The sequence below is a fragment of the Triticum dicoccoides genome, chromosome 6A (genome assembly GCF_002162155.2).
Source record: "Triticum dicoccoides isolate Atlit2015 ecotype Zavitan chromosome 6A, WEW_v2.0, whole genome shotgun sequence".
NCBI classification, from domain to species: Eukaryota; Viridiplantae; Streptophyta; class Magnoliopsida; order Poales; family Poaceae; genus Triticum; species Triticum dicoccoides.
In genome coordinates this window covers 525,217,646-525,289,734 of record NC_041390.1, presented here as the reverse complement: position 1 = coordinate 525,289,734, position 72,089 = coordinate 525,217,646, and positions in this window count along the sequence as shown.

Sequence of the window (72,089 nt, the reverse complement as noted above, 5' to 3'; positions counted from 1 at the left end):
CCACCGACGAGAGCCACCGTGGCTACCGGCCACCCCACGGCTCACCGACGCCCCAGGAAGCTCCGCCGGTCCTCCCTCTACCTCCTCAACGAGCCACGAGGCCTCGGACGTGCCACAACACCGCCCTCGATGCCTTCTTCAACCTCGGGACCGCCGGCCATCTTCGTCAAATTCGCCGGCTCCGGACCGTCCCCGACCTCGCCGAGCGTCCCCTCGTCATCGCTGTGAGTCACTGACCCTCTCCCCTAACTCAGCATGCTCCCCTCCGTGCCGTAGCGCCGTTCCCCACGAGCACCGAAGCCACCGTCCGCCATTGCTGCTGCACGCATAGCCTCCGTGCTCCCCTGGCCTCACTGAGCTGCTCTTAGTGCTCCCCATGTCTAGCAGGTGCTGCCCAGCCTCTCCATTTGCTCACTGATGCACCGTAGCGACGCGCCCGAGCACCACCGAACACCATCGCCACCAAAGCTCGTCGCCGGCATGAGTTCCGGCGACCCCACGACCTCCCACTCGGTCCTCTGGATGCGCGGGAGCAAGGGCCATCCCCTGGTGCCCTCAGCGCGCCAAACTGACGCCTCTAGCGCAAGTCCGGCGTGCCCCGCCGTGTTCTGTGGTCGCCGTCGGCTGGTCTCCGGCGTGCTGACGTGGCGTCGTCGTTAGGGGCTAATGACCCTGCTAACTAACCCTGTGACACTGACAGCGGGCCCCGTAGCGGGTCAAAGCCCGAGTCAACGCGGGATTAGCCCCTGTGTCACTGACGTGTGGACCCCACACGTCAGGTTTGACCCGAGCCGGCCCCTGTTGACTTGCTGACGTCATGCCAACGTCATGCTGACGCAGTAATGTTTTCTGGATTTAATTTAATTCTGAAATTCCAGAAAATGAATATAAACTTCTAAAATTTATAGAAAATTAACCGTAACTCCAAATTAAATAATTTATATATGAAAAATTATCAGAAAAATTTAAGGAATCCATCTGTACCATTTTCATGCATGTTAGAACAACTTATAGCTGCTGTTTAGCACAAATCAAATAAAGGGCATTTAAATAATCACATATGGAGTTTGAATTTGAATCTTGTATTCAAACCAACTTCATTTAATCTGTTGCTAGTTGCATTGGCTCAAAACACATTCATTTTGCCATGTCATGATCATGCATCATATTGTGCATTGCATTGATTGTGTTCCCTTCTGTGTTGCCGGTATTTGTCCCCTCTCGATAGACGTGATACCGATGATGTGATCGTTGACACTGATGAAGACTCAATGTTATCTTCAAAAGTGCCAGGCAAGCAAAACCCCCTTGTTCATTCCGATACAATCCTACTCTCTCGCTCCTGCTCTCTTTTACTGCATTAGGACAACACCGATTCATCTGTTACTTGCTGCGGTAGCTGAACCCCTTTGTCCTTTGCATGACCTGTCATTGCCACAGTAAATAGATGAAACCCACTAGCATGAGTAGGAGTTGTTTGAGCCCTGATGTGCCTACTCATTCATGTTTGTTTGTCATGCCTGCTATTGCTTAGAGTTGAGTCAGGTCTGATTCATCGGGGATGAATCAAAGGCGTGTGAACCTGTCGTACTGTGTGTGAGCTAAGTGTGTGAACACGATTTGGTAAAGGTAGCGGTGAGAGGCCATGTAGGAGTACATGGTGGGTTGTCTCATTGCAGCCGTCCTCAGGAACTGAGTTCTGTGTTTGTGATCCATGATTCAGCTACTACCACGCAATGGGCCCGAAACCAATGGACCCTCTCGGCTTCTTGATCACCCTTGTCCTCTGTCCAGGAGTTGCAAGTAGTTTCTGGTGTTTGTAGTATGCTGGAGGCCGTGGGCAGCGCTGACCGTAGGGGTGGGCTGTGATGCGGTAGGCACGTGGCACGGTGTATCGGGCGCCCGTTTGGTGTCTCGGGAACCCTGTTCACATCGTTTGGGGCTGTGAGCGAAACTCCGGCCAGATCTCCTCATGGATGGAACCCGAATAGGCGATAAACCTGGACTAGAGACTTAGGTGATTAGGTAGGTCGTGGCCGACACCCATGTTGGGCTTCCGCTTGAAGGTTGCCGAGTACATGTCGTGTAAACGGCGGTAAGTGGTGAGAGCGTGTGTGAAGAAGTACACCCCTGCAGGGTTAACCTAATCTATTCGAATAGCCGTGTCCGCGGAAAAGGACTTCTGGGTTGCTTATATCAGTTCATAGACAAGTGAAAGTGGATACTCTAAAATACGCAAGATAAGTGTGAGTGCTACGGATGGCGTTCTCGTAGGGAGACGGGAGCGGATCCATAGTGGTGTATTGATATGGTGAATATGTGGACTCGTGTGCGCCACCTCAAAAAAGTTACTCGCAGTCGTAGTTCAGGATAGCCACCGAGTCAAAGCTGGCTTGCTGCAGTTAAACCCCACCATCCCTTTGTTGATAATGATGCATATGTAGATAGTTCTGATGTAAGTCTTGCTGGGTACATTTGTACTCACGTTTGCCTATTTTATGTTTTTGCAGAGAGACTTCAGTCTCACTAGTATTTCCGCGTGGTCTTCGACGTTTAGCCTGTTACCTCAGCTACGATCTTGTGCCTCGGCAGGATTTGGTAGATAGTCAGGCTTCTCAGCCTTTTTCATTTATAGATGTCTGTACTCAGACATGATAGCTTCCGCTTGTGCTTGATTTGTATGCTCTGAATGTTGGGTCATGAGACCCATGTTTGTAATATCTCGCTCCTCGGAGCCTATTGAATAGATTACTTGAGTCATAGAGTCATGTTGTGATGCCATGTTGTATTTGCACATATCGAGCATATTGTGTGTATGTTATTGAAATGCTTGGTATGTGTGGGATCTGACCATCTAGTTGTTTATCTTTAGTAGCCTCTCTTACGGGGAAATGTCTCCTAGTGTTTCCACCGAGCCATGGTAGCTTGCTACTGCTCCGGAACACTTAGGCTGGCCGGCATGTGTCCTTCTTCGTTCCTGTGTCTGTCCCTTCGGGGAAATGTCACGCGGTGAATACCGGAGTCCTGTTAGCCTGCTACAGCCCGGTTCACCGGAGTCCTGCTAGCCCAGTGCTACAGCCTGGATTCACTCGCTGATGACCGACACGTTCGATGCTGGGTCATGGATGCCTGTCCCTGTAAGTCTGTGCCGCTTTGGGTTTACGACTAGCCATGTCAGCCCGGGCTCCTTATCATATGGATGCTAGCGACACTGTCATATACGTGTGCCAAAAGGCGCAAACGGTCCCAGGCAAAGGTAAGGCGACACCCGTGGGAATACCGTGCGTGAGGCCGCAAAGTGATATGAGGTGTTACATGCTAGATCGATGTGGCATTGAGTCGGGGTCCTGACAGCGTTGGTATCAGAGCTTGACTGCCTGTAGGATTACCAAGCCAAACTGGTCGAAGTTGAGTCTAGAAATTCTTTAGTTATATAAGGGAATTGATTGTGGGATGGAACGTAAGGCTCTTTTTATTCCTTATACCTTATGCCCTTCTGATCTGAGTCATCTTCTCTTCTACGGGGATTAAGAACTAGGCTATCTCTTCTTTCTATTAGGATCACGTGTTACTAATCAGTAGACTTATAAGACTGTTGGATTTAAGTCTCAGTTCAGTTCCTACTACTTCCGTATGTTAATTGTTGATCTCGGAACCTTGATATTGTGCTTCTGAGTGGTTATGCCACCATTTTTGTGATTGTCTCAAATCTTTTTGAGCAATTATAGCCATTATGCTGTCCGAGTCATCCCAGGTTTCTAAATAGTCCGATGCATTTGCAAATCCCTTCCTTCGGTTTCCGATGTTCCCATGGGCCAGATTAACCACACTAATCGGTGTGTTGAGGTAATTATTGCCTCGACATATATGTTGGAATTATTATTATGACCCTAAGTGCTTAGGGGATCATCTAGTGGTCTAGCCATGATTTGTGTCCTAGTGTGAAGATTCTGGCCTTTATTCTCGGAAGCATCCAGTGATGCTACTTAGTAGTAGGTATTCTATTCCTGGGTTCTGAACCCGAGATTCACTCTACCTACTTCATGTTGATAGTAATTGCTAGTGCCTTTAGGATATTAGTAACCTTTGCGATAGTCCTTGAAGTCCGTGGTATCTTCTTCTTCCAAATACCATGAACTACTTATGGCAGAAGTTCCTCGTTGAACTGAAATATCACAACAGGATTATTCTTGATGAGTTCTCCGTTATATATTGTGACTCTGCCAGTTCTACCTTTCTGCATGGGTTATCCGGAAGAAACATGTTGAACTTGGTTCGACATACTAATCTATGCATCCACAACTCAGAAAATTATATGTTCCTTTGAGTTGTTCTCCTTAGTTGCATTCTGACCCTCGTCTATCAATTGATAGTCAAGAGTATGCGTGCATTCGTTTATCGATGCCTATTACTCTTGTGGTCCGTCAAGCCATTCTGTCCTGAATGACTTGGAGAAACAAACTCCGGTACCTCTTCCATATCTAGGATTGGGTCAAAGAAGTTGTGCTCCGCAGATCAAATTGCTAATCCAGCTTTTGGTTCTGTTCTACTTGGAGTATTACCATCTTTATATCAAGAATGTCATGGGAATTGCACACCATCCTATGAACTCTTGGTACAGTGATACTTCTTGCCATCACTGTTCATTCCTCGGCCCTCGTGTTGATGCAACCGGAATACCGACAAATGAATTGTGATGTGTGAAATCAATACTGCTAGCAACTCTGTTGCTTGGTAGTTAAAGGATAATAATTTCATTCTTAGTATGTTGGTTTTCGAATCATCCTTCTAAGACTAATGGTGCTACCTAGTCCTTATTTCGGTGCACCCTTCGATTGATGAGTTAGGATCTTGTCAAGTCCTCACTCATTTGATCATATCGTCTTGCCCTCAAAAGCAAGATTGTTCTCGAGCTTAGTAACATACCGGTGGTTCGTGACTTTCCAAATATCTTCTTGGAGGTGTTACCGGGTTGTCACCTGACCGCTATGTTGAGTTCGTGATCAAGTTGGTTTCTTGTGAACCACCTTCTCTCCAAGAATCGGTGTTAGCTATCCCTGAGCTAGTTGGTTAAGCTAGACAACAACTTGGAGAGTTGGAAGATAAAAGCTTGTCTGACTTAGTTCGTTCCAAAGGGATATTCTTGTGTAGTGTGTGTTGAAGAAAGATGATATCTTCAACGATTGGTCCCTGTGATCAGTTGCTGGAACTATTGTCTTATCAATCCTTTGATTTGAGTGTGGGCTGTCGTCAAATCAAATCAGAACCAACGATATTCGTAATGTTGTCTTACTCGTGGTTGATCCCTCGAGCATACACCATTATATCTTTGGTCTGACCAATGCTATCACCGTGTTCACTTAACTATGGAATTCCTTTTAAAAGGAAACCTAGATGAATTGTTGTTGAGCCCATTGACAACATCCTTATCTCCTCCATAATTTTGTTGAACATTAAGCTAGTGTTGGAAACTTTTGAAAGCATTTGTTCATGCTAGCTCATGAAGCATATGTTTGGATGAAGGTAGTGACTTCCTTTAATTCATGTGCATCTGATGCAAGTTGCCGCCGTGGATTCGAGTAAGTCAATGTTGTTTTCTTGGAATCATTCCAAATCAGTCATGCACACGTGCGAAGAATTCTGTGGTTTGAAGACTTGCAACCTTCAATCTATATGTGTCCCTAGCACACCAAGCCACTGATTGAATTGTTCAAGGAGAAGAAGTTCCTTCTTAAGAGTATACCTTATGCAAGGACTTCGATATCCTCGATGATGGTTCCCCTCCTGAATTCGGTAGTGTTTTATTATAAGACTACCATGTGTTCATGTTTGTCTGTGACAGCGTGTTCACACGTGTGTAGCAGAACCAGCTCATGTTTTGGAGCTTGCTATCGTAGTTCATCTCCCGAGAATCTCGCAACGTCATCTCGTCGATTTGTGTTGCAACCTTTCATTTTTCTTCCTAGACTCGATGAGTCTAGAATATCCTGACACCAACCAGATCTGAATCTTAGGCAGATATGATGGGTTGGAACATTTCCCAAGAACTATAATGTTGGTCCCTCGATAACCGGTAAGGTGGATGTTGTGGCCAACACACCCATCCGGTAGACCTATTATTATAGTATCTTATTTGATGAAATTGGCCACCTCCCCCTAGGGATTTCGTAGGATTTACTCCCTAGTTGCCGCTATGGATTTTTGTGTTCCCAAAGTCCGACCTTTTGCTTGATGTTTTAGATATCAAACCATATCTATGAATGGGTTATACTAGCACATCAAGGAGAACATTAGAAGCGGAGTGCTAAATGTCTCTCGGTCGATCATCCAGATTTTTATTTCCTTGGTCTCGCTAAGGTGAAATCTGAGAAAGTGTTATCTTCCTTTGCATCTGCATCATCCATCATCATTCATCATGGCAGCAAGTTGTGTTACCGGACCCTTGACACGGATGTTGGTAAAACCTTGATGGATATGGAATTGCTCAAGTTCTTGAGAGCACGCACAAGCGCTATGTGTTATCATCGGCACTAACTGGGTTTGCTCTCAGTTCCCTCGACAATGCTATGACCTATTCAAACAGTGAATTAACTCTCTAGTGTTGGGTTCTTTCCCAGTTACTAGAATCATTCCTAGCATTTGCATTTTGTTCCTAGCTTGCACCGCCAATGTGCCATTCTACCATGGGTCTCTTCCATTTCCGGTGATAAGCAAATTCATCCATTACGTTGTCTTCAACAAGGTAATCCACATCATCCAAGTCCGAGTATGCCATTCTACCGACCCCCTCCAAACGATCGCTCGAGAATTGCCTTAGGCTGGTTTAAAGAGTTTCAATGATCTCTGAATCAAAAGTAATTCTTTTTGCCACTTAAGGGGATATCTCTACGAGTCACCTTCCCTAAGGTGTATCGTTATGGTATCATGGCAACTCAACTCCTCGCTACGTTGACAATCGTTTACCACCTTCTTAAGTGTGGAATTATTGTCCACCTAGTGAACCTTCGTCATCCGTTTCTTCCACCCCTCTTGATGTGTATCTCGTGTCTCAACCCGAGGGATGGTTCTATGTCCCATTCCGTGAGTTAATCCTGAGTTGTTCAACCTTCGAGAAGAACGATTCTTTTAGGGTCTTTCCTTTCCTCTCGTTGTCATGATTAGCTGGAGTTCTCAGAACAAGACATCAAGACAATGATGGTGAATGAATCAACGTTCAACTGAAGTGCACCCCGGATCGTGAAGATTGTACTAGTTTGCGTTTCCCCTTCTTTCTACCCTACGTTTGAATCTCGAGACGAGATTCTTGTTTAGTGGGGGTGAGTTGTCACATCCCTAGCTTCTGGCATTGCTCTAGGTTAGCTTCATGTGTGCATCATGTCTATATTTTTGAAACTTGAATTGAGGAATATTGGAAGCCTCAAAACCCTAAATAAAAGAGGGGCAAAAACCCTAGAAATCTCATTCATTGCTCCAAAAGGCTCTTCTTAAATGTTTGATAATTTTTGGTAAGGGTTCTGGTCCCAACCAAAATATTGAACATTTTTAAGGATTTATTTTTGGGACTTTGAATTTAAATCATTAGCTATTTGAATTTGAATTATATTCATATAATTAGAATATAATTTCAAATACCCCTGAAATATTTTATGAGCTTTTGGAAAAGTCCATCTAGCCAAATAAAATTATTCAGAGGAGTTTTTGGCATTGTTTGAATTTGTTTAAAATTCAAAACAGTGGCAAAATGAAATTAAATAAAACAAAACAGAAGAAAAAAATAAAAGAGAGAGAGAGAAGGACTTACCTGGCCTCACCCGTGCAGCCCACCAGAACCGGCCCAGCCGGCCCAGCCCGCCACCGCTACTCCCCCCCCCCTGTCGTCTTCCTCTTGCCAGTGGGAGCAGCTGCGTGCTCGCACGCGCGCGGCCGAGGAGGCCACCTCCTCCCTGCCTGGCTGCCTCCTCCTTCCCTGGTCCCTCCCGCGACGCCACGCAGCCCCGACCCCCTCTCACTTCTCCCTCGCTCTCGGGACCTCCCTCCCCCTCGCTCCTCTGTTTCCCCTCCCGCGACTGAACGGAGCCGCCGCCACCGACGAGAGCCACCGTGGCTACCGGCCACCCCACGGCTCACCGACGCCCCAGGAAGCTCCGCCGGTCCTCCCTCTACCTCCTCAACGAGCCACGAGGCCCCGGACGTGCCACAACACCGCCCTCGATGCCTTCTTCAACCTCGGGACCGCCGGCCATCTTCGTCAAATTCGCCGGCTCCGGACCGTCCCCGGCCTCGCCGAGCGTCCCCTCGTCATCGCCGTGAGTCACTGACCCTCTCCCCTAACTCAGCATGCTCCCCTCTGTGCCGTAGCGCCGTTCCCCACGAGCACCGAAGCCACCGTCCGCCATTGCTGCTGCACGCATAGCCTCCGTGCTCCCCTGGCCTCACTGAGCTGCTCTTAGTGCTCCCCATGTCTAGCAGGTGCTGCCCAGCCTCTCCATTTGCTCACTGATGCACCATAGCGACGCGCCCGAGCACCACCGAACACCATCGCCGCCAAAGCTCGTCGCCGGCATGAGTTCCGGCGACCCCACGACCTCCCACTCGGTCCTCTGGATGCGCGGGAGCAAGGGCCATCCCCTGGTGCCCTCAGCGCGCCAAACTAACGCCTCTAGCGCAAGTCCGGCGTGCCCCGCCGTGTTCTGTGGTCGCCGTCGGCTGGTCTCCGGTGTGCTGACGTGGCGTCGTCGTTAGGGGCTAATGACCCTGCTAACTAACCCTGTGACACTGACAGCGGGCCCCGTAGCGGGTCAAAGCCCGAGTCAACGCGGGATTAGCCCCTGTGTCACTGACGTGTGGACCCCACACATCAGGTTTGACCCGAGCCGGCCCCTGTTGACTTGCTGACGTCATGCCAACGTCATGCTGACGCAGTAATGTTTTCTGGATTTAATTTAATTCTGAAATTCCAGAAAATGAATATAAACTTCTAAAATTCATAGAAAATTAACCGTAACTCCAAATTAAATAATTTATATATGAAAAATTATCAAAAAAATTCAAAGAATCCATCTGTACCATTTTCATGCATGTTAGAACAACTTATAGCTGCTGTTTAGCACAAATCAAATAAAGGGCATTTAAATAATCACATATGGAGTTTGAATTTGAATCTTGTATTCAAACCAACTTCATTTAATCTGTTGCTAGTTGCATTGGCTCAAAACACATTCATTTTGCCATGTCATGATCATGCATCATATTGTGCATTGCATTGATTGTGTTCCCTTCTGTGTTGCCGGTATTTGTCCCCTCTCGATAGACGTGATACCGATGATGTGATCGTTGACACTGATGAAGACTCAATGTTATCTTCAAAAGTGCCAGGCAAGCAAAACCCCCTTGTTCATTCCGATACAATCCTACTCTCTCGCTCCTGCTCTCTTTTACTGCATTAGGACAACACCGATTCATCTGTTACTTGCTGCGGTAGCTGAACCCCTTTATCCTCTGCATGACCTGTCATTGCCACAGTAAATAGATGAAACCCACTAGCATGAGTAGGAGTTGTTTGAGCCCTGTTGTGCCTACTCATTCATGTTTGTTTGTCATGCCTGCTACTGCTTAGAGTTGAGTCAGGTCTGATTCATCGGGGATGAATCAGAGGTGTGTGAGCATGTCCTACTGTGTGTGAGCTAAGTGTGTGAACACGATTTGGTAAAGGTAGCGGTGAGAGGCCATGTAGGAGTACATGGTGGGTTGTCTCATTGCAGCCGTCCTTAGGAACTGAGTTCTGTGTTTGTGATCCATGATTCAGCTACTACCATACATTGGGCCCTGAAATATGACCCCGCTCGACTTCTTATTCACCCTTGTCCTCTGTCCAGGAGTTGCAAGTAGTTTCTGGTGTTTGTAGTATGCTGGAGGCCGTGGACAGCGCTGACCGTAGGGGTGGGCTGTGATGCGGTAGGCACGTGGCCGGGTATACCGGGCGCCCGTTTGGTGTCACGGAACCCTGTTCACATCGTTTGGGGCTGTGAGCGAAACTCCGGCCGGATCTCCTCATGGATGGAACCCGAATAGGCGATAAACCTGGACTAGAGACTTGAGTGTTTAGGTAGGTCGTGGTCTACACCCACGTCGGCTTTCGCTTGAAGTCTGCCGAGCACATGTCGTGTGCAGACGCTAAGTGGTGGAAACATGTATGAAGGAGTACACCCCTGCAGGGTTAACATCATCTATTCGAATAGCCGTGTCCGCGGTAAAGGACTTCTGGGTTGCTTATATCAGTTCATAGACAAGTGAAAGTGGATACTTTAAAATGCGCAAGATAAGCGTGAGTGCTATGGATGGCGTTCTCGTAGGGAGACGGGAGCGGATCCATAGTGGTGTGTTGATATGGTGAATATGTGGACTCGTGTGCGCCACCTCAAAAGAGTTGCTTGCAGTCGTAGTTTAGGATAGCCACCGAGTCAAAGCTGGCTTGCTGCAGTTAAACCCCACCATCCCTTTGTTGAAAATGATGCATATGTAGTTAGTTCTGATGTAAGTCTTGCTGGGTACATTTGTACTCACGTTTGCCTATTTTATGTTTTTGCAGAGAGACTTCAGTCTCACTAGTAGTTCCACGTGGACTTCGACGTTTAGCTTGATACCTCAGCTACGATCTTGTGCCCTCGGCAGGATCTGATAGATAGTCAGGCTTCTCGGCCTTTTTATTTATAGATGTCTGTACCCAGACATGATAGCTTCCGCTTGTGCTTTGACTTGTATGCTCTGATTGTTGGGTCATGAGACCCATGATTGTAATATCTCGCTCCTCGGAGCCTAATGAATAAACTACTTGAGTCGTAGAGTCATGTTGTGATGCCATGTTGTGTTTGCACATATCGAGCATATTGTGTGTATGTTATTGAAATGCTTGGTATGTGTGGGATCTGACTATCTAGTTGTTTATCCTTAGTAGCCTCTCTTACCGGGAAATGTCTCCTAGTGTTTCCACCGAGCCATGGTAGCTTGCTACTGCTCCGGAACACTTACGCTGGCCGGCATGTGTCCTTCTTCGTTCCTGTGTCTGTCCCTTCGGGGAAATGTCACGCGGTGAATACCGGAGTCCTGTTAGCCCGCTACAGCCCGGTTCATCGGAGTCCTGCTAGCCCAGTGCTACAGCCTGGATTCACTCGCTGATGACCGACACGTTCGATGCTGGGTCATGGATGCCTGTCCCTGTAAGTCTGTGCCGCTTTGGGTTTACGACTAGCCATGTCAGCCCGGGCTCCTTATCATATGGATGCTAGCGACACTGTCATATACGTGTGCCAAAAGGCGCAAACGGTCCCGGGTAAAGGTAAGGCGACACCCGTGGGAATACCATGCGTGAGGCCGCAAAGTGATATGAAGTGTTACATGCTAGATCTATGTGGCATTGAGTCGGGGTCCTGACAGCGTTGGTATCAGAGCCAGGCTGCCTGTAGGATTACCAAGCCAAACTGGTCGAAGTTGAGTCTAGAAATTCTTTAGTTATATAAGGGAATTGATTGTGGGATGGAACGTAAGGCTCTTTTTACTCCTTACACCTTATGCCTTCTGATCTGAGTCATCATCTTCTCTTCTACGGGGATTAAGAACTAGGCTATCTCTTCTTTCTATTAGGATCACGTGTTACTAATCAGTAGACTTATAGATTGTTGGATTTAAGTCTCAGTTCAGTTCCTACTACTTCCGTATGTTAATTGTTGATCTCGGAACCTTGATATTGTGCTTCTAAGTGGTTATGCCACCATTTTTGTGAATGTCTCAAATTTTTTCTGAGCATTTACAGCCGTTATGCTGTCCGAGTCATCCCAGGTTTCTAAATAGTCCGATGCATTTGCAAATCCTTTCCCTCTGGTTTCGATGCTCCTTTATGCCAGCTCAATCACACTAATCGGTGTGTTGAGGTAATTATTGCCTCGACATATATATTGGAATTATTATTATGACCCTAGGTGCTTAGGGGATCATCTAGTGGTCTAGCCATGATTTGTGTCCTAGTGTGAAGATTCTGGCCTTTATTCTCGGAAGCATCCCGTGATGCTACTTAGTAGTAGGTATTCTACTCCTGGGTTCTGAACCCGAGATTCACTCTACCTACTTCATGTGGATAGTAATTGCTAGTGCCTTTAGGATATTAGTAACCTTTGCGATAGTCCTTGAAGTCCGTGGTATCTTCTTCTTCCAACTACCATGAACCATTATGGCAGATGTTTATTGGATCAAAAAAAAATCACAATTAGAGTACTCTTGAGGAGTTCTCCATTCATAAATCGTGACTCTGCCAGTCCTACCTCTCTGCATGGGTTATCTGGAAGAAATGTTGAATTCGTTCGACATGCCAAACCATGCATCCACAACTCAGAAAATCGTGTGTTCCTTTGAGTTGTCCCTCTTTAGTTGTCTACTGACCTTCGTCTATCAATTGATAGTCAAGAGTATGCGTGCGTTCGTTTATCGATGCCTATTACTCTTGTGGTCCGTCAAGCCATTCTATCGCAGAATGACTAGGAGAAACAAACTCCAGTACCTCTTCCATATCTAGGATTGGGTCAAAGCAATTGTGCTCCGCAGATCAAAATGCCAGTCCAGCTTTTGCTTCTGTTCTACCCTGAAGTATTACCGTCTTTATGTCAGGATTTTCATGAGGATTGCACCGGCTCTTGTGAATTCTTGATGTAGTGATACTTCTCGCCATCATTATTCATCCCTCGGTTCCGTGTTGTCGCAACCGGAATACCGACAAATGAATTGTGATGTGTGAAATCAATACTCCCAGCAACCTCGTTGCTTGGTAGTTAAAGGATAATAATTTCATTCTTAGCATGTTGGTTTTTGAATCATCCCTCTAAGACTTATCGTGCTACCTAGTCCTTATTTCGGTGCACCCTTCGATTGATGAGTTAGGATCTTGTCAAGTCCTCACTCATTTGATCATATCGTCTTGCCCTCAAAAGCAAGATTGTTCTCGAGCTTAGTAACATACCGGTGGTTCGTGACTTTCCAAATATCTTCTTGGAGGTGTTACCGGGTTGTCACCTGACCGCTATGTTGAGTTCGTGATCAAGTTGGTTTCTTGTGAACCACCTTCTCTCCAAGAATCGGTGTTAGATATCCCTGAGCTAGTTGGTTAAGCTAGACAACAACTTGGAGAGTTGGAAGATAAAAGCTTGTCTGACTTAGTTCGTTCCAAAGGGATATTCTTGTGTAGTGTGTGTTGAAGAAAGATGATATCTTCATCGATTGGTCCTTGTGATCAGTTGCTGGACCTATTGTCTTATCAATCCTTTGATTTGAGTGTGGGCTATCATCAAATCAAATCAGTACCAACGATGCTCGTAATGTTGTCTTATTCATGGTTGATCCCTCGAGCATACACCATTATATCTTTTGGGTCTGACCAATGCTATCACTTGTTCACTTAACTATGGAATTCCTTTTAAAAGGAAACCCAGATGAATTGTTGTTGTGCCCATTGACAACATCCTTGTCTTCTCCATAATTTTGCTGAACATTAAGCTAGTGTTGGAAACTTTTGAAAGCATTTGTTCATGCTAGCTCATGAAGCATATGTTTGGATGAAGGTAGTGACTTCCTTTAATTCATGTGCATCTGATGCAAGTTGCCGCCGTGGATTCGAGAAAGTCAATGTTGCTTTCTTTGGAATCATTCCAAATCAGTCATGCACACGTGCGAAGAATGCTGTGGTTTGAAGACTTGCAACCTTCAATCTATATGTATCCCTAGCACACCAAGCCACTGATTGATTTTTTCAAGGAGAAGGAGTTCCTTCATAAGAGCTAATCCGGACTTATGAAAGAACTTCGATACCCTCGTTGATGGTTCCCCCTCCTGAACTCGGTAGTGTTTTATTATAAGACTACCACGTGGTCATGCTTGTCTGGGACAACGTGTTCACATGTTTGTAGCAGAACCAGCTCATGTTTTGGAGCTTGCTATCGTAGTTCATCTCCCGAGAATCCCGCAACGTCATCTCGTCGATTTGTGTTGCAAACTTTCATTTTTCTTCCTAAGACTCGATGAGCCTGGAATATCCTAACACCAACCAGAGCTGAATCTCAGGCAGATATGATGGTTGGAACATTTCCCTAAGAACTATAATATTGGTCTCTCGATAACCGGTAAGGTGGATGTCGTGGCCAACACACCCATCCGGTAGACCTATTATTATAGTATCTTGTTTGAGGAAGTTGGCCAACCCCCCATAGGGATTTCGTAGGATTTACTCCCTAGTTGCCCCTATGGATTTTTGTGTTCCCAAAGTCCGACCTTTTACTTGATGTTTTAGATATCAAACCATATCTATGAATGGGTTATACTAGCACATCAAGGAGAACATTAGAAGCGGAGTGCTAAATGTCTCTCGGTCGATCATCCAGATTTTATTTGCTTGGCCTCGCTAAGGTGAAATCTGAGAAAGTGTTATCCTCCTTCGCATCTGCATCGTCCATCGCTATTCATCATGGTAGTATGTTGTGTTGTCAGCACCCTTGACGCGGTTGTTGATAAAACCTTGATGATTGTGGAAATGCTCAAGTTCTTGAGAGCACGCACAAGCGCTACGTCTTATCATCGGCACTAGCTGGGATTGCCCCAGATTTTCTCGGTTATGCTATAACCACTCCAACAGTGAATTCACTCTCTATTGTTGGGTTCTTCCCCAGTTACCAGAATCATTCCCAGCATTTGCATTTTGTTCCCAGCTTGCACCGCCAATGTGCCATTCTACCATGGGTCTCTTCCATTTCCGGTGATAAGCAAAATTCATCCATTACGTTGTCTTCAACAAGGTAATCCACATCATCCAAGTTTGAGTATGCCATTCTACCGAACCCCTCTAAATGATCGATTATGATTTGCCTTAAGCTGGTATAAAGAGTTTCAATGATCTCTGAATCAAAGGTAATTCTTTTGCCACTTAAGGGGAGATATCTACGAGTCACGGTTCCGAAGGTGTCTCGTTGTGGTATCATGGCAACTCAACTCCTCGCTACGTTGACAACCGATTACCACCTTCTTAAGTGTGGAATTGTTGTCCACCTAGTGAACCTTCGTCATCCGTTTCTTTCCACCCCTCTTGATGTGTATCTCGTGTCTCAACCCGAGAGATGGTCCTATGTCTCATTCCGTGAGTTGTTCGATCTTCAAGAAGATCGACCCTTCTAGAGTCTCCTTCCCTCCATGTCATGTTGGCAGGATTTCTCAGAACAAGACATCAAGACAATGATGATGAATGAATCAACGATCAACTGAAGTGCACCCTGGATCGTGAAGATTGTACTAGTTTGCGTTTCCCCTTCATCCTACCCTACGCTTGAATCTCGAGACGAGATTCTTGTTTAGTGGGGGTGAGTTGTCACATCCCTAGCTTCTGGCATTGCTCTAGGCTAGCTTCATGTGTGCATCATGTCTATATTTTTGAAACTTGAATTGAGGAATATTGGAAGCCTCAAAACCCTAAATAAAAGAGGGGCAAAAACCCTAGAAATCTCATTCATTGCTCCAAAAGGCTCTTCTTAAATGTTTGATAATTTTTGGTAAGGGTTCTGGTCCCAACCAAAATATTGAACATTTTTAAGGATTTATTTTTGGGACTTTGAATTTAAATCATTAGCTATTTGAATTTGAATTATATTCATATAATTAGAATATAATTTCAAATACCCCTGAAATATTTTATGAGCTTTTGGAAAAGTCCATCTAGCCAAATAAAATTATTCAGAGGAATTTTTGGCATTGTTTGAATTTGTTTAAAATTCAAAACAGTGGCAAAACGAAATTAAATAAAACAAAATAGAAGAAAAAAATAAAAGAGAGAGAGAGAAGGACTTACCTGGCCTCACCCGTGCAGCCCACCAGAACCGGCCCAGCCGGCCCAGCCCGCCACCGCTACTCCCCCCCCCCTGTCGTCTTCCTCTTGCCAGTGGGAGCAGCTGCGTGCTCGCACGCGCGCGGCCGAGGAGGCCACCTCCTCCCTGCCTGGCTGCCTCCTCCTTCCCTGGTCCCTCCCGCGACGCCACGCAGCCCCGACCCCCTCTCACTTCTCCCTCGCTCTCGGGACCTCCCTCCCCCTCGCTCCTCTGTTTCCCCTCCCGCGACTGAACGGAGCCGCCGCCACCGACGAGAGCCACCGTGGCTACCGGCCACCCCACGGCTCACCGACGCCCCAGGAAGCTCCGCCGGTCCTCCCTCTACCTCCTCAACGAGCCACGAGGCCTCGGACGTGCCACAACACCGCCCTCGATGCCTTCTTCAACCTCGGGACCGCCGGCCATCTTCGTCAAATTCGCCGGCTCCGGACCGTCCCCGACCTCGCCGAGCGTCCCCTCGTCATCGCTGTGAGTCACTGACCCTCTCCCCTAACTCAGCATGCTCCCCTCCGTGCCGTAGCGCCGTTCCCCACGAGCACCGAAGCCACCGTCCGCCATTGCTGCTGCACGCATAGCCTCCGTGCTCCCCTGGCCTCACTGAGCTGCTCTTAGTGCTCCCCATGTCTAGCAGGTGCTGCCCAGCCTCTCCATTTGCTCACTGATGCACCGTAGCGACGCGCCCGAGCACCACCGAACACCATCGCCACCAAAGCTCGTCGCCGGCATGAGTTCCGGCGACCCCACGACCTCCCACTCGGTCCTCTGGATGCGCGGGAGCAAGGGCCATCCCCTGGTGCCCTCAGCGCGCCAAACTGACGCCTCTAGCGCAAGTCCGGCGTGCCCCGCCGTGTTCTGTGGTCGCCGTCGGCTGGTCTCCGGCGTGCTGACGTGGCGTCGTCGTTAGGGGCTAATGACCCTGCTAACTAACCCTGTGACACTGACAGCGGGCCCCGTAGCGGGTCAAAGCCCGAGTCAACACGGGATTAGCCCCTGTGTCACTGACGTGTGGACCCCACACGTCAGGTTTGACCCGAGCCGGCCCCTGTTGACTTGCTGACGTCATGCCAACGTCATGCTGACGCAGTAATGTTTTCTGGATTTAATTTAATTCTGAAATTCCAGAAAATGAATATAAACTTCTAAAATTCATAGAAAATTAACCGTAACTCCAAATTAAATAATTTATATATGAAAAATTATCAGAAAAATTCAAGGAATCCATCTGTACCATTTTCATGCATGTTAGAACAACTTATAGCTGCTGTTTAGCACAAATCAAATAAAGGGCATTTAAATAATCACATATGGAGTTTGAATTTGAATCTTGTATTCAAACCAACTTCATTTAATCTGTTGCTAGTTGCATTGGCTCAAAACACATTCATTTTGCCATGTCATGATCATGCATCATATTGTGCATTGCATTGATTGTGTTCCCTTCTGTGTTGCCGGTATTTGTCCCCTCTCGATAGACGTGATACCGATGATGTGATCGTTAACACTGATGAAGACTCAATGTTATCTTCAAAAGTGCCAGGCAAGCAAAACCCCCTTGTTCATTCCGATACAATCCTACTCTCTCGCTCCTGCTCTCTTTTACTGCATTAGGACAACACCGATTCATCTGTTACTTGCTGCGGTAGCTGAACCCCTTTGTCCTTTGCATGACCTGTCATTGCCACAGTAAATAGATGAAACCCACTAGCATGAGTAGGAGTTGTTTGAGCCCTGATGTGCCTACTCATTCATGTTTGTTTGTCATGCCTGCTATTGCTTAGAGTTGAGTCAGGTCTGATTCATCGGGGATGAATCAGAGGCGTGTGAACCTGTCCTACTGTGTGTGAGCTAAGTGTGTGAACACGATTTGGTAAAGGTAGCGGTGAGAGGCCATGTAGGAGTACATGGTGGGTTGTCTCATTGCAGCCGTCCTCAGGAACTGAGTTCTGTGTTTGTGATCCATGATTCAGCTACTACCACGCATTGGGCCCGAAACCAATGGACCCTCTCGGCTTCTTAATCACCCTTGTCCTCTGTCCAGGAGTTGCAAGTAGTTTCTGGTGTTTGTAGTATGCTGGAGGCCGTGGACAGCGCTGACCGTAGGGGTGAGCTGTGATGCGGTAGGCACGTGGCCGGGTAAACCGGGCGCCCGTTTGGTGTCACGGAACCCTGTTCACATCGTTTGGGGCTGTGAGCGAAACTCCGGCCGGATCTCCTCATGGATGGAACCCGAATAGGCGATAAACCTGGACTAGAGACTTGAGTGTTTAGGCAGGCCGTGGCCGACACCCACGTTGGGCTTCCGCTTGAAGGTTGCCGAGTACATGTCGTGTAAACGGCGGTAAGTGGTGAGAGCGTGTGTGAAGAAGTACACCCCTGCAGGGTTAATATGATCTATTCGAATAGCCGTGTCCGCGGAAAAGGACTTCTGGGTTGCTTATATCAGTTCATAGACAAGTGAAAGTGGATACTCTAAAATACGCAAGATAAGCGTGAGTGCTATGGATGGCGTTCTCGTAGGGAGACGAGAGCGGATCCATAGTGGTGTATTGATATGGTGAATATGTGGACTCGTGTGCGCCACCTCAAAAGAGTCGCTTGCAGTCGTAGTTTAGGATAGCCACCGAGTCAAGCTGGCTTGCTGCAGTTAAACCCCACCATCCCCTTTGTTGATAATGATGCATATGTAGTTAGTTCTGATGTAAGTCTTGCTGGGTACATTTGTACTCACGTTTGCCTATTTTATGTTTTGCAGAGAGACTTCGGTCTCACTAGTAGTTTCGCGTGGACTTCGACGTTTAGCTTGTTACCTCAGCTACGATCTTGTGCCCTCGGCAGGATCTGGTAGATAGTCAGGCTTCTCAGCCTTTTTCATTTATAGATGTCTGTATTCAGACATGATAGCTTCCGCTTGTGCTTGATTTGTATGCTCTGAATGTTGGGTCATGAGACCCATGTTTGTAATATCTCGCTCCTCGGAGCCTATTGAATAGATTACTTGAGTCATAGAGTCATGTTGTGATGCCATGTTGTATTTGCACATATCGAGCATATTGTGTGTATGTTATTGAAATGCTTGGTATGTGTGGGATCTGACCATCTAGTTGTTTATCTTTAGTAGCCTCTCTTACGGGGAAATGTCTCCTAGTGTTTCCACCGAGCCATGGTAGCTTGCTACTGCTCCGGAACACTTAGGCTGGCCGGCATGTGTCCTTCTTCGTTCCTGTGTCTGTCCCTTCGGGGAAATGTCACGCGGTGAATACCGGAGTCCTGTTAGCCCGCTACAGCCCGGTTCACCGGAGTCCTGCTAGCCCAGTGCTACAGCCTGGATTCACTCACTGATGACCGACACGTTCGATGCTGGGTCATGGATGCCTGTCCCTGTAAGTCTGTGCCGCTTTGGGTTTACGACTAGCCATGTCAGCCCGGGCTCCTTATCATATGGATGCTAGCGACACTGTCATATACGTGTGCCAAAAGGCGCAAACGGTCCCGGGCAAAGGTAAGGCAACACCCGTGGGAATACCGTGCGTGAGGCCGCAAAGTGATATGAGGTGTTACATGCTAGATCGATGTGGCATTGAGTCGGGGTCCTGACAAAATAGTATTGATTCTTGGAACAAGTGCAAAGATGATTTTATCTCTAAGTATTTTCCTCCCGCTAAGATCATCTCCCTTAGACGATATTATGATTTTAAGCAACTTGATCATGAACATGTTGCAAAGCTTGGGAGAGGATGAAATTAATGATACGTAATTGCCCTACTCATGGTTTAAATTTGTGGATGATTATACAAATTTTTTTATGCCGGATTGAATTTTGCTTCCAGAAATCTTTTAGATTCGGCCGCGGGAGGCACTTTTATGGAAATCACTTTAGGAGAAGCTACTAAACTTCTATATAATATTATGGTTAATTATCCTCAATGGCATACTGAAAGATCTACTAATAAAAAGGTGCATGCGGTAGAAGAAATTAATGTTTTGAGTGGAAAGATGGATGAACTTACGAAATTATTTGCTAGTAAGAGTGTTTGTTCTGATCCTAATGATATGCCCTTGTGTACTTTGATTGAGAATAATAATCAATCTATGGATGTGAATTTTGTTGGTAGGAACAATTTTGGTAACAACGCGTATAGGGGAAATTTTAATCCTAGGCCTTATCCTAGTAATCCCTCCAATAATTATGGTAATTCCTACAACAATTCTTATGGAAATTATAATAAGATTCTCTCTGATTTTGAATCTAATATTAAAGAATTTATTACTTTGCAAAAGAGTTTCAATGCTTTGATTGAAGAAAAATTGCTTAAGATTGATGAGTTGGCTAGGAACGTTGATAGAATTTCTCTTGATGTTGATTCTTTGAAACTTAGATCTATTCCACCTAAGCATGATATCAATGAGTCTCTCAAAGACATGAGAATTTCCATTGATGAGTGCAAAGAAAGAACCGCTAGGATGCGTGCTAAGAAAGGTGCCTTTATAAGAGCGTGTTCTTCTAGTTCCTATGAGAATAAAGATGAAGATCTAAAAGTTATGATGTGTCCCCTATTAAATCTTTGTTTTGCAATATGAATCTTGATAATGATGGGACTGAATATGATCCACCTTTACCTAGAAGGCGTTCCAAAAATTCGGAGTTTTTAGATCTTGATGCTAAATTTGATGAAAGTGGGATTGAAGAAATTAAAACCCTAGATGTTGCTAAACCCACTATTTTGGATTTCAAGGAATTTAATTATGAAAATTTCTCTTTGATTGATTGTATTTCCCTGTTGCAATCCGTGCTAAATTCTCCTCATGCTTATAGTCAAAATAAAGCGTTCACTAAACATATCGTTGATGCCTTGATGCAATCTTATGAAGAAAAACTTGAGTTGGAAGTTTCTATCCCTAGAAAACTTTATGATGAGTGGGAACCAACTATTAAAATTAAGATTAAAGATCATGAGTTCTATGCTTTATGTGATTTGGGTGCTAGTGTTTCCATGATTCCAAAGACTTTGTGTGATTTGTTAGGTTTCCGTGATTTTGATGATTGCTCTCTGAACTTGCACCTTGTGTTCCAGTATTAAGAAACCAATGGGAAGAATTAATGATGTTCTTATTATTGCAAATAGGAATTATGTGCCCGTAGATTTTATTGTTCTTGACATAGATTGCAATCCTTCATGTCCTATTATTCTTGGTAGACCTTTCCTTAGATTCCAATTTCCATTAAGGAAAGGCATGGAACACTTTCCTAGAAATAAAATTAAATTACCTTATGAATATATTATGAGAGCCACTTATGGATTGCCTACCAAAGATGGCAATACCTAGATCTATCCTTGCTTTTTATGCCTAGCTAGGGGCGTTAAACGATAGCGCTTGTTGGGAGGCAACCCAATTTTATTTTTATTCCTTGATTTTTGCTCCTGTTTAGAAATAAATAATTTATCTAGCCTATGTTTTGGTTGTGTTTTTTGTGTTTAATTAGTGTTTGTGCCAAGTAGAACCGTTTGGAAGATTTGGGGAAAGTCTTGTTAATCTTGCTGTAAAAAATAGAAACTTTAGCGCTCACGAGATATGCTGCCATTTTTATTTGGAAAGTGCTATTTAGTTAATTATTTTTTCAGATGATTAATAGATAAATTCCTCACGTCCAGCAATTTATTATAGAATTTTTGGGGTTACAGATCTTGCGCTAGCTACAGATTAGTACAGACTATTCTGTTTTTGACATATTCTGTTTTTCGTGTGTTGTTTGCTTATTTTGATGAATCTATGGCTAGTAAAATAATTTTTAAACCATAGAGAAGTTGAAATACAGTAGCTTTAACACCAATATAAGTAAATAATGAGTTCATTACAATACCTTGAAGTGGTCTTTTGTTTTCTTTCGCTAACAGAGCTCACGAGATTTTCTACTTTAAGTTTTGTGTTGTGAAGTTTTCAAGTTTTGGGTAAAGATTTGGTGGATTATGGAACAAGGAGTGGCAAGAGCCTAATCTTGGGGATGTCCATGTCACCCCCAAGATAATCTAAGGACACCTAAAAGCCAAAGCTTGGGGATGCCCCGGAAGGCATCCCCTCTTTCGTCTACTTCTATCGGTAACTTTACTTGGAGCTATATTTTTATTCACCACATGATATGTGTTTTGCATGGAGCGTATTGTATTATTTGAGTCTTTATTTGTTAGTTTACCACAATAATCCTTGATTTACACACCTTTTGAGAGAGCCACACATGATTTGGAATTTGTTAGAATACTTCATGTGCTTTGCTTATATCATTTGAGTTATATAGTTTTGCTCTAGTACTTCACTTATATTTTTTAGAGCACGGTGGTGGAATTATTTTATAGAAACTATTGATCTCTCATGCTTCACTTAGATTATTTTGAGAGTCTTAAATAGCATGGTATTTTTCTTAAATAATCCTAATATGCTTGGTATTCAAGAATAGTAAAAACTTTCTTATGAGTGTGTTGAATGCTATGAGAAGTTCGATGCTTGATAATTGTTTTGAGATATAAAGATGGTGATATTAAAGTTGTGCTAGTTGAGTAGTTGTGAATTTGAGAAATACTTGTGTTAAAGTTTGTGATTCCCGTAGCATGCAGGTATTGTGAAACGTTATGTGATGAAGTCGGAGCATGATTTATTTTTTTATTGTCTTCCTTATGAGTGGCGGTCGGGGACGAGCGATGGTCTTCTCCTACCAATCTATCCCCCTAGGAGCATGCACGTAATACTTTGCTTTGATAACTTGTAGATTTTTGCAATAAGTACATGAGTTCTTTATGACTAATGTTGAGTCCATGGATTATACGCACTTTTCTTCCTTCCACCATTGCTAGCCTCTCTAATAGCGTACACCTTTCGCCGGTATCATACACCCACCATATACCTTCCTCAAAACAGCCACCATACCTACCTATTATGGCATTTCCATAGCCATTCCGAGATATATTGCCATGCAACTTTCCACCGTTCCGTTTATTATGACACACTCCATCATTGTCATAATGCTTAGCATGATCATGTAGTTGACATCGTATTTGTGGCAAAGCCACCAGTCCAAATTCTTTCATACATGTCACTCTTGATTCATTGCATATCCCGGTACACCGCCGGAGGCATTCATATAGAGTCATATTTTGTTCTATGTATCGAGTTGTAATTGTTGAGTTGTAAGAAAATAAAAGTGTGATGATCATCATTATTAGAGCACTGTCCCAGTGAGGAAATGATGATGGAGACTATGATTCCCCCACAAGTCGGGATGAGACTCCGGACGAAAAATAAAAAAAAGGAGAGAAAAGAGGCCATAAAAAAGGCCCGAATAAAAAAATGAGAGAAAAAGAGAGAAGGGACAATGTTACTATCCTTTACCACACTTGTGCTTCAAAGTAGCACCATGATATTCATGATAGAGAGTCTCTCATTTCGTCACTTTCATATACTAGTGGGAATTTTTCATTATGGAACTTGGCTTGTATATGCCAATGATGGGCTTCCTCAAAATGCGCTAGGTCTTCATGAGCAAGCAAGTTGGATGCACACCCACTTAGTTTCTTTTGTTGAGCTTTCATATACTTATAGCTCTAGTGCATCCGGTGCATGGCAATCCCTACTCACTCACATTGATATCTATTTATGGGCATATCCATAGCCCGTTGATACGCCTAGTTGATGTGAGACTATCTTCTCCCTTTTTGTCTTCTCCACAACCACCATTCTATTCCACATATAGTGCTATATCCATGGCTCACGCTCATGTACTACGTGAAGATTGAAAAAGTTTGAAAGTGTCAAAAGTATGAAACAATTGCTTGGCTTGTCATCGGGGTTGTGCATGATTTAAATACTTTGTGCGGTGAAGATAGAGCATAGCCAGACTATATGATCTTGTAGGGATAACTTTCTTTGGCCATGTTATTTTGAGAATACATGATTGCTTTGTTAGTACTCCCTCCGTCCGAATATACTTGTCATCAAAATGGATAAAAAGGGATGTATCTAGAACTAAAATATGTCTAGATACATCTCCTTTTATTCATTTTGATGGCAAGTATTTCCGGACGGAGGGAGTATGCTTGAAGTATTATTATTTTTATGTCAATATTAAATTTTTATCTTGAATCTTTCGGATCTGAATATTCATACCACAATTAAGAAGAATTACATTAAAATTATGCCAAGTAGCACTTCACATAAAAAAAAAATATTTTTTATCATTTACCTACTCAAGGACGAGCAGGAATTAAGCTTGGGGATGCTTGATACGTCTCCAACGTATCTATAATTTTTTTATTGCTCCATGCTATATTATCCACTGTTTTGGACATTATTGGGCTTTATTATCCACTTTTATATTATTTTTGGGACTAACCTATTAACCGGAGGCCCAGCCCAGAATATCTGTTTTTTTTTGCCTATTTTAGGGTTTCGAAGAAAAGGAATATCAAACGGAATGAAACCTTCAGGAACGTGATTTTTGGAACGAACAAGATCCATGAGACTTGGACCCTACATCAAGTAATAAAGGAGGAGGCCACGAGGTAGGGGGGCGCGCCTACACCCCCAGGCGCGCCCTCCACCCTCGTGGGCCCCCTAATGCTCCATCGACGTACTCCTTCCTCCTATATATACCTACGTACCCCCAAACGATCAGATACGGAGCCAAAACCCTAATTCCACCGTCGTAACTTCCTGGATCCACGAGATCCCATCTTGGGGCCTGTTCCGGAGCTCCGCCGGAGGGGGCATCCATCACGGAGGGCTTCTATATCAACACCATAGCCTCTCCGATGAAGTGTGAGTAGTTTACCTCGGACCTTCGGGTCCATAGTTATTAGCTAGATGGCTTCTTCTCTCTTTTTGGATCTCAATATAATGTTCTCCCCCTCTCTTGTGGATATCTATTCGATGTAATCTTCTTTTTGCGGTGTGTTTGTTGAGACCGATGAATTGTGGGTTTATGATCAAGATTATCTATGAACAATATTTGAATCTTCTCTGAATTCTTTTATGTATGATTGGTTATCTTTGCAAGTCTCTTCGAATTATCAGTTTGGTTTGGCCTACTAGATTGATCTTTCTTGCAATGGGAGAAGTGCTTAGCTTTGGGTTCAATCTTGCGGTGTCCTTTCCTAGTGACAGTAAGGGCAGCAAGGCACGTATTGTATTGTTGCCATCGAGGATAACAAGATGGGATTTTTATCATATTGCATGAATTTATCCCTCTACATCATGTCATCTTGCTTAAGGAGTTACTCTGTTTTCATGAACTTAATACTCTAGATGCATGCTGGATAGCGGTCGATGAGTGGAGTAATAGTAGTAGATGCAGGCAGGAGTCGGTCTACTTGTCTTGGACGTGATGCCTATATACATGATCATACCTAGATATTCTCATAACTATGCTCAATTCTGTCAATTGCTCAATAGTAATTCGTTCATCCATCGTAAAATACTTATGCTCTTGAGAGAAGCCACTAGTGAAACCTATGGCCCCCGGGTCTATATTCATCATATTAATCTTCCAATACTTAGTTATTTCCTTTGCTTTTTTACTTTGCTTTTATTTTACTTTGCATCATCATAAAAAATACCAAAAATATTATCTTATCATATCTATCAGATCTCACTCTCGTAAGTGACCATGAAGGGATTGACAACCCCTTATCGCATTGGTTGCGAGGAGTTATTTGTTTTGTGCAGGTACGAGGGACTCACGCGTAGCCTCCTACTGGATTGATACCTTGGTTCTCAAAAACTGAGGGAAATACTTACGCTACTTTGCTGCATCATCCTTTCCTCTTCAAGGAAATCCAGCGCAGTGCTCAAGAGGTAGCACTAGGGCCCGAGTGCCATGATTTCAGATCTGAACCTATTATGTTTTCATCAATATATGAGAGTTCTTGATCCTATCTTGCAAGTCTATAGTCACCTATTATGTGTTATGATCCGGCAACCCCAAAGTGACAATAATCGGGACCACTCTCGATGATGACCGTAGTTTGAGGAGTTCATGTATTCACTATGTGTTAATGCTTTGGTCCGGTACTCTATTAAAAGGAGGCCTTAACATCCCTTAGTTTCCAATAGGACCCCGCTCCCACAGGAGGGTAGGACAAAAGATGTCATGCAAGTTCTTTTCCATAAGCACGTATGATTATATTCGGAATACATGCCTACATTACATTGATGAACTGGAGCTAGTTCTGTGTCACCCTAGGTTATGACTGTTACATGATCGATCGCATCCGGCATAATTCTCCATCACCGATCCATTGCCTACGAGCTTTTCATATATGGTCCTTCGCTTATTTACTTTTCCACTGCTACTGTTACCATCACTATAAAACCCAAAAATATTGCTTTTGCTATCGTTACCTTTTGCCATCGTTACCACTAGTATCATATTACTTTGCTATTAAATACCTTGCTGCAGATATTAAGTTTCCAGGTGTGGTTGAATTGACAACTCAACTGCTAATACTTGAGAATATTCTTTGGCTCCCCTTGTGTCGAATCAATAAATTTGGGTTGAATACTCTACTCTCGAAAACTGTTGCGATCCTCTATACTTGTGGGTTATCAAGAACGTCATACTTTAGCTGTGGCCGACAGAGCCGATTCCGAATAGCTATTTCAGCTTGGTGCGGCGGATTGTTGATGCGGTGCCACGTATCAACGCTGTGAAGCGGTTGGCGTGCATTGAAGGTGCACGGATGGCCTTTGCCCGAGTCAAGACATACCGAGGGAAGATGAAGGCCGTCGATGTTGCAGCGCAGGGTCCACCCGAGGGCAAGGACCATCACGCACCAGAGCATTACTTTGAGGACGTCTTAGAGGCTGCCCGCTTGATAGAGGGTCAATGTTCGAAAGGCATAATATTCGAGTGAACTGTTTACGAATTGTAAAAGACAATTGTTATAATCAGTCTATATTTTGATTTTGCCTAAAGGCTTTTGTTCCTCCTGTGCGGCCGTTTGTATATGATCTGAATTTTTCCTAGTCGTCGGCTTCAGCCCCCTCGGAGGAAGTACAGGGGTGTTCAAAAAAGCATCTGATCACTCTTGACCCAACGTCTTGGTCCGTGAAGGAGGTGTCAATGCGGCGAACCAGACAACCAGACTATAGGGCGTTAACACTTTCACTTAGCCATAAGAGTTTTATGGTGGGTCTATGATATAGCCCCTGGTATGTATGCGGCTTATTCATACGATGCGTTTACATATTTGACGAGAAATAGGTCCTTCGTGTGGCATGGAGGGAATCGCGAAAGATTCCGATATGTCATCAAGTGGTTGACCAGCTCTCGCCGCATCATGATAGTAAGTTTTCGGCTTTCTCTACTGAGGTGCTTAACCAGGTGAACCGGAAGCACAATCGCAGTAGTTCTCCCTTGACTACCCTAGCCGATAGAGCGGAACATAGGATAGCAAGCACAGGAGCCGGGCAACCCAACTATTGACCCAGGACATGATTCAAAGCTGATGCATATAAGGCCAAACTCGTGACGCCGAAGTACGCTATAGAGCTGTTCGGACTTGTCGGCAACTCATTTGTTCCCGTACCGAGCCCCTGGCAAGTTATGCCGAGGTGTATGTTTGAAACAACCGCAGGGGCAAAACTCGGTTCTTTAGAAAAGAATGGATTATTTTTACTGGGATCTAAGTGATGTGCCAATCGTGTATATAGATAACAAAGCCGCAACCCCGACTATTTGATATGCCAGGGGTCGAAGGCGGAGGAAAAAGGCACTTTACATGCTCGAAATAGAGAGTGCGGTCTACAAAAAGTTATTTTGGACCTCCTGTCGCACGTCTGCGCCGCCTGTCCTCGGTGAAGGGACTCCTTGACGGAAATAGCCCTTGGGTGAGTGTACGAACCCGAACTCCGATAGAGTCTGAGGCCAGCCATTGAGCCACCTATGGAGGGAAACAAGAAAAAGGAAGAAGAAATAATAGTTAAAAAAGTAAGGTTATGGGAGTACTTTCAGGTCCGTTCGTATTGTGCTTCCGCCAGTGCCAGGGTATTTTAAGTGCGTAGTTATGTATGCGCGGTACAGATTTTCCAAGTATATGCAACGGACATCGGAAGCCGAACTGCTAGTCCTGTATGGGATTTGAACGGTCAAGTTGAATGGAGACCGGTGGCTTAATGGCCGACGAGGTATGCGGTGTAATGCCCCCGCTGTGTAGTTCGACTGAGATAACCATAGTGTGATCCTCTGCACGAAGAGAGCGCTCCATGCGTTCCCCTATAGGGGACGGTGCCATATGTACCATGTTCACTGTCTTTACTTCGGGGGGAAGCTGCTTCTGATCCCCGGTGTTTGGTTGGCGAGTTTCGTCGTCGTCGCCGGGTGGCTTCTTCCCCTTGTATTCGGCATTTAACTTGCCGGCCTGTTTGAAGACCCAACATCTCCTGTTGGTGTGGTTAGCTGGTTTATTGGGGTGGCCATGAATCTGGCAGGGCCTATCCAATATCTTATCCAAATTGGATAGTCCGTCTCTGTTTGCCTTGAATGGCCGGTGTTGACCGCTGTGTCGTGCACTCCCTCATTACTATTGCCACGTTTGTGCTTATTGCGTGGTGGTTTCCCGTTGCCGTCTCGAACTTCGGAAGTGCCCTGGTCGCTGACACTGTTGCTTCTATGAGCGAGCCAGCTCTCTTCTCCCACGCAAAATCGGGTCATCAGAGCGGTAAGGGCTGACATGGATTTTGGTTTTTCCTGACAGAGGTGGCGGGTGAGCCACTCGTCCCAGACACTGTGTTTAAAGGCCGCTAGGGCTTCCGCGTCTGGACAGTCTACAATTTGGTTCTTTTTAACTAAGAACCTAGTCCAGAGCTTTCTGGCTGACTCTCCGGGCTGTTGGATGACGCGACTTAAGTCATCGGCGTCTGGTGGCTGGACATATGTACCTTGGAAGTTGTCACGGAAAGCATCTTCCAGATCCTCCAGCTACCGATAGAGTTTTCAGGCAGACTATTTAACTAGCACCTTGCTGGTCCTCTGAGTTTTAGTGGGAGGTATTTGATGGCATGAAGGTTGATACGTCCATTTTGCATCATGCTTTTATATCGATATTTATTGCATTATGGGCTGTTATTACACATTATGTCACAATACTTATGCCTATTCTCTCTTATTTTACAAGGTTTACATAAAGAGGGAGAATTCCGGCAGCTGGGATTCTGGGCTGGAAAAGGAGCAAATATTAGAGACCTATTCTGCACAGCTCCAAAAGTCCTGAAACTTCACGGAAGACGTTTTCAGAATATATAAAAAATACTCAGCGGAAGAAATTCACCAGGGGGGCCACACCCTGCCCACGAGGGTGGGGGGCGCGCCCTACCCCCTGGGCGCTCCCTCCTATCTCGTGGCCCCCCTGGTGGCCCTCCGGTGGCCATCTTCTGCTATATGAAGTCTTTCGATGGGAAAAAATAACAAGCCATCTTCTCAGACGAAACTCCGCCGCCACGAGGCGGAACCTTGGCGGAACCAATCTAGGGCTCTGGCAGAGCTGTTCTGTCGGGGAAACTTCCCTCTCGGAGGGGGAAATCATCGCCATCATCATCACCAACGCTCCTCTCATCGGGAGAGGGCAATCTCCATCAACATCTTCATCAGCACCATCTCCTCTCAAAACCCTAGTTCATCTCTTGTATCCAATTCTTGTCTCCAAGTCCGGGATTGGTGCTAGTAGGTTGCTAGTAGTGTTAATTACTCCTTGTAGTTGATGCTAGTTGGTTTATTTGGTGGAAGATCATATGTTCAGATCCTATATGCATATTAACACCCCTCTAATTATGAACATGTTTATGCTTTGTGAGTAGTTATGTTTGTTCCTGAGGACATGGGTGAAGTCTTGCTATTAGTAGTCATGTGAATTTGGTATTCGTTTGATATTTTGATGAGATGTATGTTGTCTCTCCTCTAGTGGTGTTATGTGAACGTCGACTACATGACACTTCACCATTATTTGGGCCTAGAGGATGGTATTGTGAAGTAATAAGTAGATGATGGGTTGCTAGGGTGACAGAAGCTTAAACCCTAGTTTATGCGTTGCTTCGTAAGGGGCTGATTTGGATCCATATGTTTCATGCTATGGTTAGGTTTACCTTAATACTTTTGTTGTAGTTGTGGATGCTTGCAATAGAGGTTAATCATAAGTGGGATGCTTGTCCAAGTAAGGACAGTACCCAATCACCGGTCCACCCACATACCAAATTATCAAAGTACCGAACGCGAATCATATGAGCGTGATGAAAACTAGCTTGATGATATTCCCATGTGTCCTCGGGAGTGCTTTTCTCTATATAAGAGTTTGTCCAGGCTTGTCCTTTGCTACAAAAAGGAATGGGCCACCTTGCTGCACTTTATTTACTTTTGTTACTTGTTGCTTGTTACAAATTATCCTATCACAAAACTATCTGTTACCACTTATTTCAGTACTTGCAGAGAATACCTTGCTGGAAACCGCTTATCATTTCCTTCTCCTCCTCATTGGGTTCGACACTCTTTCTTATCGAAAGGACTACGATATATCCCCTATACTTGTGGGTCATCAAGACTCTTTTCTGGCGCCGTTGCCTGGGAGTGAAGCGCCTTTGGTACGTGGAATTTGGTAAGGAAAAAATTATATAGTGTGCTGAAATTTACTGTCACTTGTTACTATGGAAAGTAATCCTCTGAGGGGCTTGTTCGGGTATCTTCACCCCGGCCAGTAGAGCAAAGAGTTGCTCCTCAACCTACTGAACCTACTGAAAATGAAAATGTCTGCATTGAAATTCCTTCGGGTATGATAGAAAAACTGCTAGCTAATCCCTTTTTAGGAGATGGAACAAAACATCCTGATGAGCATCTAATATATGTGGATGAAGTTTGTGGATTATTTAAGCTTGCAGGTGTACCCGGAGATGTTGTTAAGAAGAAGGTCTTCCCTTTATCTTTGAAGGGAGATGCATCGACATGGTATAGGCTATGTGATGATATGGGGTCATGGAACTACAAACGATTGAAATTGGAATTTCATTAGAAGTTTTATCCTATGCATCTTGTTCATCGTGATCGCAATTATATATATAATTTTTGGCCTCACGAAGGAGAAAGCATCGCTCAAGCTTGGGGGAGGCTTAAATCAATGTTATATTCATGCCCCAATCATGAGCTCTCAAGAAAACTGATTATTCAAAATTTTTATGCTCAGCTTTCTGATAACAATCGCACCATGCTTGATACTTCTTGTGCTGGCTCTTTTATGATGAAGACTATTGAATTCAAATGGGATTTATTGGAAAGAATTAAACGCAACTCTGAAGATTGGGACCTCGACAAAGGTAAGGAGTCAGGTATGACACCTAGGTTTGATTGTGTTAAATCTTTTATGGATACCGATGTTTTCCGTAAATTTAGCACTAAATATGGACCTGACTTCGAGACAGTAGCTTCTTTCTGTGAATCTTTTGCTACTTATGTTGATCTACCCAAGGAGAAGTGGTTTAAATATCATCCTCCCATAGAAGTAAAAGTAGCTGCACCTATTAAAGTTGAATAAAAGATTATCACTTATAATGATCCTATTCCTACTTCTTATGTTGAGAAACCACCTTTTCCTGTTAGGATAAAGGATCATGCTAAAGCTTCAACTTTGGTTCGCAAAAGCAATATTAAAACTTATGCACCTCATGAGCAAATTAAAGTTGAACCTGATATTTCTATTGTTAAAGATCTCTTGTCTGATAATATTGATGGGCATGTTATTCATTTCCTTGATGAGACTGCTAGAATTGCTAAACCTTGTGCTAAAGATAAAAACAGACTGGTGATAGGCATGCTTGTTATTTCTGTTAAAATAGGAGATCATTGTTATCATGGCTTATGTGATATGGGTGCTAGTGCTAGCGCAATACCTTATTCCTTATACAAAGAAATTACGCATGATATTGCACCTGCTGAGATAGAAGATATTGATGTCACAGTTAAACTTGCCAATAGAGATATTATTTCACCAATGGGAATTGTTAGAGATGTTGAAGTCTTGTGTGGGAAAACTAAATATCCTGCTGATTTTCTTGTTCTTGGTTCCCCACAAGATAGCTTTTGTCCCATTATATTTGGTAGACCCTTCTTAAACACTGTTAGTGCTACCATAGATTGCAAAAGGGATGTTGTTACTATCGGTTTAGATGATATGACTCGTGAATTTAATTTCTCTAAATTTAGTAGACAACACCGTGAAGAAGAATTACCTAGTAAGGATGAAATTATTGGTCTTGCTTCTATTGCTGTACCTCCTAGTGATCCTTTGGAACAATATTTGCTAGACCATGAAAATGATATGTTTATGAATGAAAGAAGGGAAATAGATGAAGTATTCTCTTAACAGGAACCTATTTTGAAAAACAATTTGCCTGTTGAAATCCCAGGGGATCCTCCTCCACCCAAGGGTGATCCCGTGCTTGAGCTTAAACCGTTACCTGATACTCTTAAATATGCTTATCTTGATGAGAAAAAGATATATCCTGTTATTATTAGTGCTAACCTTTCAGAGCATGAGGAGGAGAGATTATTGAAAACTCTGAAGAAGCACCGTGCTGATCTTAAGGGCATTAGTCCCACTCTATGTCAACATAAAATTAATTTGGAAGAAGATGCTAAACCAGTTCGTGATCATCAACGACGGCTGAATCCTAAAATGAAAGAAGTGGTAAGAAAGGAAATACTAAAGCTCCTTGAGGCAGGTATAATCTATCCCATTGCTGATAGTCAGTGGGTAAGTCCTGTCCATTGTTTCCCTAAGAAGGGAGGTATTACTGTCGTTCCTAATGATAAAGATGGATTGATTCCTCAAAGAATTATTATAGGTTATAGGATGGTAATTGATTTCCGCAAATTAAATAAGGCTACTAAAAAGGATCATTACCCATTACCTTTTATCGATCAAATGCTAGAAAGATTATCCAAACATACACATTTTTGCTTTCTAGATGGTTATTCCGGTTTCTCTCAAATACCTGTGTCAGCCAAAGATCAATCAAAGACTACTTTTACTTGCCCTTTTGGTACTTTTGCTTATAAACATATGCCTTTTGGTCTATGTAATGCACCTGCTACCTTTCAAAGATGCATGATGGCTATATTCTCTGACTTTTGTGAAAAGATTTGTGAGGTTTTCATGGACCATTTCTCTGTCTATGGATCTTCTTTTGATGATTGCTTGAGCAACCTTGATCGAGTTTTGCAGAGATGTGAAGAAACTAATCTTGTCTTGAATTGGGAAAAGTGCCACTTTATGGTTAATGAAGGTATTGTCTTGGGGCACAAAGTTTTTGAAAGAGGTATTGAGGTTGATAAAGCCAAGGTTGGTGCTATTGAAAAGATGCCATGCCCCAAGGACATCAAAGGTATAAGAAGTTTCCTTGGTCACGCTGGATTTTATAGAAGGTTCATTAAGGACTTCTCAAAAATTTCTCGGCCTCTGACTAATTTATTACAAAAAGACATACCATTTTTTTGATGATGATTGTGTAGAAGCATTTGAAATACTTATGGAAGCATTGATCTCTACACCTATTGTTCAGCCACTTGATTGGAATTTATATTTTGAAGTTATGTGTGATGTTAGTGATTATGCTGTAGGTGCTGTTCTAGGGCAAAGAGTTGATAAAAAATTAAATGTTATTCAATATGCTAGTAAAACCCTAGACAATGCTCAAAGAAATTATGCTACTACTGAAAAAGAATACTTAGCAGTTGTATTTGCTTGTGATAAGTTTAGACCTTATATTGTTGATTCTAAAGTAACTATTCACACTGATCATGCTGCTATTAAATATCTTATGGAAAAGAAAGATGCTAAACCTAGACTTATTAGATGGGTTCTCTTGCTACAAGAATTTGACTTACATATTGTTGATAGAAAGGGAGCTGAGAACCCCGTTGCAGACAACTTGTCTAGGTTAGAAAATGTACTTGATGACCCACTTCCTATTGATGATAGCTTTCCTGATGAGCAATTAAATGTCATAAATGCTTCTCCTACTGCTCCATGGTATGCTGATTATGCTAATTACATTGTTGCTAAGTTTATACCACCTAGTTTCACATACCAGCAACAGAAAAAGTTCTTCTATGATTTGAGGCATTACTTTTGGGATGACCCACATCTTTATAAAGAAGGAGTAGATGGTGTTATTAGACGTTGTGTACCTGAGCATGAACAGGAACAGATCCTACGCAAGTGTCACTCTGAAGCTTATGGAGGACACCATGCTGGAGATAGAACTGCACATAAGGTATTGCAATCTGGTTTTTATTGGCCTACTCTCTTCAAAGATGCCCGTAAGTTTGTCTTATCTTGTGATGAATGTCAAAGAATTGGTAATATTAGTAGACATCAAGAAATGCCTATGAACTATTCACTCATTATTGAACCATTTGATGTTTGGGGCTTTGACTATATGGGACCCTTTCCTTCCTCTAATGGATATACACATATTTTAGTTGTTGTTGTTTACGTTACTAAGTGGGTAGAAGCTATTCCAACTAGTAGTGCTGATCATAACACTTCTATTAAAATGCTTAAAGAAGTTATTTTTCCAATATTTGGAGTCCCTAGATATTTTATGACTGATGGTGGTTCACATTTTATTCATGGTGCTTTCCGTAAAATGCTTGCTAAATATGATGTTAATCATAGAATTGCATCTCCTTATCACCCACAGTCTAGTGGTCAAGTAGAATTGAGTAATAGAGAGCTCAAATTAATTTTGCAAAAGACTGTTAATAGATCTAGAAAGAATTGGTCCAAGAAACTTGATGATGCATTATGGGCCTATAGAACCGCATATAAAAATCCTATGGGCATGTCTCCGCATAAAACGGTTTATGGAAAAGCATGTCACTTACCTCTCGAACTAGAACACAAGGCATATTGGGCTATTAAAGAGCTCAATTATGATTTTAAACTTGCCGGTGAGAAGAGGTTATTTGATATTAGCTCACTCGATGAATGGAGAACCCAAGCCTACGAAAATGCCAAGTTGTTTAAGGAAAAAGTTAAAAGATGGCATGATAAAAGGATACAAAAGCGTGAGTTTAATGTAGGTGATTATGTATTGCTATACAACTATCGTTTAAGATTTTTTGTAGGAAAACTTCTCTCTAAATTGGAAGGTCCTTACGTTATCGAGAAGGTCTAGCTATCGTTCCGGTGCCATAAAAATTAACAACTTCGAAGGCACAAATCCGAAGGTGGTGAACGGTCGAAGAATCAAACATTATATCTCAGGTAATCCCATAAATGTTGAAACCAATGTTATTGAAACTGTAACCCTGGAGGAATACATAAGGGACACTTTCCGGAATGTTTCAGACTCCAAAAAGGAATAGGTATGTGGTACAGTAAGTAAACCGACTCCAAAACAGTTTTTAAGGCAATATTTCTCCGTTTTGGAATATTTAGAAAAATAGAAAAATAAGAAGCAGTCCAGGAAGGACACGAGGGCTCCACGAGGGTGGAGGGCACGCCCCCTACCTCATGGGCACCTCGTGCGCTTTCCGGACTCCGTTTTCTTACACGACATGTATTTTGGTCGGTAAAGATTCATTGTATAATCTCCCGGGGGTTTCGACTCCCGTATCACGCAAAAATCCCCAGTTTTTGTTTCGAGCTGTTTTTTCTGACAGATCCAGGTTATCATGTCGTCTTCAAGTGCCCCCAAGGACCAGTTCTTCGAGAAGGTCATCGACCCCTACCTCGCAGAAGTGATGCAACACCCTCAAACCATTGAGATGCGTGAGGGGTTGTTGCACATTCGCAATGCTGAGGGACCAAGGAAGACCAGAAGCACGGAGGCAAGGTTCGAAGAATTGGAGCAAGAAGTTTTCAAGTGTCAGGAGATGGTGGAGCATGGACTCGATTCCAATCACATTATGATCACAGAGTTCACCAACAACCACAAGCTGGACGTCAAGGACATTGGGGAGGCCATCTTCAAGCTTCATGAGAAAAACGAGCACCTCCAAGCCCAGATCTATGACCTGCAAAATCAAAACTGTGAGTATGAATATAGATTCAAGAGGATGAGTTTGGCTGCAGATTTGAGGTTTCAGGAGACTCGGTCATCCTTCTATGATGGTGAGCCTATGCCTTGGAAGAAGGACGACAAGCCTACGCCATCAACAAAATCACCACCGTCTCCACCAACGAGGAAGAATTGAGTATCTGGTATGGGCACTCCCCTTGGCAACTGCCAAGCTTGGGGGAGTGCCCCGGTATCGTATCACCATCACTTTTATCTTTATCGTTTTCCTTAGTTCGATCCTTTTGGTATTATCTTGATCTAGTAGAATAAAGTTTATGGCATGATCTAGTTTTGAGTTTTGCTTTATAATTCCTCTATGTAATCGAGTCCGTGAGCTATATAATAAAGATTAGTGTTGAGTCAAGGGCTTGATTATTTTGCCATGATCCTAAGGGAATAAAACAAAAAAAATAAAAAGAAACAAAGAGATCATGTGAGTCTTATGGAGAGTAATGAGCTCACATAGGAAAAAGTATGATGAATAAAAGTTGTTGAGGGTTGACAAACATAGTTTTGGTCATCGTTGCAATTAATAGGAAGTAATAAAGAAAGGGAGGTCTTCACATATAAATATACTATCTTGGACATCTTTTATGATTGTGAGCACTCATTAAAATATGACATGCCAAAGAGTTGACGTTGGACAAGGAAGACAACATAATGGGTTATGTTTTCTTACATCTGAGATAAATTATATTGTCATGGATCATCCAACATGGTTGAGCTTGCCTTTCTCCCTCATGCTAGCCAAATTCATCACACCAAGTAGAGATACTACTTGTGCTTCCAAATACTCTTAAAACCAGTCTTGCCATGAGAGTCCACTATACCTACCTATGGATTGAGTAAGATCCTCTAAGTAAGTTGTCGTCGGTGCAAGCAATAAAAATTGCTCTCTAAATATGTATGACTTATTAGTGTGGGAGAAAATAAGCTTTATACGATCATGTGACATGGAAGAAATAAAAGCGACAGACTGCATAATAAAGGTCCATATCACAAGTGGCAATATAAAGTGACGTTCTTTCGCATTAAGATTTTGTGCATCCAACCATAAAAGCGCATGACAACCTCTGCTACCCTCTGCGAAGGGCCTATCTTTTACTTTTATCTCCCACCTTGCATAAGACACATGGTGATATTCACCCTTCATTTTTACATTTTATCCTTTGGCGAGCACAGTATGTTGGAAAGATCCTGGTATATATGGCTAATTGGACGTGAGTTTTCATGAACTATTATTGTTGACATTACCCTTGAGGTAAAACGTTGGGAGGCAAACTATAAGCCCCTATGTTTCTCTGTGTCCGATTAAAACTCCATACCCATAAGTATTGCGTGAGTGTCAGCAATTGTGAAAGACTATATGATAGTTGAGTATGTGGACTTGCTGAAAAGCTCTTATTTATTGACTCTTTCCTATGTTATGATAAATTGCAATTGCTCCAATGACTGAGGTTATAGTTTGTTAGTTTTCAATGAAGTTTACGATTCATACTTGAAATTGTGATTCAATTATTACTCTAGCACAAGAAATCATAAGAGAAGAATTATATAAGTTGCTGTTCTAAGAATGATCATGATGCCCTCATGTCCGTATTTTATTTTTATCGACACCTCTATCTCTAAACATGTGGACATATTTTTCGATTTCGGCTTTCGCTTGAGGACAAGTGAGGTCTAAGCTTGGGGGAGTTGATACGTCCATTTTGCATCATGCTTTTATATTGATATTTATTGCATTATGGGCTGTTATTACACATTATGTCACAAAACTTATGCCTATTCTCTCTTATTTTACAAGGTTTACATAAAGAGGGAGAATGCCGACAGCTGGGATTCTGGGCTGGAGAAGGAGCAAAATATTAGAGACCTATTATGCACAACTCCAAAAGTCCTGAAACTTCACGGAAGACGTTTTCAGAATATATAAAAAATACTCAGCGCAAGAAATTCACCAGGGGGCCACACCCTGCCCACGAGGGTGGGGGCGCGCCCTACCCCCCTGGGCGTGCCCCCTACCTCATGGGCCCCCCTGGTGGCCCTCCGGTGGCCATCTTCTGCTATATGAAGTCTTTCGATGGGAAAAAAATAACAAGCCATCTTCTCGGACGAAACTCTGCCGCCACGAGGCGGAACCTTGGCGGAACCAATCTAGGGCTCTGGCAGAGCTGTTCTGCCGGGGAAACTTCCCTCCCGGAGGGGGAAATCATCGCCATCATCATCACCAATGCTCCTCTCATCGGGAGAGGGCAATCTCCATCAACATCTTCATCAGCACCATCTCCTCTCAAAACCCTAGTTCATCTCTTGTATCCAATTCTTGTCTCCAAGTCCGGGATTGGTGCTAGTAGGTTGCTAGTAGTGTTAATTACTCCTTGTAGTTGATGCTAGTTGGTTTATTTGGTGGAAGATCATATGTTCAGATCCTATATGCATATTAATACCCCTCTGATTATGAACATGTTTATGCTTTGTGAGTAGTTAAGTTTGTTCCTGAGGACATGGGAGAAGTCTTGCTATTAGTAGTCATGTGAATTTGCTATTCGTTCGATATTTGATGAGATGTATGTTGTCTCTCCTCTAGTGGTGTTATGTGAACGTCGACTACATGACACTTCACCATTATTTGGGCCTAGAGGAAGGCATTGTGAAGTAATAAGTAGATGATGGGTTGCTAGAGTGACAGAAGCTTAAACCCTAGTTTATGCGTTGCTTCATAAGGGGCTGATTTGGGATCCATATGTTTCATGCTATGGTTAGGTTTACCTTAATACTTTTGTTGTAGTTACGGATGCTTGCAATAGAGGTTAATCATAAGTGGGATGCTTGTCCAAGTAAGGACAGTACCCAAGCACCGGTCCACCCACATACCAAATTATCAAAGTACCGAACGCGAATCATATGAGCGTGATGAAAACTAGCTTGATGATATTCCCATGTGTCCTCGGGAGCGCTTTTCTCTATATAAGAGTTTGTGCAGGCTTGTCCTTTGCTACAAAAAGGAATGGGCCACCTTGCTGCACTTTATTTACTTTTGTTACTTGTTGCTCGTTACAAATTATCCTATCACAAAACTATCTGTTACCACTTATTTCAGTACTTGCAGAGAATACCTTGCTGGAAACCGCTTATCATTTCCTTCTGCTGCTCGTTGGGTTCGACACTCTTACTTATCGAAAGGACTACGATAGATCCCCTATACTTGTGGGTCATCAAAGGTCGTCTCCGCGAGCCATGTGAATATGGAGAAGAAAATCCTCGATCCATACCGCGGGATCGGTTGTTCCATCATACGATTCGATATTCACGGGTCTAAACCCCTCTGGGAATTCATGCTTCATTACTTCATCAGTGAAGCAGAGTGGGTGTGCGGCGCCTCTATATTGGGCCACGTCGCGACGTAGCTTAGATGGAGTCTGTCTGCAGTTTTTGGCCCGGGCATAACTAGACTTGTCCCGTCCGAATAGGTAGCCGACATCGCGTGTCGAGGCACGTCCTCGTGATTCATAGATCGACCTGTTGTGTCGTGCTCTACTGTCTAGGTTCTGCCGAGGGTCATATGTATGACCCCGAGCTGTTTTGTCTCTGTTTTTTTCTTTGGGGTGAGGCGGGCTGCTGTTCGGCTTAGCCGCCGCTTTATCCCGACTGCATAGTGGTCGGTTAGCCGCATTGTCCCGATCGTGTGGTACAAGTGCCGGTGCCTCCTCATCGAACCGAGGTAGCAATCTGTGCTTCAGGTAACCCTTGGTTGTGTGCTTGGGGTCGTATTCTTCAGCCACTAGGATGTCTATCCATCTATCGTTGAGCAGGTCTTGGTCAGCTTGGAGCTATTGCTGTTTCTTTTTCAGGCTCCTTGCCGTGGCTAATAGCCGGCGTTTAAAGCGCTCCTGCTCAAGAGGTTCCTTAGGCACGATGAAATCCTCATTGCCGAGGCTCTCCTCATCCTCGGAGAGCAGAAGATAATTACTGTCCTCCGAGTCTTCGTGTATGGCCTGTTCATGCGGGCTATCATGCCCGTCTTCTAGTTCATCCTGTTCGGATGTTGCCCCAACAGGGGCTTCATTGTCTTCAGCATCGTCCGGGGTGTTGTTTTCTCCGGTGCCGGTATTACTATCTTTTGCACGATGTGACTTAGAGCGGCATTACTGACGCCGGCGTCTGGGATGTGTCTCAGGAGGTTCATCCTCAACTGGATCTTCTTTGTCATCGTTGTTAGTTTCTTTAGGTGTATCCACCATGTATATGTCGTATGAAGAAGTGACCGTCCCGCGTCCGGTGAGTGGCGGGTTTCGGCCCTGCTCTTTTTCGGCATCGTGGTCTATACCGTCGAAGTCTTCGGAGCCGTAATCGAGCATGTCGGTTAAGTCCTCAACAGTGGCTATGGAGTGGGTGGCGGGTGGGAAGCAAGATTCTCCATCATCAGCCCCTAGTTCGAACCGAACATAGTTCGACTGTGAGTCCCCCGCTAAGGACAGGTTTTTCAATGAGTTTAGCATGTCGCCCAAAGGCGAGTGTTGGAAGATGTCTACGGCGCTGAATTTGAAGATCGATAAACGATCAAGTTTGGTGTCCGCGGGCTCACATGGTTTGGAACTTACGGCCGAAGACGAGTACGGAGTTCCGGTGGCACAGGTATCATGTGAGATCAAGTCTATGTGCGGCTCCAATGCCGGGAATCTGTGGCCTCCGTGGCGGGGTTGAGCTTCTCGTCCTTGGACGGCGTAGTCTGCTCCGGATCTAAGGCCAGAGCGGTTATGGGAGCTGTCTCCTGGATGTAGTCCGATGACAGATTTAGGTCATGTCCCTCGGGGTGGCCAGGAGTGGTAGCTGCGGTCTTGAATCCGGCGAAGATCGAGTCCTCACGGATGTCCGCAACGTAGTTCAAGCTCCCAAATCTGACCTGATGGCTAGGGGCGTAGCTTTCGATCTGCTCCGGATGGCCATGCGAGTTGGCCCGCAGAGCGAAGCCGCCGAACACGAAGATCTGTCCGGGGAGGAAGACTCCCCCTTGGGCAGCATCGTTGTAGATGGTTGAAGGAGCCATCGAACCTCTTGATAACAGCACAGTGGAACTCTCAATGAAAGCACCAATGTCGGTGTCAAAACCGGCGGATCTTGGGTAGGGGGACCCGAACTATGTGTCTAAGGTCAATGGTAACAGGAGACGGGGGACATAATGTTTTACCCAGGTTCGGGCCCTCTCTATGGAGGTAATACCCTACCTGCTTGATTGATCTTGATGAATATGAGTATTACAAGAGTTGATCTACCATGAGATCGTAATGGCTAAACCCTACAGGTCTAGCTTGTAGGGCTATGGTAATGTGTCTCCTCCGGACTAACTCCGGTTTATATAGACACTAGGAGGATCTAGGGTTACACAAGGTCGGTTACAAAGAAAGGAATCTACATAATTGATCACCAAGCTTGACTTCCACGCCAAGGAGAGCCCCATCTGGACACAGGTGCATTCTTCGGTCTTTGTATCTTCACAACCCATCAGTCCGGCCCATGGCTAATAGGCCGGACGCCCGAGGACCCCTTAGTCCAGGACTCCCTCATCCGACATCAATGGAAGGTCCGTCAAGGTCATCATCGATGGAGGAAGTTGCCATAACTTAGCAAGTGAAGAACTTTGCTCCAAGCTACAATTGCCCAAGATGAATCATCCACATCCCTACAAAGTTCAATGGCTAAGCGACTCTGGCACCATCCAAGTCGAGCATAGAGTGCAAGTCTCCTTGATACGTCTCCAACGTATCTATAATTTTTGATTGCTCCATGATATTATCTTCTGTTTTGGACATTATTGGGCTTTATTGTTCACTTTTATATTATTTTTGGGACTAACCTACTAACCGAAGGCCCAACCCAGAATTGCTGTTTTTTTGCCTATTTTAGGGTTTCGAAGAAAAGGAATATCAAACGGAGTCCAAACGGAATGAAACCTTCGGGAACGCGATTTTTGGAACGAACAAGATCCAGGAGACTTGGACCCTACGTCAAGCAACCAACAGGGAGGCCACGAGGTAGGGGGGTGCGCCTACCCCCGCAGGCGCGCCCTCCATCCTCGTGGGCCCCCTATTTCTCCACCGACGTATTCCTTCCTCCTATATATACCTATGTACCCCCAAACGATCAGATACGGAGCCAAAACCCTAATTCCACCGCCATAACTTTCTGTATCCATGAGATCCCATCTTGGGGCCTGTTCCGGAGCTCCACCGGAGGGGGCATCAATCACGGAGGGCTTCTACATCAACACCATAGCCCTTCCGATGAAGTGTGAGTAGTTTACTTCAGACCTTCAGGTCCATAGTTATTAGGTAGATGTATTCTTCTCTCTTTTTGGATCTCAATACAAAGTTCTCCCCCTCTCTTGTGGAGATCTATTCGATGTAATCTTCTTTTGTGGTGTGTTTGTTGAGACCGATGAATTGTGGGTTTATGATCAAGTTTATCTATGAACAATATTTGAATCTTCTCTGAATTATTTTATGTATGATTGGTTATCTTTGCAAGTCTCTTCGAATTATCAGTTTGGTTTGGCCTACTAGATTGATCTTTCTTGCAATGGGAGAAGTGCTTAGCTTTGGGTTCAATCTTGCGGTGTCCTTTCCCAGTGACAGTAGGGGCAGCAAGGCACGTATTGTATTGTTGCCATCGAGGATAACAAGATGGTTTTTTTTATCATATTGCATGAATTTATCCCTCTACATCATGTCATCTTGCTTAAGGCGTTACTCTGTTCTTATGAACTTAATACTCTAGATGCATGCTTGATAGCGGTCGATGTGTGGAGTAATAGTAGTAGATGTAGGCAGGAGTCGGTCTACTTGTCTCGGACGTGATGCCTATATACATGATCATACCTAGATATTCTCATAACTATGCTCAGTTCTGTCAATTGCTCAACAGTAATTTGTTCACCCACGTAAAATACTTATGCTCTTGAGAGAAGCCACTAGTGAAACCTATGGCCCCCGGGTCTATCTTCATCATATTAATCTTCCAATACTTAGTTATTTTCATTTTCTTTTTTTTTACTTTGCATCTTTATCATAAAAATACCAAAAATATTATCTTATCATATCTATCAGATCTCACTCTCGTAAGTGACCGTGTAGGGATTGACAACCCCTTATCGCGTTGGTTGTGAGGATTTATTTGTTTTTTGTAGGTGCGAGGGACTCGCGCGTAGCCTCCTACTGGATTGATACCTTGATTCTCAAAAACTGAGGGAAATACTTACGCTACTTTGCTGCACCACCCTTTCCTGTTCAAGGGAAAACCAACGCAAGTGCTCAAGAGGTAGCAAGAAGGATTTCTGGCGCCGTTGCCAGGGAGGTCTACGCAAAAGTCAACATACCAAGTACCCATCACAAATCCTTATCTCTTGCATTACATTATTTGCCATTTGCCTCTCGTTTTCCTCTCCCCCACTTCACCCTTGCCGTTTTATTCGCCCTCTCTCTCTACCCTCCCTCTCTTTCTCTATTTACCTCTTCTTGCCCGCGTGCTTGTGTGTTGGATTGCTTGCTTGTCACGATGGCTTTACCTATATTTGGTAATCCTCACCTTAAAAGGTTTGAAGAGATCGAAAGCAACGTCAGGAGTTTTATGGTTTTACAATTTGAGCATAATAGTTTCTTTAGAAACGAGCTTAAGGAACAAAAAAGTTTTATGAGTTAAATGAATAAAGAGCTCGATGATATGTCTAAAGAATTTGATGGTTTAAGATCCCAAATTGCTCGTCTTGAGAAGTTGACAGCTGAAATATAGGATAAGCAAGCTACCTTAGTTAATAAGATGGCCGCTAAACCGGAGAACTTTGAAAATAAAGATGAAGATCTAAAAGTTATTGATGTGTCCTCTATTAAATCTTTGTTTTGCAATATGAATCTTGATAATGATGGGACTGATTATGATCCACGTTTACCTAGAAGGCGTTCCAAAAATTCAGAGCTTTTAGATCTTGATGCTAAATTTGATAAAAGTGGGATTGAAGAGATCAAAACTCTAGATGTTAATGAACCCACTATTTTGGATTTCAAGGAATTTAATTATGATAATTGCTCTTTGATAGATTGTATTTCCTTGTTGCAATCCGTGCTAAATTCTCCTCATGCTTATAGTCAAAATAAAGCTTTTACCAAACATATCGTTGATGCTTTGATGCAATCTTATGAACAAAAACTTGAGTTGGAAGTTTATATCCCTAGAAAACTTTATGATGAGTGGGAACCAACTATTAAAATTAAAATTAAAGATCATGAATGCTATGCTTTGTGTGATTTGGGTGCTAGTGTTTCCATGATTCCAAAGACTTTGTGTGATTTATTAGGTTTCCGCGATTTTGATGATTGTTCTTTAAACTTGCAACTTGCGGATTCCACTATTAAGAAACCTATGGGAAGAATTAATGATGTTCTTATTGTTGCAAATAGGAATTATGTGCCCGTAGATTTTATTGTTCTTGACATAGATTGCAATCCTTCATGTCCTATTATTCTTGGTAGACCTTTCCTTAGAATGATTGGTGCAATTATTGATATGAAGGAAGGAAATATTAGATTCCAATTTCCGTGGAGGAAAGGCATGGAACACTTTCCTAGAAATAAAATTAAATTACCTTATGAATCTATTATGAGAGCCACTTATGGATTGCCTACCAAAGATGGCAATACGTAGATCTATCCTTGCTTTTTATGCCTAGCTAGGGGCGTTAAACGATAGCGCTTGTTGGGAGGCAACCCAATTTTATTTTTATTCCTTGCTTTTTGCTCCTGTTTAGTAATAAATAATTTATATAGCCTCTGTTTTGATTGTGTTTTTTGTGTTTAATTAGTGTTTGTGCCAAGTAGAACCGTTGGGAATACTTAGGGAAAGTCTTGTTAATCTTGCTGTAAAAAACAGAAACTTAAGCGCTCATGAGAACTGCTTCTATTTTTATTTGGAAAGTGATATATAGTTAATTCTTTTTGAAGATGATTAATAGATTAATTCCTCACGTCCAGAAATTTATTTTAGAATTTTTGGGATTCCAAATCTTGCGGTAGCTACAGATTACTACAGACTGTTCTGTTTTTGACAGATTTTGTTTTTCGTGTGTTGTTTGCTTATTTTGATGAATCTATGGCTAGTAAAATAGTTTATAAACCATAGAGAAGTTGGAATACAGTAGGTTTAACACCAATATAAATAAATAATGAGTTCATTACAGTACCTTGAAGTGGTCTTTTGTTTTTTCTTTCGCTAACGGAGCTCACGAGATTTTCTACTTTAAGTTTTGTGTTGTGAAGTTTTCAAGTTTTGGGTAAGGATTTGATGGATTATGGAACAGGGAGTGGAAACAGCCTAAGCTTGGGGATGCCCATGGCACCCCCAAGATAATCTAAGGACACCAAAAAGCCAAAGCTTGGGGATGCCCTGGAAGGCATCCCCTCTTTCGTCTATTTCCATCGGTAACTTTACTTGGAGCTATATTTTTATTCACCACATGATATGTTTTTTGCTTGGAGCGTCTTGTATGATTTGAGTATTTAATTTTTAGTTTACCACAATCATATTTTCTGTACACACCGTTTGAGAGAGACACACATGATTTGGAAATTATTAGAATACTCTATGTGCTTCACTTATATCTTTTAGAGCACGGTGGTGGACTTGTTTTATATAAACTATTGATCTCTCATGCTTCACTTAGATTATTTTGAGAGTCTTAAGTAGCATGGTAATTTGCTTAAATAATCCTAATATGCTAGGTATACAAGATTAATAATAAAACTCTCTTATGAGTGTGTTGAATACTATGAGAAGTTTGATACTTGATAATTGTTTTGAGATATGGAGATGGTGATATTAGAGTCATGTTAGTTGAGTAGCTGTGAATTTGAGAAATACTTGTGTTAAAGTTTGTGATTCTTGTAGCATGCACATATGGTGAACCGTTATGTGATGAAGTCGGAGCATGATTTATTTATTGATTGTCTTCCTTATGAGTGGCGGTTGGGGACGAGCGATGGTCTTTTCCTACCAATCTATCCCCCTAGGAGCATGCGCATAATACTTTGCTTTGATAACTTGTAGATTTTTGCAATAAGTATATGAGTTCTTTATGACTAATGTTGAGTCCATGGATCATACGCACTCTCACCCCTCCACCATTGCTAGCCTCTCTAATACCGCGCACCTTTCGCCGGTATCATACACCCACCATATAACTTCCTCAAAACAGCCACCATACCTACCTATCATGGCATTTCCATAGCCATTCCGAGATATATTGCCATGCAAATTTCCACCATTCCGTTTACTATGACACGCTCCATCATTGTCATATTGCTTTGCATGATCACGTAGTTGACATTGTATTTGTGGCAAAGCCACCGTTCATAATTCTTTCATACATGTCACTTTTGATTCATTGCATATCCCGGTACACCGCCGGAGGCATTCACATAGAGTCATATTTTGTTCTAAGTATCGAGTTGTAATTGTTGAGTTGTAAGTAAATAAAAGTGTGATGATCATCATTTTTAGAGCATGGTCCCAAGTGAGGAAAGGATGATGGAGACTATGATTCCCCCACAAGTCGGGATGAGACTCCGGACGAAAAAAAGAGATGCCAAAGAAGCCTAAATAAAAAAATGATGAGAGAAAAAGAGAGAAGGGACAATGCTACTATCCTTTTACCACACTTGTGCTTCAAAGTAGCACCATGATCTTCATGATAGAGAGTCTCCTATGTTATCACTTTCATATACTAGTGGGAATTTTTCATTATAGAACTTGGCTTGTATATTCCAATGATGGGCCTCCTCAAAATGCCCTAGGTCTTCGTGAGCAAGCGAGTTGGATGCACACCCACTTAGTTTCTTTTTGTTGAGCTTTCATACTCATAGCTCTAGTGCATCCGTTGCATGGCAATCCCTACTCACTCACATTGATATCTATTGATGGGCATCTCCATAGCCCGTTGATACACCTAGTTGATGTGAGAATATCTTCTCCCTTTTTGTCTTCTCCACAACCACCACTCTATTCCACCTATAGTGCTATGTCCATGGCTGACGCTCATGTATTGCGTGAAGATTGAAAAGTATGAGAACACCAAAAGTATGAAACAATTGCTTGGCTTGTCATCAGGGTTGTGCATGATTTATGTACTTTGTGTGGTGAAGATAAAGCATAGCTAGATTATATGATTTTGTAGGGATAACTTTCTTTGGCCATGTTATTTTGAGAAGACATAATTTCTTAGTTAGTATGCTTGAAGTATTATTATTTTTATGTCAATATTAAACTTTTGTCTTGAATCTTTCGGATCTGAATATTCATACCACAATTAAGAAGAATTACACTGAAATTATGCCAAGTAGCATTCCACATCAAAAATTCTATTTTTATCATTTACCTACTCGAGGACGGGCAAGAATTAAGCTTGGGGATGCTTGATATGTCTCCAACGTATCTATAATTTTTGATTGCTCCATGCTATATTATCTTCTGTTTTGGACATTATTGGGCTATATTATTCACTTTTATATTATTTTTGGGACTAACCTACTAATCGGAGGCCCAACCCAGAATTGCTGTTTTTTTTGCCTATTTTAGGGTTTCGAAGAAAAGGAATATCAAACGGAGTCCAAACGGAATGAAACCTTCGGGAATGTGATTTTTGGAACGAACAAGATCTAGGAGACTTGGACCCTACGTCAAGCAACCAATAGGGAGGCCACGAGGTAGGGGGGCGCGCCTACCCCCCAGGCGCGCCCTCCACCCTCGTGGGCCCCTTGTTGCTCCACCGACGTATTTCTTCCTCCTATATATACCTACGTACCCCCAAACGATCAGATAGGGAGCCAAAACCCTAATTCCACCGCCGTAACTTTCTGTATCCACGAGATCCCATCTTGGGGCCTGTTCCAGAGCTCCGCCGGAGGGGGCATCGATCACGGAGGGCTTCTACATCAACACCATAGCCCTTCCAATGAAGTGTGATTAGTTTACTTCAGACCTTCGGGTCCATAGTTATTAGCTAGATGGCTTCTTCTCTCTTTTTGGATCTCAATACAAAGTTCTCCCCCTCTCTTATGGAGATCTATTCGATGTAATCTTCTTTTGCGGTGTGTTTGTTGAGACCGATGAATTTTGGGTTTATGATCAAGTTTATCTATGAACAAAATTTGAATCTTCTGTGAATTCTTTTATGTATGATTGGTTATATTTGCAAGTCTCTTCGAATTATCAGTTTGGTTTGGCCTACTAGATTGATCGTTCTTGCAATGGGAGAAGTGCTTAGCTTTGGGTTCAATCTTGCGTTGTCCTTTCCCATTGACAGTAGGGGCAGCAAGGCACGTATTGTATTGTTGCCATCGAGGATAACAAGATGGGTTTTTATCATATTGCATGAATTTATCCCTCTACATCATGTCATCTTGCTTAAGGCGTTACTCTGTTCTTATGAACTTAATACTCTAGATGCATGCTGGATAGCGGTCGATGTGTGGAGTAATAGTAGTAGATGCAGGCAGGAGTCGGTCTACTTGTCTCGGACGTGATGCCTATATACATGATCATACCTAGATATTCTCATAACTATTCTCAATTTTGTCAATTGCTCACCAGTAATTTGTTCACCCACCGTAAAATACTTATGCTCTTGAGAGAAGCCACTAGTGAAACCTATGGCCCCCGGGTCTATCTTCATCATATTAATCTTCCAATACTTAGTTATTTTCATTGTCTTTTATTTTACTTTGCATCTTTATCATAAAAATACCAAAAATATTATCTTATCATATCTATCAGATCTCACTCTCGTAAGTGACTGTGTAGGGATTGACAACCCCTTATCGAGTTGGTTGCGAGGATTTATTTGTTTTGTGTAGGTGCGAGGGACTCGCGCATAGCCTCCTACTGGATTGATACCTTGGTTCTCAAAAACTAAGGGAAATACTTACGCTACTTTGCTGCACCACCCTTTCCTCTTCAAGGGAAAACCAACGCAAGTACTCGTAGCACTCCTTCAAAATCGAAGCTTACGAAGACACTTTGGAGTGTGATGTTGTTCCAATGACCGTTTGCCACCTTCTTCTCGGACGACCATGGCAATTTGATAGAGGTGTCATCCACAACGGCGGAACGAACCACTACATCTTCAAGATGAAAGGAAAGGAGTACGTACTTCGCCCTATGTCTCCAAGCCATTTGATCGCCTACAAGCAAACTACCCATCGTGGAGAGAATAGTGAGAGAGCGAACCACCAAAAAGAGAGTGAGCACCACAAGCCCAAATTGAGTGCCTCCATGATGAGCGAAAAGAAGAACTTAGTTCTATTTTCCACCAAAAGTGAGATAAGAGAAGTGTGTGAGAACCCATCAAGTGTCCTACACTATGTCCTTTTGTGCAAGGACGAGGCACCAAAAGCTAACACCTTTCACACTTACCTTTAGTGTTGTCTTCTCTTTTGTAGGAATTCCAAGATGTTTTCCCCGATGAGCTACCTCCGGGTCTACCTCCTCTACGAGGCATCGAGCACCGCATCGACCTTAACCCCGGAGCACCACTTCCGAACAACTTTCTAATCAACTTTCGTATATACATTATTTTCATCCGAGCTATGAATTATTTTTTTATGTTATTTCGAAGTTTAAATGATTTTCTGAAATTATTATTAATTCAAAATTAATTAGCAAAATGCTAAATGCGCACATAGAGTGTACACAACATAGTGCACGAGTGGCTGATAGTGGGGTCAACCTACTGAGTCAGCAGGTCAAATGTTGACCAGTTGACTAGTCATCTAGGTGAAGGGGGGCCACATGTCATTGACTCGGACTAGCCCAGTTAGTAGTTTGACTGGTCAACTGGGTCCAATGGGACCCAGTAGTCAGTGTCTATATGTTTTAGCTTAGTTTAAATTGTTTAGTTAATTCTTAATTAGTGGGCGGGGACTACTGTCAGTGTCAGTAACTTGTCTAAACACTACAGTGCCGGGGCCTAATGATCAGTGAGTGGTTAATGGCTAATTAGGGTGGCTAATCACTCGAGCCCATGAGTTAGGGACTTGGACAAAGTTCAAACACGGTGGTGCATGCACCGGTGACCAAAATAGAGGCGGCGATGGGCTGACCTTGTTGGAAATTTGCTAAGGTGGACCAAAATGGGAGCGGCCGATCGAAATCGAACATGGAAAGCCCCGCGCATCGACTGCTGGCAGTGGGTTGACCGGGGAGAAGCTAGAACGATAGCGACAACGACGAGCAGAGGTGGACGGAGTTGGGCATGCACGTAATCGAGCTAAGAGGGCCGCGTTCGATGAACTAAGAGCGCGGGCGGTCATGAGGGAAGGGCCTGAGCACGTTGTCGTGCTTGGCCGGCCAGGAAGCAGACGGAAGCGGGGGCAGCAAATGCGGCGGCGATGGAGGGCTCCGACATCCATGGTGGGTCAAGCTAGGGGATGAGCGGGATGGTGCAGAGAGAGGGGAAGGAGCAGGAGCTCACCGGGATCCTGGAGATGTGCTAAGCGGGCGCGAGGAGGGCTCGACGACGACGAACGGGCATCAGCGACCTGCGGTGGTCGAGGAGGAATACAATGTCAAGGATCTCGATGCAGAGGCAATGAGCTTGATGCCGAGGTGCAGCCAACACAATGGAGCATGATGCAGCTTGTGGACACAATAGCGGGGCACGAGGGTGATGGTGGCCGCGGCTACGCCGGAGCCATTGCGACGGTGGCGTCGGGTGGAAGCGGAAAGAGGGGGAGAGCGGACGAGGGAAAAAATGAGTGGTCCAGGGTTCGCCAAGGGGTCGGGGAGTGCACCTTGTGAGTTGGGTGCAGATTTCCCCGAAGAGGAGGGGATGATGTAGTACAATAGAGATAAGTATTTCCCTCAGTTATGAGATAAATGTTATCAATCCAGTAGGAGAACCAAACAGCATTATGTAAACAGCACCTGCACACAAACAACAAATACTCGCAACCCAATGCGTAGTGGGGTTGTCAATCCCTCAACTGTATTGAGATAGATTAAACTGTATAAGTTTTGATAAATAGATCTAAACAAAATACAAAATAAAATAAACAAAAGAAAATTGCAGCAAGGTATTTTTGGGTTTAATATATGATAGAAAATAGACCCGAGGGGCATAGTTTTCACTAGGGGCTTCTCTCGAGAAAATAGCATACGGTTGGTAAACAAATTACTGTTGGGCAATTGACAAAAAAGAAAATAATTATGATGATATCCAATGCAATGATCATGTATATAGGCATCACGTCCAAGATTAGTAGACCAAAACGATTATGCATCTACTATTATTACTCCACACATCGACCGCTATCCAGCATGCATCTAGTGTATTAAGTTCATGGAAAAATGGAGTAATGCATTAAGAAAGATGACATGATGTAGACAAGATAAACTCACGTATGAATAAACCCCATCTTGTTACCGTCAATAGCAATGATACGTGCATGTCATGTCTCTTTCTGTCATTGAGATTGAGCACCGCAAGATCGAAACTATATGATGCAAACAACAAGTGCAATCAAAGGATACAACACAATAAGATCTTGCACAAAGTAAAGTGAAGAGATAACCACAAGTGGAGTCGGTGGGGACGAGGATGTGTTACCAAAGTTCCTTCCCTTTGGGAAAGTACGTCTCTGTTGGAGCGGTGTGGAGGCACAATGCTCCACAAGAAGCCACTAGGGCCACCGTATTCTCCTCACGCCCTCACACAATGCGAGATGCAGTGATTCCACTAGTGGTGCCCTTGAAGGCGGCGACCGAACCTTTACAAACAAGGTTGGGTCAATCTCCACAACTTGATTGGAGGCTCCCAATGATACCACGGAGCTTCACCACAATGGAATGTGGCTCCGAGGTGACCTCAACCATCTAGGGTGCTCAAACACCCAAGGGTAACAAGATCCGCAAGGGATTAGTGGGGGAATCAAATTTCTCTTGGCGGAAGTGTAGATCGAGGCCTTCTCAACCAATCCCTAGAAAATCAACAAGTTTGATTGGCTAGGGAAGGAGATCGGCGAAAATGAGCTTTGGAGAAACAATGGAGCTTGGGGGAAAAGAGGTAGGTCTTCTTGGAGAAGAAGACCCCCTTTATATAGGGGGGGGGGGAGAAAACAACTGTTTTCTACTCTCAGCCCGCAACTAAGCGGTACTACCGCTCAACAGAGTGGTATTATTGCTTAGGCGGTACTACTCAGCCCTAGCACAGAAGCCAGAGAAAATAGAGGGCGGTACTACCGCTAAGAAGTTCTGGCTAGAACAGAGAAGCAGTACCAGAGCGAGTAAGGGCGGCAGTACCGTGCCAAGCAGTACTACCGCTCTAGTGCCGCTCTAGCACCGCTTAAGAAAACGGGTAACCGGAAGTAGCACTGTAGGGGAACCCCTAAGCGGTACTGGCAACGGTGCTAGGTGCGGTAGTACCGTGCGAGCGGTACTACCATTCTACTGCCGTGCCAGTGCCGCTAAATATATCAGAGGCAACCGAACGTTGCAGAGAAGGGAACCCCCTAAGTGGTAGTGGACTGGTAGTGACTAGCGGTAGTACCGCTGGGCAGTAGTACCGTGGTTACAAGCGGTACTACCGCTAGTGCTAACTTTGGTTGTCACAGGAAAATGGGTCAGGCAAGTTCTAGGTAAATGAAAAAAGGCAAGGAGGGAGGATGAAAGGTTGTGCACGTGATGATTCCACCCAAACCATTCCAACACTGTAGCGACCAGACCTCAAACGGTCCAATCTCTGTGCTTCGGTGTCATCCCTGGATCAGTAATGCTGACACCACACAGTACTTGAAGGATTTATAGCAGAGTAGCAATCACACACTTATTACATCGAGTGTCTCAAAAGAGAACTTATTACAATAAATATGGCTTAAGGCCACCTAATAACGATAACAGCGGAAGGATTGGCAGATACGTGAGTCCATCAGCTCCAACAGCATCACTGAGTATAGAACCACGACCTAAAACTCCTTAATCATCGTTTGAAAAGTCTGCAACATTAACGTTGTAGCCCGAAAACGGGTTAGCACATGGAATATGCTGGCAATGTAACACATAGAGAGTAATGGAATGAAACAGCTATTCTATATGCATATTTGGCTGGTGGAAAGCTCTATGGTTACGGTTTTGTGTAAAGCCAATTTTTCCCTACTGCAAAGGAATAAATTTATTTAACTATCATGGTGGTTGTTAAACATTGAGAATGGTTAACAACATTCTCAATCCCAATTAAACATCATCATTAAACAAACCCAGCAAAATTAATTTTTAGAGTAACATGTTCAGATTCACATGATAATCCAGGTACTAGATACTCAAGATGTTCATAACCGGGGACCCGGCTAACCATGATTAGTTTATACACTCTGCAGAGGTTTGCGCACTTTTCCCCACAAGACACGATCTCCTCCGTTGGATTTCTCGCACTACATGGTGTTTGAGAAACGGATGACCGAGACATAGTCTTTCAGAAGCACTAGCACCTTACGATGGGTAGACCGTACCACCTACATCCCCTACATCTGCTAGTCTACCACCGTACGAGTTCGCACGACTTAGTCAACTATGCTAGAGCCCATAATAGCTTGTGGCTGCACACAGAAGTTTCTAGCATGAATAATCTCATGATCCCTTTGAGCCTGGGTGGCGGTCCAAAAGAAAACAGGGAATCCTAGAATACCCAGGTGCCTCAATCCACCCAAAGGTTTGTTTAGGTTGCCACCTGAAGTAAACCATTAATTAACAAAGCTCACATTTGTCATGGATACACTCACCCAATCCACGTCTACTAGCATAGCATAGCAATAATAAGTAAACATAGAGTAACTCCCAAAGCATAGCATAGCAATAATCCACGTCTACCTCAACTACACCCCAAACCCACAATTTAATTAGATCCTAAAACATGCAAGGTGTGAGGATTGATCTAATGCAATAAAACTGGGTAGTAGGAGGTATGATCAAAGTGTTACTTGCCTTGCTGATGATTCGGGAAACCTAGCGATTCGAAGTAACAAGCGGCGCACTCTGGGTACTCTATCGCAAACAAACAAGCATAGAATAAGTACTCAACTAATGCATAGGTAAAACTCAAATAAGAGATCTAACCAGAAAATTCAATTTAAGAACTCCAGTTGGCAAAAAGAATCAAATCGAACGAAGCAACGAAAGACAAACGGCAAAAGAAACAGGCTTCGTTTACTATTCTGGATCTAAGGCAATTTTTACAGTGGCAAAAACTTGTTTAAGTTGGTTAAACGGAAAGAGGGTTTCGAGACGAAGCTGCAGGCGCTTGAATCGCCTGATTCCGATAAACGAGCGAAAAGATATACTAAAACGAAAATCGGATCAGAAATCACGATCAGAAAAATCACGGATTTAATCTGAGAAAAAGAAAAACGACGAAAATTCGTTAAAATGAATGAACGGACGAACGCTCACTATTTAAATAAACAGAAAACCGATCTATTTAAAAAAACCAAAACTAAAAAAATGACAAAACCGTCGGAAAACCGAACGATTTTTGTAAAAAAACGACGGCGGGATCGAGGTAAACCTCGGGCGGCGGGTCCGGCGGCGGCGACGGCGGCTCCGGCTCCGGAGGCGGCGGGCGGCGGCGACGCGGGGCGGCGGCGACGCGGGGCGGCGGGGCGAAGGCGGCGGCGGCGCGGGGCGGCTAGGGTTTGGGGTGGGGGGCTTCCGGCTGGGCCTCCCCGGCTTTTAAAGCCGGACGGGCCTTTGTGTCTGGGTCGGGCACGGCCCGTAGGTCGGTTGCGCGTTTTTTTAATAAATAGTTACGCTCAGAAGAAAAGGACTACTAAACGGACTCCAAAAATCCTGAAATAAATTTTCCCCGGCTTCCAAAATCAAGCCACACAGGATGAACATTTATTTGGGGCCTAAATGCAATTCTGAAAACGCACATTTTTTTCCTAAATTCAAATAAAATAGCAAATAAAACCCAATAAAATCTTATTTGATTTTTTATTAAATCCTCAATATTTCTTTATTTTGGGAAAGTCATTTTATTCCCTCTCTCATAATTTTTATAATAGAATTAATTGAAGATAAAATAAATAAAATCAAAGGATCCTATTTTCAAAATTTGAGACAACTCAAATATGAAAATAACGAAATCCCCAACTCTCTCCGAGGGTCCTTGAGTTGTGTGAAATTTCTAGGATCAACCAAAATGCAATAATTATGATATGCAATGATGATCTTGTGTATAACATTCTAAATTGAAAATTTGGGATGTTACAAACCAACCCCCCTTAAGATGAATCTCGCCCTCGAGATTCGGGTTGGCTAGAAAATAGGTGAGGGTGGTCTTTCAGCAAATCTTCCTCTCGTTCCCAGGTGGCTTCATCCTCCGTGTGTTGGCTCCACTGAACCTTGCAAAACTTGATAACCTTGCTGCGGGTGACTCAACTGGCATATTCTAGAATCTTAACTGGTTTCTCGTCATAGGTCAAATCACTGTCCAACTAAATCGTTTCCAGTGGTACAGTATCCCTCAGCGGTATGTCAGCCATTTCTGCGTGGCACTTCTTCAACCGGGATACATGAAACACGTCGTGAACTCCTGACAGTCCTTCGGGTAATTCCAACTTGTAACAATTTCACTTTCTGTTCAGACTCCTTTATCAGATCCGGTCCAAACAACTGGCGGTCTCCAACTTCATCCCAAGACAATGGGGTCGTGCACCTCCTTCCGTACAAGGCTTCGAAAGGGGCCATCTTCAAACTGGTTTGACAGCTGTTGTTGTAAGAGAACTCTGCATATGGCAAATTCTCATCCCAACTAGATCCATAATCTAGCGCACAAGCTCTTAGCATATCCTCCAAAATCTGATTGACTCTCTCGGTCTGTCCATCTGTCTGCGGGTGGAAAGCTGTGCTAAACTCCAGTCTGGTTCCAAAAGTCTCATGCAACTGATTCCAGAACTTTGAGGTAAACTGGGTTCCTCTATCTGATACAATGCTCCTTGGAACTACATGCAGACATACGATCCTGGTCATGTATATCTTTGCCAACTTTGCACTGGTATAGGTAGTCTTCACTGGAATGAAATGAGCTACCTTTGTCAAACGATCGACTACAACCCATATCGAGTCATAGCCTGAACGTGTTCTGGGCAATCCTGTAATAAAATCCATGCCTAGCTTATCCCACTTCCATTAGGGTATTGGCAATGGTTGTAGCAATCCTGCTGGCTTCTGATGCTTTGCCTTCACTCTCTGACATATATCACAAACTGCTACATATTCCGCAATATCCTTCTTCATTCTGGTCCACCAGAAAATATCCTTCAAATCCAAATACATCTTGGTATTTCCTGGGTGAATCGAGTATGGTGAGTCATGGGCCTCTTGCAGAATTAGCTTCCTAATCTCCGGATCATTTGGTACATAGACACGGTCTTCAAACCATAAGGTATCGTGCTCATCCTCACGAAATCCCTTAGCTTTTCCTTTGCTCATTTTCTCCTTAACAGAAGCAATTTCCTTGTCAGTCCTTTGAGCTTCTCTGATCTTATCCATCAAAGTAGACTGAATCTCCAATGCTGCTACATAGCCTCTTGGAACTATTTCCAAACATAGCTCTCAAAGATTTTCGGCTAACTCCCCTGGTAAATCTCCCGTCATTAGGGTGTTGACATGGCTCTTACGACTTAATGCGTCAGCTACTACGTTAGCCTTTCCGGGGTGATAATGCAATTTCATATCATAATCCTTGATGAGCTCCAACCATCTCCTTTGTCTGGGGTTCAACTCCTTCTGTATGAAAATATACTTCAAACTCTTGTGATCCGTGTACACCTCGCAATGCTTTCCAATCAGAAAATGTCTCCAAGTCTTCAATGCATGCACTATGGCTGCTAACTCCAAATCATGCGTAGCATAATTCAACTCATGAGGCTTAAGCTGTCGTGAGGCATATGAAACAACTCTGCCTTCCTGCATAAGCACTGCTCCAAGTCCTCGACGTGAAGCGTCGCAATACACCTCATAATCCTTGGTCTGATACGGTAAAATCAACACGGGTGAGGTAACCAAACGTTTCTTCAACTCCTGAAAACTAGACTCACATTCCTCCGTCCATATGAACTTGGTATCCTTCTTCAACAACTCCGTCATAGGCTTCGCAATCTTTGAGAAGTTCTCAATAAACCTCTGGTAGTATCCTGCGAGTCCAAGAAAACTCCGGATCTCTCCCACGGTGGTTGGTGCTTCCCACTTGGTCACAATATCAACTTTAGTGGGATCTACTGCTATACCTTCCCCGGATATAACGTGTCCGAGAAATCCAACTTCCTTCAACCAAAACTCACATTTGCTGAACTTGGCATATAGTTGATGTCCTCTGAGTTTACCAAGCACCAAATGCAAATGCTCCTTATGCTCCTCTTCATTCTTCGAGTAAACCAGGATATCATCAATGAACACTACGACGAACTTATCCAAAAACTCCATAAACACTTTGTTCATCATATTCATAAAATAGGCAGGTGCGTTAGTCAGACCAAATGACATAACGGTATACTCGTACAACCCATACCTGGTGGTAAAAGCCGTCTTGGGTATATCCTATTCCCGAATCTTCAACTGGTGGTATCCTGATTGCAGGTCGATCTTGGAAAATACCTTAGCTCCTTGCAATCGATCTAACAGATCATTGATCATCGGTAGTGGGTACTTGTTCTTGATGGTTACTTCATTCAATCATCGATAATCAACAACCATCCTTAATGATCCATCCTTCTTTTCTACTAGAAGTACTGGCGATCCCCAAGGCGATGAACTTTGGCGAATATATCCTTTATCCAGTAACTCCTTAATCTGCTTCTTAATTTCCACCAAATCCTTTGCAGGCATCCTATATGGTCTCTTTGATATTGGCCCTGTGCCTGGCAAAAGCTCAATCAAAAACTCAATATCTCTATCCGGTGGCATGCCTGGCAACTCTTCTGGAAATACTTCGGGGAAATCCTTGACTACTGGTACTTGCTCCTGCACAACTCCGGTTAAAAAATTTACTTGAGTCCTCTTTGGCACATGTCGGGATACATACTTGATCCTTCTCCCTTCTGGGGTGGTAAGTAAAATTGACTTACTGGCACATTCAATATTCCCTTCATACTTTGACAACCAATCCATGCCTAATATCATATCCAATCCTTGGGATTCCAACACTATTAGGTCTGAGGGAAAAACATAGTTACCAATTCTTAATGGTAACCGATCACACCATAGACTAGCCATATATTCTTCTCCAGGCGAAGTTACTAACATGGGTGACCTAAGAGCTTGGGTTGGCAGTTTATACTTATCCACAAATCCCCTTGGTATGTATGGATGCGATGCACCAGTATCGAAAAGAACGAGTGCAATAAATGACTTAACCAAAAACTTACCGATTACTGCTTCCGGCTGCTCTTCAACCTCCTCCACATTAACGTGGTTCACCTGTCCCCTGTTGAAAGGGTTCGGCTTCTTCCCAGAGCTTCCATTGCCATTTCCATTCTGGGATTCATGACATTCATTGGCATAATGTCCGGTCTTCTGGCACTTAAAACAAGTGACTTGGCTCAGGTCTTTCTTGGCTAGGGTTGATGTGGTTCTGGCCGTTGCTTCCTCCATTCCCATTACCATTCCTGGGGCCATTGTGATTGTGCGAGCTTCCTCCTCCATGGGTATGCTGAAAATGTCCTCCCGACCTAGGGGTAAATCGTGGCTTCTACTGAGCTCCTGAATCGTACTTTCCTTGTGCATACTTCCTCTTGCGATTCTCAAGTTGCTGCTGTTTACCTTCAATCATAAGAGCACGACCTACCAACTCCTGGTAGTTGTTGAAGGTTGCTACCATCAACTGCATGCTCAACTCATCATTCAGTCCTTCCAGAAACTTCTCCTGCTTTGCTGCATCCGTAGCAACGTCATCTGGGGCATAACGTGCTAATTTACTAAAGTCTTCCACATACTGGCCAACTGTCTGTCCTCCTTGGCGCAAGTTACGAAACTCTCGTCTTCATGGCCATAGCTCCTGCTGAAACATGGGCAGTACGAAAAGCCTGCTGAAATTGGTCCCATGTGATAGTATCGACAGGGAACGTGGCTATGAAATTCTCCCACCATGATTTTGCGGGTCCTTCAAGCTGATGTGCGGAAAACTTCACCTTCTCCGCATCCGTGCATCCTATTGTGGTCAACTCTCTAGCTGTCTTGTGGAGCCAATCATCTGCTACTATCGACTCGGTGCTACTGGAAAACACCGGCTGATTCAGCCTAAGAAAACGGGCTAAGTGATCAACATGTGGTGGTGGTGGTGGGTTGTTGTTGTTCCCCTGGTTCTGATTCTGGACTAGTAACTGCATCAATGTGTTCTGCTGCTGGATCAACTGAGTGAGCTCCGGTGGAAAGGTAAATCCGGGGTCACGTCTCGGAGGCATCTGAGTGTTTAGAAAAGATGAGATTTAAGAATATAGGGGGTCTAAAGAGAAAACACTACCCATATGCACATGAGGCAAAAGCAAACAATTCACTTCATTCAATCAATCAAACAAGGGCATACAATCAATCTAACTATCACAAAAGTGCTCGGACTACTATATTTACATGGTGGACTACTACTACTGTTGGGGTGGTTTACTAGAAATATTCTTCGGTTGCAGACTCCATGATATCTGCTCCAGCTTCATCAACATAGTCATCATCGCTATCATCTGGATCCGAGTCAGTGTCGTCGTTGATGATGTAGTCTTCCGGGCGAATCTCCTTGGGTTCTTTGTCTTCTTCTACTGGTGTCGGGCCTCCCATAAATATTCCAATCTTCTTGATCAAATTGTCATTCTTTTCCACTAATACTTCAATTTCTTCTTCAAAATCTTCACGTGTAGCATTGAGTTCTTCCTCCAGTTCCTTGATTCTTGTCTTTGCCTTCTTTAGGTCTATCATGTCGGCGCACATCTGGTTCTCCTGACGTCGAATGTGCTGGTTTAACTCCTGGATAAAAGCTGCAATGGATCTATCCTTTCTGGTGCTGATCATCTCCCAGTGCTCATCTCGGCGCCCACAAATCTGGTAGATAGTATCCTTGAGATCATTGCGGTAGACTTCTCCAATGCGTCGCATGGCGATGTGAGCTTCCATGCTCTTTCCTAGATTCCAAGTTGGTGCATCAAAAGAAAACTCTATGGGATCAGTGACTGGCATGAACGTCCTTCCTGGAACTTGAACTTGAATCATCCAGCGCTCTTCTTCAGGTAGAGTGGCGTTGTAGGTTCCGGTGAAGCTTGGTACTCCTATGTTCAGGTATCTAGTGACTTCCTTCAAGTGATGTCCAAAGGGTGTATCTTCATCCGGCTGAGTGAACTTGTTCCTTGCATCGGCCATCCTAAAAGAGTAGAAAAGATGAGAGGTCAGAAGAGAAGAGAATGAGTAGTGATCTAGGTCTTTAGCTTAGTGGTCGTGTCCTACAGTCAGTGTGTGCTCTGATACCATCTTGTAGCGACCAGACCTCAAACGGTCCAATCTCTGTGCTCCGGTGTTATCCCTAGATCAGTAATGCTGACACCACACAGTACTTGAAGGATTTATAGCAGAGTAGCAATCACACACTTATTACATCGAGTGTCTCAAAAGAGAACTTATTACAATAAATATGGCTTAAGGCCATCTAATAACGATAACAGCGGAAGGCTTCGAAGATAAGTGAGTCCATCAACTCCAACGACATCACTGAGTATAGAACCACGACCTAAAACTCCTTAATCGTCGTCTGAAAAGTCTGCAACATTAACATTGCAGCCCGAAAACGGGTCAGCACATGGAATATGCTGGCAATGTAACACATAGAGAGTAATGGAATGAAACAGCTATTCTATATGCATATTTGGCTAGTGGAAAGCTCTATGGTTACGGTTTTTCGTAAAGCCAAATTTTCCCTACTACAAAGGAATAAATTTATTTAACTATCATGGTGGTTGTTAAACATTGAGAATGGTTGACAGCATTCTCAATCCCAATTAAACATCATCATTAAACAAACCCAGCAAAATTAATTTTTAGAGTAACATGTTGAGATTCACATGATAATCCAGGTACTAGATACTCAAGATGTCCATAACCGGGGACCCGACTAACCATGATTAGTTTATACACTCTGCAGAGGTTTGCACACTTTTCCCCACAAGACTCGATCTCCTCCGTTGGATTTCTCGCAATACATGGTGTTTGAGAAACGGATGGCCGAGACATAGTCTTTCAGAAGCACTAGCACCTTACGATGGGTAGACCGTACCACCTACATCCCCTACATCTGCTAGTCTACCACTGTAAGAGTTCGCACAACTTAGTCAACTATGCTAGAGCCCATAATAGCTTATGGCTGCACACGGAAGTTTCTAGCATGAATAATCTCATGATCCCTTTGAGCCTGGGTGGCGGTCCAAAAGAAAACAGGCAATCCTGGAATACCCAGGTGCCTCAATCCACCCAGAGGTGTGTTTAGGTTGCCACCTTAAGTAAACCATTAATTAACAAAGCTCACATTTGTCATGGATACACTCACCCAATCCACGTCTACCAGCATAGCATAGCAATAAGAAGCAAACGTAGAGTAACTCCCAAAGGTTTGATAATAAACAGGTAATAGGTTCTACCTCAACTACTCCGCAAACCCACAATTTAATTAGATCCTAAAACATGCAAGGTGTGAGGATTGATCTAATGCAATAAAACTGGGTAGTAGGAGGTATGATCAAAGTGTTACTTGCCTTGCCGATGATCCGGGAAACCTAGCGATTCGAAGTAACAAGCAACGCACTCCGGGTACTCTATCACAAAAAAACAATCATACAATAAGTAATCAACTAATGCACAGTTAAAACTCAAATAAGAGATCTAACCAGAAAGTTCCATTTAAGAACTCCGGCTGGCAAAAAGAATCAAATCGAATGAAGCAACGAAAGACAAACGGCAAAAGAAACAGGCTTCGTTTACTATTCTGGATCTAAGGCAATTTTTACAGTGGCAAAAACTTGTTTAAGTTGGTTAAACGGAATGAGGGTTTCGAGACGAAACTCCAGGCGCTTGAATCGTCTAATTCCGATAAACGAGCGAAAATATATACTAAAACGAAAATCGGATCAGAAATCGCGATTAGAAAAATCGTGGATTTAATCCGAGAAAAAGAAAAACGACGAACGTTCGTTAAAACAAATGAACGGACGAACGCTCACTATTTAAATAAACCGGAAAACCGATCTATTTAAAAAAACTGAAACTAAAAAAAACGACAAAACCGTCGGCAAACCGAACGGTTTTTCTAAAAAAACGGCGGCGGGATCGAGGTAAACCTCGGGTGGCGGGTCCGGCGGCTCCGGCGACGGTGGCGGCGGCTCCGGCGGCGGGCGGTGGTAGCGGGCGGCGGCGGCGCGGGGCGGCGCGGGGCGAAGGCGGCGGCAGCGCGGCGAAGGCGGCGGCGGCGCGGCAAGGGCGGTGCGGGGAGGCTAGGGTTTGGGGGGGTCTTCCGGCTGGGTGAGGGAGTCCTGGATTAGGGGGTGTCCGGATGGCCAGACTATACCTTCAGCCGAACTCCTGGACTATGAAGATACAAGATTGAAGACTTCGTCCCGTGTCCGGAAGGGACTTTCCTTGGCGTGGAAGGCAAGCTTGGCGATACGGATATGCAGATCTCCTACCATTATAACCGACTTTGTGTAACCCTAACCCTCTCCGGTGTCTATATAAACCGGAGGGTTTTAGTCCGTAGGACAACATACACAACAACAATCATACCATAGGCTAGCTTCTAGGGTTTAGCCTCTCCAATCTCGTGGTAGATCCACTCTTGTACTACCCATATCATCAATATTAATCAAGCAGGACGCAGGGTTTTACCTCCATCGAGAGGGCCCGAACCTGGGTAAAACTTCGTGTCCCTTGCCTCATGTTACCATCCGGCCTAGACGCATAGTTCGGGACCCCCTACCCGAGATCCGCCGGTTTTGACACCGACATTGGTGCTTTCATTAAGAGTTTCTCTGTGTCGTCGCCGTCAGGCTCGATGGCTCCTATGATCATCAATAGCGATGCAGTCCAGGGTGAGACCTTCCTCCCCGGACAGATCTTCGTCTTCGGCGGCTTTGCACTGCGGGCCAATTCACTTGGCCATCTAGAGCAGATCGAAAGCTATGCCCCTGGCCGTCAGGTCAGATTTGGAAGCTTAAACTACACGGCTGACATCCGCGGGGACTTGATCTTCGACGGATTCGAGCCACTGCCGAGCACGCCGCATTGTCACGACGAGCATGATCTAGCTCTGCCGCCGAACAGTGCCCTGGAGGCCGCACCCGCATTGACTTCGACCCTTAATTCGGAGCCAACTGCGTCGATCAAGGATGGATGGTTGGACGCCGCCTCGGGGGCTGCGATGCCAACGGCGATCGAGCCAAACACCAGCCCCGCACTCTGCGAGACTCATGACTCCAAGAAGCCGGACTCCTCTCCGGACTCCGAACCCTCCGCGCCCCTGCCGATCGAATCCGATTGGGCGCCGATCATGGAGTTTATTGCCGCAGACATCTTTCAGCACTCGCCTTTCGGTGATATTCTGAAGACACTGAAGTCTCTCTCTTTATCAGGAGAGCCCTGGCCGGACTACGGTCAGCAAGGTTGGGATACGAACGATGAAGAAATTCAAAGCCCACCCACCACCCACTTTGTAGCCACTATCGACGATTTAACCGACATGCTCGACTTTGACTCCGAAGACATCGATGACATGGACGCCGATGATGGAGACGATGAAGAACCTGCGCCTATTGGGCCCTGGAAAGCCACCTCGTCATATGACATATACATGGTGGGCACCCCAAAAAAAGGAGATGGCGATGGAACATCGGAGGATGACCCCTCCAAGAAACAGCCTAAGCGCCGGCGTCAGCGGCGCCGCTCAAAATCCCGCCAAAACAAATACGGTGATTCCAGCACGGGAGATAATAATACTCCGGAGAGTGCCGAAGAAAACCCCCTCCAACAAGATTTAGCACAGGAGGATGGAGAAACCAGCCCTCATGAGAGAGCGGCAGACAGAGAGGTCGAGGACGATAATCATATGCCTCCCTCCGAAGACGAGGCAAGCCTTGACGACGACGAATTCATCGTGCCAGAGGATCCCGTCGAGCAAGAGCGTTTTCAACGCAGGCTTATGGCCACGGCAAGAAGCCTCAAGAAAAAACAGCAACAACTTAGAGCTGATCAAGATTTGCTAGTCGACAGATGGACTGAAGTCCTTGCGGCCGAAGAGCATAAACTCGAACGCCCCTCCAAGAGCTACCCAAAGCGCAGGTTGCTACCCCGATTAGAGGAGGAAGCACTTAAACCTACATCACCAGCACTCGATATGGCCGATCGGCCACCTCGTGGCCGTGACAGAGAGGCCTCTCGGCCCTCCACTCAAGCCGCACCGCGTACCAAGGCACAGGAAAATGCGCCAGACCTGCGAGATATGTTGGAGGACAAGGCAAGGCAAACAAGATCAATCTACGGATCGCATGGGCGCCCCACGACTCGAGACGGTAACCGTCACTCCAGCCACAAATTCGTCAGGGCCGAACACAGTAGACAAAGCTCATTGGAGCTACGTCGTGATATAGCCCAGTACAGAGGCGCCGCACACCCACTATGCTTCACAGACGAAATAATGGATCATCAAATCCCCGAGGGTTTCAAACCCGTAAACATCGAATCATATGATGGCACAACAGATCCTGCGGTATGGATCAAGGATTATCTCCTTCATATCCACATGGCCCGCGGCGATGATTTCCACGCCATCAAATACCTCCCACTCAAGCTTAAAGGACCAGCTCAGCATTGGCTTAACAGCTTGCCAACAGGATCAATCAATTGTTGGGAGGACCTAGAAGCCGCATTCCTCGACAATTTTCAGGGCACTTATGTGCGACCCCCAGATGCCGATGACCTAAGTCTCGTAATTCAGCAGCCAGAGGAATCGGCCAGGCAATTCAGGACACGGTTCCTAACAAAGAAAAATCAAATAGTCGACTGTCCGGACGCTGAGGCCCTAGCAGCCTTCAAGCACAATATCTGTGAGGAGTGGCTTGCCCGGCACCTTGGACAGGAAAAGCCGAAGTCTATGGCAGCACTCATGACACTCATGACCCGCTTTTGCACGGGAGAAGACAGCTGGCTTGCTCGTAGCAACAATATGACCAAGAACCCTGGTAATTCGGATACCAGGGACAGTAGTGGCAGGTCACGTCGCAACAAGCAGAAATGCCGCATTAACGGCGATAATGCTGAGGATACGGCAGTTAATGCCGAATTCAGAGGCTCTAAATCCGGTCAGCGGAAAAAGCCATTCAAAAGGAATCCTAGGGGCCCATCCAGTTTGGACCGAATACTCGACCGCTTGTGCCAAATACATGGCACCCCCAAAAAGCCGGCCAATCACACCAACAGGGATTGTTGGGTGTTCAAGCAGGCAGGCAAGTTAAATGCCGAAAATGAAGACAAGGGGCTGCATAGCGATGGCGACGAGGAGCCCCGATCGCTGAACAACAGTGGACAGAAGGGTTTTCCCCCACTAGTGCGGACGGTGAACATGATATACGCAACCCACGTCCCCAAAAGGGAGCGGAAGCGCGCGTTAAAGGACGTATATGCGGTAGAGCCAGTCGCCCCAAAGTTCAACCCATGGTCCTCCTGCCCGATCACCTTTGATCAAAGGGACCATCCCACTAGCATCCGTCATGGCGGATTCGCCGCATTGGTTCTAGACCCAATTATTGATGGACTTCATCTCACTAGAGTCCTTATGGACGGCGGCAGCAGCCTGAACCTGCTTTACCAGGATACAGTGCGGAAAATGGGCATAGATCCTTCAAGGATTAAGCCCACCAAAACGACCTTTAAAGGCGTAATACCAGGTGTAGAGGCCAACTGTACAGGCTCAGTCACACTTGAAGTGGTCTTCGGATCTCCGGATAATTTCCGAAGCGAGGAGTTAATCTTCGACATAGTCCCATTCTGCAGTGGCTATCATGCACTACTCGGGCGAACCGCATTCACCAAGTTCAATGCGGTACCGCACTATGCATACCTTAAGCTCAAGATGCCAGGCCTTCGAGGAGTAATTACGGTCAATGGAAACACCGAACGCTCCCTCCGAACGGAGGAGCACACGGTGGCCCTTGCAGCATAAGTACAAAGCAGCCTCTCTAGGCAGTCCTCCAGTCCGGCCACTAAACGACCGGACACCGTCAAGCGTGCCCGGAGTAACCTACAACAAGACCGCCTGGCACGATCCGAGCAGGCGTAGCAATGCGGCCCCAACCCCAGCCCTAGCAAAAAGGCGACGCCAGTGCTTCGCATACATAACTACGCTCTAGAAATACCATGGGTACAGGGGGAGGGGCACCATCACGGCACGCCCGAAGCACGGCTTAAACCGCACTAGGGGCTGCCGATTTTTTAATTTTCTCTTACTTTCAGGACTCCATTCTTCGGAAGGCCTGTTCGGCAGTTCAATTGCCGCACAAACGATGCAAGAACCAGGGAAGCAGACAAGCCACGCCGCATTACGGAACTCCCAGGTGGTCTCTATCACGAGCAGTATACCTGTTTTGCATACTATTCCGCAGCTTGCCCCTCGAACGGACATGTTAAATAGTCCAACCTTTTGCTTATCGCATTATTTGTATCATTCTACTTTGATCGCAGCCCTCTTTAATAAACAATGCATAGCTTTTGTCTATTTTTTGCATTACTCTTTTTTAATGTATGTTCCTTAACGACATGTTGCACCCGTACACTTTGGTACGGCCAAAATACGCCAGGGGCTTCAGTACCCCTCAATATGGTGTGAGCAGTCCGAACACTTTAACAAGTGCGGCACCCCGAACTTACAGCATTGTATGCATCGGCTCCGAATCATGTCTTGGGTCAATAGTTGGGTTTGCCCGGCTCCTATGTTTTGGTGCCTTACGTTCCGCTATATCGGCTAAGGTAGCACTAGGAGAACCACTGCAATTGGGCCCCAGTTGAGCTGGGTCGAGCACCTCAGTGGAGAAAGCTAAAACTAACTGTCATGATGAAGCGAGAGCTGGTCGCTGTTCGAGAGGTTTTTCGAGTCCCTAAAGACTTATGCCGCTTAGAGCGAGGAGTCGGCTCTGTCCGGCCAAGGCGTGGATAGTGCCCCGAACTCGATCTTTCGAATACCATGGGCTTCGCCGAAATTTAAAATTATAGAATTCTATGGCTAAGTGAGAGTGTTCACGCATTATAGTCCGATTTCCTTGTTCGTTGGGCTGAGTGCCTCCCTCAAAGGACCCAAACATGGGAAAAAGAGCGCTCAGGTTTATCCCCGAACACCCCAGCACTAGCGGCACGGGGGCAGAAGCCGATGACTCGCCATCTCTCAGAATTGATAAACAGTCGCATAGAAGGTAATATTTTAAATTCCAATAGCATTGCTTAGCGCATATGAACAAGTTTTCAGCGCACAGGACAAAACGAGTAAGTTTTACTCAAAAAATACATCCTTGGAACATTCATCCGCCACAAGGCAGGCACCCTTCAGAACATCCTTATAGTAATTCTCGGGCTTGCGATGCTCTTTCCCCGGCGGTGGCCCGTCCTTCACAAGCTTCTCAGCATGCAGCTTGCCCCAGTGCACCTTAGCACGGGCAAGGGCCCTACGGGCACCTTCAATGCAGACGGAGCGCTTAATGACTTCGAGCCTCGGACAGGCCCCCACTAGCCGCCGCACCAGCCCGAAATAGCTCCCAGGCAGAGCCTCTCCAGACCACAGCCGAACTATGAGGCCCTTCATGGCCTGTTCGACCGCCTTGTGGAGCTCGACCAGTTGCTTCAGCTGGTCGCTCAGGGGGACAGGGTGTCTGGCCTCAATGTACTGAGACCAGAACACCTTCTCTGTCGAGCTGCCCTCCTCGGCTCGATAGAATGCGGCGGCATCGGACACACTCCGGGGAAGATCTGCGAACGCTCCTGGAGAGCTCTGGATTCGGGTAAGTAACAAGTAACTCATGTTTATGTGTTTGCTTTGCATAAAAAATGCCTTACCCGCCGCTATCTTCTTCACCTCATCCAACTCCTGGAGGGTCTTGTGGGATTCGGCCTTGGCAGACTTGGCATTTTCAATAGCCGCCGTGAGCTCGGACGCTCGCGTATTTGAGTCAAGCTCCAAATTCTCATGTTTTTTCATGAGAACCTGGAGCTCTTGCTGCACCTTGCCAACCTGGGCCTCGTACTTCTCCCGCTCGGTGCGGTCCGTGGCCGTCCTCTTCTCGGCCTCGACCAGCGCTTGCTTAAGGGTCGCCACCTCAGACGTGGCCCCTACAATAGCCACGATAATCCTGTCATTTTTTGCAATTGCACCTTTTTATATATATTTAGACAAGGTATTTCTTACCTTCATTGTCCTTGAGCTGCTTCTTGGCACGCCCGAGCTCTTGCTCGGACCGCTCGAGGTTCTGCTTTAGCGTCTCCACTTCCGCAGTCAGTGCGGCGAACGCAAGCAGAGAAGCCTGCATACGCATATTGACTCCTTTTTGTTAGACTCTTGCGAATTTTATTTGATCCTCTATTCGGCTTTTCTTCCTGAATGCCAAACAGAGCATCAGGGGCTAGTGTCTATGCGGTAATATTATTTACACATTCTTTACTTACCTCAAAGCCTGTTAAAAGGCTAGTAGAAGCTTCAGTCAGTCCGCTCTTGGCGGACTGAACCTTTTGGACCACCGCACTCATAATGGTGCGGTGCTCCTCGTCGATGGAGGCGCCTTGGAGCGCCTCCAACAGATTGTCCGGCGCCTCCGGTTGGACGGGGGTCACCGGCACGGTGGGCTTGCTCCTCTTGTAAGGAGGTCCCCCGCCGGACTCTAAAACCTTTGAAGGTTCCAGTGCGGTGTCCGGCCTAGAGCCGGACTTGGAGCCCTGGGGGTTTCATCCCCTTTACTCCTGGAGTCCAGGAGGTCGCCTTGTGGCGCCTCCAGGACCACCTCCTCCCGGCTTGGAACTTGTTGGGACAACACTTCGGTGTCGTCCGTAGGGTGGGGGGAGGAAGCCGTCGGAAGCGAGTTCACATCCGACAAGTCCAGTGAGCCGCTCGACGACGCGTCGAGCCGGTCTTTGGGTGGGCTGCATAAACATATTCGACATAAGGGAAAGCTGTGCAATAAACGAATACTATGTATTACTCTGGTATCCGGATACTTACGATTTGGCCAGGGGCTTGGCCCTGAGCGGCCACTCCTCTCCGCCGTCGTCGGTGTTGGTGGAATAGTCCAGAGGAAGGGTTTTCCCCTTCTTGGACCCTTCGGCCTCCCCAGTTGGGGCGGCCTTCCTTTTCTTCCCTTCCCCCGCTGGAGGGGGAGGGGTCTCTTCTTCCTCCTCCTCGTCTTCATGGGAGGTGTGCGTCTTGGAGTCATCGGATGAGGGATCCGACACCTCCAGGCGCCGGGCACTCTTTCGAGTCCCCGTGGCCTTCTTCTTGGCCTTCTTCTCCGGCACCACATGGGGTGCCGGAACCAGCAGCTTTGCCAAATGAGCATCCGCTGGGCCTTCGGGCAAAGGAGCCGGACAGTTGATCTGTCCGGACGTCTCCTGCCAATCCTGTCAAAGGTAAGGGAGCTTAGATCCCCCATGGAGTCAAACTATGAAAAACTGATACCCTGTAAAAGAAAAAAATAGCTTACCACATGAGCGTGACGCTGCGTACTGAATCCGCGATCCTCGGTAGCGGATGCGGGGGCCTCGGCGCCCTTGAAAAGCACCTTCCAGGCATCTTCGTACGTCGTGTCGAAGAGCCTGCTCAGAGTTCGGTGCCGCGCCGGGTCGAACTCCCACAGGTTGAAAGCCCGTTGTTGACACGGGAGGATCAGGCGGATGAGCATAACCTGGACTACGTTGACAAGTTTGAGTTTCTTGTCCACCAGGGTTTGGACGCATGTTTGGAGTCCGGTCATCTCTCCTTTTTTACCCCACGATAGGCCTGTCTCCTTCCAGGAGGTGAGCCGCGTAGGGGGTCCGGATCGAAACTCGGGGGCTGCGACCCATTCGTGGTCGCGCGGCTCGGTGATGTAAAACCACCCCGATTGCCACCCCTTCAGGGTCTCCACAAAGGAGCCCTCGAGCCATAAGACGTTGGGCATCTTGCCCACCATGGCGCCTCCGCACTCCGCCTGGTTGCCGCGCACCACCTTCGGCTTGACATTGAAAGTCTTGAGCCATAGGCCGAAATGGGGGCAGATGCGGAGGAAAGCCTCGCACACGACGATAAACGCCGAGATGTTGAGGACAAAGTTCGGGGCCAGATCGTGGAAATCCAGACCATAGTAGAACATGAGCCCCCGGACAAATGGGTGAAGAGGGAAGCCCAGTCCGCGGAGGAAATGGGGGAGGAACACCACCCTCTCATGGGGCCTAGGGGTGGGGATGAGCTGCCCCTTTTCGGGAAGCCGGTACGCGATGTCGTTAGACAAGTATCCGACCCTCCTCAGTTTTTTGATGTGTCCCTCCGTGACGGAGGAGACCATCCACTTGCCTCCCGCTCCGGACATGGCTGGAGAAGGTTGAAGTGGGGAGTGCGGACTTGGGCGCTGGAGCTCGAGTGTGCGAGAATGGATAAGCAAAGGAGGAAGAAGGCGTAGGTGAAAAGGTGGATCCTTATCCCCTTATATGGGTGGACGCAACTACGTGTCCCTACCAGCCTGGTAAAACTCGCTTATCTCCAAGCGCCGTAATCAATGGCACGGTTGGGTTACCCACGCCCGTATTGATGAGAATCCCGGAATAAGGGGACACGATCCCTGCTTTAACAAGACGTGCCAAGGAAACCGCCTCGCATGACGCGTTGAGGTGGGATAATAAAACGACTCGGATAAAGGCTTGGCCGTGGTGTGTCACACTATGGAATACGTCAGCAGATTAGAATTGGGTAAATGTTATTCTCTCTATGGCAATATGTGGAAACTTATTTTGCAGAGCCGGACACTATCTTTGTGTTCAAAATCTTCTATGAAGTACTTGGAGGAGGAACCCACCTTGCAATGCCAAAGACAATTTGCGTGCCGGACTCGTCGTCATTGAAGCCTGGTTCAGGGGCTACTGAGGGAGTCCTGGATTAGGGGGTGTCCGGATGGCCGGACTATACCTTCAGCCGGACTCCTGGACTATGAAGATACAAGATTGAAGACTTCGTCCCGTGTCCGAAAGGGACTTTCCTTGGCGTGGAAGGCAAGCTTGGCGATACGGATATGCAGATCTCCTACCATTGTAACCAACTTTGTGTAACGCTAACCCTCTCCGGTGTCTATATAAACCGGAGGGTTTTAGTCCGTAGGACAACATACACAACAACAATCACACCATAGGCTAGCTTCTAGGGTTTAGCCTCTCCGATCTCGTGGTAGATCTACTCTTGTACTACCCATATCATCAATATTAATCAAGTAGGACGTAGGGTTTTACCTCCATCGAGAGGGCCCGAACCTGGGTAAAACTTCATGTCCCTTGCCTCCTGTTACCATCCGGCCTAGACGCACAGTTCGGGACCCTCTACCCGAGATCCGCCGGTTTTGACACCGACACTGGGCCTCCCTAGCTTTTAAAGCCGGACAGGCCTTAGTGTCCGGGTCGGACACGGCCCGTAGGTCGGTTGCGCGTTTTTTTATAAATAGTTACGCTCAGAAAAAAAGGACTACTAAACGGACTCCAAAAATCCCGAAATAAATTTTCCCCGGCTTCTAAAATCAAGCCGCACAGGATGGACATTTATTTGGGGCCTAAATGCAATTTTGAAAAACGCACATTTTTTTCCTAAATTCAAATAAAATAGCAAATAAAACCCAATAAAATCTTATTTGATTTTTTATTAAATCCTCAATATTTGTTTATTTTGGGAAAGTCATTTTATTCCCTCTCTCATAATTTTTATAATAGAATTAATTGAAGATAAAATAAATAAAATCAAAGGATCCTATTTTCAAAATTTGAGAC